A 72,089-nucleotide genomic window follows, 5' to 3' on the forward strand; every position below is an offset into this window, starting at 1 on the left:
TTCTTGTCTATCTCAGATATTATTAGGGTCTGATCCCTTTTTACTTCTCTATCTCAGATATTATTAGGGTCTGATCCCTTTCTTCTCTATCTCAGATATTATTAGGGTCTGATCCCTCTTTCTTCATCTTCGTGCATACTGTCTTTACATACTCATAACATACATACTTTCTCTAATCAATCATACATATCCATATATTGTACATATATCTATCATATACATTCATCTATCATAACATACCTCCCTTGTTAGCACGTGCAATATCTGAAGATTGTTCACGTACCGACAAGCTTTCTTTTACATTTAAGATATTCATACATAACATATAAACCATATAAGGCATACACTTACCAGTTAAGGTAAGTGTGTTAACTATCACATCGAGTATGCACACAACCCCGAAAACATAACAAGGAAATGGGGCGGGTAGAAACTCACTTGAACTCTGCGTCTTACTCCGATAATCTTTCCTTAAGTGAGCTCGGCTAACTCTATAATATTTACATGTGTCAATTAACTATTACTACTCCTATCACTTTTCTATCTTTATATAACCCACAACGAACGGGGGTCCGGGGCAGAGCCCCTGGCTGGGTCAAAGGGGCAGAGCCCCTGGCCGGGGTCGAGCTGCCAGGGCAGCTTGGAAAAATTTTATTTACATCAACTGTCTTAACACATTTTTCACTAGGATTTTAATTTATTTCTCAGCGAACTTAACTTTTGACGAACTTAATATTAAGAGAATTTAACATTAGCGAACTTGTATTAGGCGAAGTTCACAGTGGGCGAACTTGTATACAAGCGAACTTAAGGTTCAGCGAACTTAATGTTCAGCGAAGTTAACTTTGGCGAACTTAATGTTCAGCGAAGTTAACATTGGCGATCTTAGCTTTAAACGAACTTATCCTTAAGCGAACTTAGCTTGGCGAACTTGGCTTGGCGAACTTGTACAGCGAGCTTAGCTGCAGGCGAAGTTGCCCAGCCGCAGCCACTGTTCGCTCTTAACCCTCCCATAATCATCTCCGTTCAATGTGAAATCCTTGAATATGATATTTAACCAACCCGCGATCATTCCCATGGTCATTTTTGGATAAGATTCGGCCCGAAAACTCATAAAGTTTGGACCTTCAAGCTCAAAAATGTTCAACACCAGATCTACGGTTTATCTTAAATGAGCCGTGCCTAGCCGCGGGTTTGTTAAGTTCGTTTTAACGTCAAGTTTGTTCTTTACGTTTCGTTTATGCCCGATCTACTCTCGTTTTAAGTTTCAAGGCTAACCGATTCTAAAAACATAAATTTAAAGGGTCAAGAACATACCTTTAGTGCTCGTTTGGATCTCGTTTAACTTGTTTACGCACTCTAGATCTTGTATATAGCTCGTGTAATAAAGATCTAATACCAACTAACGTTCGTTTGGCCTCAAGTCCCTCTCGTCTCTCTCGGCCGTGTATATGGTGTAGGTTGTGTGTTTTTGAGTGTGTAGAGAAATATGGAAGATGGAATGAGGATTAGGGTTTTAGGATGGTTTAAGGGGTATTTATATCCCTTAAAGCCCATGGACCTAAGGCCCATCCCACCATCTCAATCCATTTAATTACCCAAGTCCATAATTCTTTCTATATTTAATATTAATTAAATATTAACGCTCGTTTCAAATCATAGACTTCTTTTATTTATTGTTATAAAATTCGGGATGTTACAATTATATAAAAATCAAATACATTACATGAATTGCGAAAAATACATAGTACATGAATAATAACAAAAATATACATAAATATTAAATAAAAATTAAGATATCTTATCAACAATTCTTCAACCCACGAAATTAGTTATATCAAGTTGGGAACAGAACCTGAAATGAGAAAATTAAATATTAATATTAATATCATATAATAAATAAATTACCAATTATGGAAGATTTGAATTATGTAAACAAATGTATAATTGATGTTCTAATTGATAACCAGAATATTTGAATCGTGTTACCGGAAAAACGAAATAGAGAAAATCTCCATTGTATCTTCGATTTTGATATACAACCTAAAGAGACTATAAGAAAATCATATAATAATTAATATAAATAACAAAAAAAACGGAAAACAAAAATCTTACCGGAAACTTTCCCGGAAAACCTTACCCGAAAATCGTAATAACTTCAAAATATCAAATCAATCTTGGATTTTGATATACAACTTAAAGAGATCATTACAAAATCACATAATAATTAAAATAAATATAAAACCATATCTGAAAACCTTACCGGAAAAAGATATAACCTTGCCGGAAAATCATATAACATTATTGGCCATTAGAATATAATATATAACTTTATAGGAAAATGATTAATCCCGATCTACATTACCGGAATATAGAAGATGGTGGATGGTGTATGTTCCCAGCCGGATCTACACGGAAATACCTCGTTCTACGTAGGTGCGGAATCCCTACGTAAGACGATACGAGTGTAGAATCGATATACGTTAAACACAAGCAAACACACGTTACAATAAACAAAGAACACGTTGTATTGCAACTAATAACACATGATATATCAATCACCGATGACACGAACTGAACAACTGATTACAAACAAGCCGTAACCTAACACTTATATCATTCGACAACTTCTCCTAACATGCTAGGCGAAGTTGTCACTAACTTCGCTTGTTCCACAAGTTCGCCTATGATGAGCAAACTTGTGAAACACATTAATTAACTCATAACAAAACCAACTAACACTATTACAGACACTCGATACTAAACTACTGACATCATGTACCAACAGAATCCCCCTTGGCAGTAGCTTCATATCTCTATCTTCAAACACGTGTCTCGTAATCCCAAAAATCTTATATCTTCCATCTTCAAGCATGAACGCCTTCTCGTACGCAAACTGAAACGACTCTTTGATATTCCTTTGCTTCTTCTTTCCAGGCAGGAATATAAAATATCTTTTTTTCATTTAGCACCTGCAGATCAGCTTGAGACAAATTCACTAAATGCATTGGATCATACAGTCTCATCAGCTCCTGTTCATCTTCATCCTCCATCACCGCTTCAGCCGTCTCACTATCAACGTACCATCATTTCAGATCCTTTAGCACGTCCTTGGGCATTTGTTTCATCGGCACTTCTTTTAAGCACCGGATCGGCTTATACTTCATTATCATCCAAGGCTTCCCATCTGCTCTCATTCCTCTGTCTTTGTCTTCAATGAGATTTCCTTTCTGCGGTTTTAACAGCTCGAACTTTTTCTCCTTTATGCTTTCCTTCCAGACTATCTTCCCAATGATCCTAGCCATGTTATCATCACTCCTGTTTATCAACCCCAACCTGGCTAAGTCCTTCACTTCACACTCAGGCAACGTATTCAACGATCTCAACAACCTCTTGAAATACTGAACCCCATCATACCGTTTAATCACAAAGAGCCTCAACTTGTAACACCCCGTAACCGCAGCGGAAACGTAAACGGGATGCAACAAACACATCTGATATCAACAGCATTACTTATAAAGAAAACACCACTACAATAATTTAAACGTATTACATTGTTCCGAGTTTCGTTACCGACTAGGCGTTATCACATAAGTTTTACCAATATTACGTTAACATGTTTAATACAAAATATAGACTCTTAAGCTTCCACAAAATAGCACACATCATCAAGCACGTATCACTCATTCCAATTTGGGTGTACCTAGAAAGCATGTAAAGAAAACGGGTCAACTACGAATAGTTGGTGAGTTTCACTAATTTAAATAAACCATGACAAATCATTTTAATAATCATAAATTAATGATGTAATTATGTTGAGCCAACAAGTGAAAACTCTGTTAACCCAGAAACACATTTAATAACCTCTGGGGACACTGTTAACCCAGAAACACATTTAATAACCTCTGGGGACACTGTTAACCCAGAAATACATTTAATAACCTCTGGGGACACTGTTAACCCAGAAATACATTTAATAACCTCTGGGGACACTGTTAACCCAGAACACTGTTTCGGGCCTTACAAATATTAGCAACCCAGACAATTACCATCTTAATACATTACCGTATGATTCCCGTACAATAAACATTATATAAAAACATTCATTTCCATGCGATCGGCATGTACTTAAACACTTTGATAAAAACATGCTTTCCGCCCCGGGAAAATATTTAAAATAGTTCAATAAAAAGGGGCTCGTGAAACTCACCTTTTTGTGAGCAAAGATATAATACTGTGCACAGCTACCGGTCCGGATCTGTAATACGATCCCTAAGTCGTTACTACACAATTTCTATTAATAAAACTTAAATTCGTGTTAACCGGTACGTCTGAGGACACTGTTAACCCAGTACCGTACACGATCCGGGGACAATGTTAACCCCGAAACACTTCTCAGGACTTAGATTGTGATATCACTTAGAGTTCTTTAGTCAAAATTACCATCAGTTTGTTTTCTCGTTTTGCGTGCCTAGCACGGTTAACCGTCTTTATGTTTTCAAAAGTGAGTTTGGTCACATACGACCCGAAAATAGTTGTTACTGATATTTTAATTAAAGTGGTGAAATTAGAGCTCGGTTTAGACACCCCGTTTGGCCGCGGGGCCCGTTTCCGTCTTTAGTATACCGGAAACTGCTAAATCGGGTAAAATTACCCAAATCATCCGAATTACTTTCGGATGATTTACTTGATTAACTTAGTTTCATGAAAATAGTCCATTTTTAGGGTTTTTATACACCAGTCAGCTCGCTTAGGCGACCTTTGCCGGTTTACGCGTTTTAAGCTTTAAAAGTTTGTTTTTATGTTCTGTTTAGCACAAATAATTATCCGTTTAGTCTCGGATCTTGAAATTTTGCACAAATCAATTTTTGACAGTAAGGAATTTTATAAAAATATTTCCAGAATTAATTTTTATATTTAACATTTATTTATCTATTTTTAAACGTCATTTAAACACCAAATATGTCGAAAATACCAAACGACCTTAGAAAAATCCCAAATTTTACTGGGATGACTCCTGCCATCCATATAGTTCCCAGTAATTTTTACAGAACCAAAAACTCATTTTTCATGCCATTTTCACCAAAACCGAGCTAGAAAACCCTAGAACTCGTTTTACCGAAAAGCTTACTTAGACTTCCCCAATGGATCTGAAATTTTGTGTGTGACTTTTATGTGTTATAAAAAGCTTATCTAAATTTTTCCAGAATATTTCATGATGTTTAGCTATTTTTCACCATTTTTAGCCAAAACCGAGCATTAAATTCACCAAATATTCATCCTTTATCCAAAAATACCAAAATTTTACAGATCTCATATTTTCATGTGTAGATCATCTCTGTGAAATTTCGTGACTCAAATCTAAGTCTACCACAATCTGTGCAAATCTTACAAATCATACGAAAAACCGAACTACCTTGTGTTTCTAGCTTTAGATCGCAAAGATCATGCTTTCTAGCCTTCGCTAGCAACTAGATACAACATCTTCAAGCACAACAACACCACACCAAGCAAGTTATACCCACAATCAAGCCATTTCTTTCATGGTTTCGGTTAAGACATCAAAACAAAGATTTTAACCGTAAAAATTCGTTTTTGACTCTTTTAACTCCTTTCTTGGACCAAGATCCCTTGTATAACTTGTATACATCACTTGATCATGCAAGAATCGGTTTCATCTCGGGTTTTCACCCATTTTTCACTTGAAACCTCATTTTCTCAAGATTTTGGAATTAAAAACCAAGATTAAACCATAATAACATGTTTATACCTTATGGATCTTCTTAAAAATCAAGGGTTTTTGGTTGAATGTGTGGAGGATGGAGAGAAATGTGGAGTTGGGAGTTTAGAAAAAAGAAAATGAAATGTGTGTATGCACGACATGGACCGATCGGTCCATGTATGGTGTGGGGGGGCCCACATCTCAAACCTTGGCCACACATTTGGATTGTGTAATCCGGATAATGTTGTGGATAATCTGGTTCAGTTCGTTTTTCGGTTAAACACTTAATTCGGCTTAAAACGAGGCTAAAACGGTCGTTTTTCGGCTTAAAAATAAAATTTATATAAAACCGATTTAAAATCTTTAAAAACTTAAACCATGACATTTATTGACTCAACACATCATATTGTCGGTCATTGTGCATCTTTTTCGGCTTGATCGATCTTCTCTTGCTTGGTCTGATGTTAAAGGTTTCGTTTATTGTACCGACGTACCAATAAACCGAAATCCTTTTTCTGTGCTATAATTCACTTATCCCGTAGCCTTAATACTTCGTAAACCTTACTAAACATCATATATTTCGTCTATAATGTAATCCCCGATTCGATCGGGTTTCAATAATCGTTCATCGGTTAATCGTAATTCCAATACGACTAGCTGTACATTCGAGTATAATTCATACATGTGAATCTTATATACTCGTATAAACACATTATAATTTATATATTCAGTATTAAATAACACATAAATAGTATATTCCGGCTAGGGTATACCTGAATTTGCCGGAATCGTTACATTCTCCCCCCGTTATAAAAATTTCGTCCTCGAAATTTTACGCGTCAACTACTTCCTTTTGAGGAAATAGGTGGGGGTATTTCTTCCGAAATTCGTCCTTTCGTTCCCATGTATATTCTGGGCCTCGTTGCGAGTTCCATCTAACTTTGACCAACGAGATCTTATTGTGTCTAAGTTGCTTGATTTTCCCGTCCACTATTTCTATGGGTTCCTCTACGAAATTAAGCTTATCGTTTAATTGGACACCCTCTAGTGGTAACACCGATGTCTCATCCGACAGACACCTTTTCAAGTTTGACACGTGAAACACGTTGTGAACTGCACTTAATTCATCAGGCAGTTCTAATCGGTATGCTACAGGACCGATTTTTGCAGTAATGTCGAATGGTCCAATGTATCTAGGGGCTAACTTCCCCGCCTTTCCAAATCTGACTACTCCTTTCCAAGGTGATACTTTCAAATACACTTTATCACCTTTCTCAAATGATAACGGTTTTCTACGGGTATCGGCATAACTCTTCTGCCGATCCTGTGCGGCCTTCAGATTGTTCTTAGTTTTAAGGATTTTGCTGGTCGTTTCCTGGACCAGATCTGATCTAATAACCTGTGTGTCGCCCACTTCAGTCCAGCAGAGTGGTGATCGGCACTTCCGTCCATACAATGCTTCGTAAGGTGCTGCCTTTATACTGCTATGGTAACTGTTATTATAGGAAAATTCAACGAGTGGGAGATGTTGATCCCAATTTCCCTTAAAATCCAGTACCCATGCACGAAGCAAATCCTCCAGTGTTTGGATGGTCCTCTCAGACTGACCGTCGGTCTGAGGGTGGTAAGCTGTGCTTAGATCAATACGCGTTCCCAGCGCTTCTTGTACAGCTTGCCAAAGCTTGGAGGTGAAATGGCTATCTCGATCGGAGATGATTGAGATAGGTATCCCATGAAGAGACACAATTTCATTTATATAAATCTGCGCAAGTCTCTCGGTGTTATAATAATTTCTAACCGGAATAAAATGTGCCGACTTGGTTAATCGATCCACGATTACCCAAATTGCATCGTGTCCATGGGACGTCTTAGGGAGATGTGTCACAAAATCCATCGTGATTTGCTCCCATTTCCATTCGGGAATTTCCGGTTGTTGTAACATCCCCGAGGGTTTCTGGTGCTCCGCCTTAACCCTCGCACACGTCGTACACTTGCCAACGTATGTGGCTATATCCTTTTTCATACCCGGCCACCAGTAGAACTCCTTCACATCCTTGTACATCTTATCCGATCCCGGATGTATGGAATATTTCGATTTATGCGCTTCGTCCATGATTAGTTCTCGAAGGTCATGGAGGGTCGGGATCCAAATCCGATTTTTGAAATAGAGAATTTCGTCCACGCGCTGTTCGAAATTCTTCTCGTTACCGTAAAGTCCCTCTTTATCCAATTGTTCCTCTTTCAACGCTTCGCGTTGAGCGACTCGAACCAGGTCCGAAAGGTTCGACTGGACTATCATTTCCAGTGCTCGCACTCGCAATGGCTTAACCCGATCCTTCCTACTCAGGGCATCGGCTACGACGTTAGCCTTGCCGGGGTGATAACGGATGTCACAGTCATAGTCGCTTAGCAACTCGACCCATCTTCGTTGCCTCATATTCAGTTCTTTCTGATCGAATATGTGTTGCAAACTTTTATGATCGGTGAAGATGGTGCACTTTGTACCGTAGAGATAATGTCTCCAGATTTTAAGTGCGAAGATAACTGCTCCCAGTTCTAAGTCATGAGTAGTGTAATTTTTCTCGTGTATTTTTAACTGTCGAGAAGCATAGGCTATAACCTTATTAATTTGCATCAACACGCATCCTAACCCTCTCTGGGATGCGTCACAATACACGACAAAACCATCGTCTCCGTCGGGGAGACTTAAGATCGGCGCTTGGCACAATCTTTGTTTTAGCGTTTGAAACGCCGTTTCCTGCTCTTCACCCGATTCATACTTTCGATCCTTTTGGGTCAGAAGGGTTAAAGGTTGGGCGATGCTGGAAAAGTTCTCTATAAATCGACGATAATATCCAGCTAAGCCTAAGAATTGGTGGATTTCCTTTGGCGATTTAGGCGCTTGCCAGTTCTTAACTGCTTCAACCTTACTTGGATCAACGTGTATTCCTTGATGGTTTATAACGTGACCAAGGAATTGCACTTCTTGTAACCAGAAGTTACACTTGGAGAATTTTGCATACAACTTCTCCTGATTTAGAAGCTCTAAAATTAATCTTAAGTGTTGCTCGTGCTCTTCTTTACTCTTCGAGTATATCAAAATATCGTCAATAAACACGATGACGAATTTATCGAGGTAGGTTTACAGACTCGATTCATGAGATCCATGAACACTGCTGGCGCATTTGTTAGCCCGAAAGGCATAACTAAGAACTCGTAATGGCCGTAGCGAGTCCGAAACGCTGTTGTTGCAACGTCCTCCACTTGGATTTTTCATTTGGTGATAACTATATCTAAGACCAATTTTTTTCTAAAAATAAATCGCCCTTTGAAGTTGGTTAAACAGATCATTTATTTCGAAAAAAAACGAATACCTATTCTTGTTCGTCACTTTATTCAATTCTCCCTAATCAATACATATCCTAACACTTCCGTCATTCATTTCCCAAATAACACTGGTGCACCCCATGGCGACTAACTAGGTCGTATAAAACCTTTATCCAATAATTCTTGCATTTCAGTTGGTGCAAGTCGGTAAGATGCTTTAGCAACAGGGCCTGCTTGAGGTATTAAATCGATTCTGAATTCGACCTGTTGGGTTCGGAGTGGTTGTACATGAATGGGTTGGGGTCGCCGGTTCACATGGCTTCAATTGGTTCTACAATTGGGGCATTACGTCCATCTTTACCACACCTGTGGCCTACTATCACTCGACAATCTTCTTCCTGCCGATAACCATATTTTCCACATTTAGGGAAGGACCCTTCATGCGGTTCATGTTTTCATACCAGAACTAGTCTTAGTATAATTATGGGTTGTAGGATATACCTATTTATTCAAAAGCCCATCTTGCACTATACCTTTATCATTTCTCTTCTTCAACACTCGACGTCTCACCTAACGTCCTTCTAGTCCGCTTCCCATAGAGTCAAATATATCAATGCTGGCTTGTGACACAACCCTTCCGAAGGTTGTATATTTTACAGGATTGACTATACTCCTTATCGGTGGAGTTAGTCCCCGATATAGCGCTCACTTCGCTTAGTTTCAGGAGTAATTAACCATGTTACCAGACATGACAATTCCTTCAAACAATTATCGTGTTCTAAGTGATCAGCACACAACATTTCTATCTTCCATAACTCGGTTCCCAATCTCTGAATTTAACTACTCGAATACAAGTGCTCTAGCACAAGAATTTCAAATTCTGACCATAACATCTGAGTAAAAATTTCCTAACTATAATTTTGTACCATCGTGTTCCATCACGATACACCATAATCTACCAACATATCTGTAGCATATTTCACTACACAATGTTCTAGGCTCTTACCAAAATCCTTGACCTTTTCGATCTTTTCTATCCACTCGCTAATCTATTCCTCCCTTTACCATCAGTAAACTATTAATAATTTCCTTAACACAATCAACAAACATATTCTTCATACTGGATCTAATTCATTACAACTACTATTCATGTTTAGTTTATAACTAATACTTGTAGTCATAATTGTATTCAGTGGGCCATTATCACTCTTAGTAATACCACTAAGAATTTAAATATTCATATTCACGTGATTGCTCGATCTATAATTCCGCGATCACATCTGCATCACCACTAGCAGTGATCTGTGATACGACATTCGGTATCATCATCTGCTATATTTGAGCAATCAACTGAATCATATCAATCTCCGTCATTGGAGTTACTCATTTTATGTCATTCTGCCGTACCCATCCCGTACGCAGTAATCAATACTAATCCCACCGTACAACTCATTACCAGCTCGATCATGACAGCAGGTACACATACATACCAAATATTATCATACATATTACACATATCAGTATCTAATATATATGTCCCACCAATATAATAACGTATGGACTTAACCTGACGTCGGTTAACGTTCAAATATGTTTCATAACCCTTGTCACCAACTGACGTATAGATCTTTCTCAACAAAGATTAATGTTTAACAGGCTTGATTTCAATATCCTTCTGCATGTCATCATAACCAATACATGCTCAACGTGAGCACCAAACGATTACGTACCACGGAGTTATAATATCCGTGTCTATTTGTATATCCGGCATACACGGTATACCATCTAAGAATGAACAACCAACTATGCTATAATGACTCCAACACCTCTTTGTGTATGGGTAATCATTCTATTCGAGCATACATGGGCGTAGGCATCTAACGGATATAAGGATAACATAGGGAGTTGTAAGGTTCAAGGTAATTGTGCAACATGGGTTGCCTTCAAATATTATTAATTACTATTATGGGAAACTCTATCACTTGCTCAGTCAATGTCCTCAGGCGTTCTAGGTTCGTTGAAATCGGTAATTCTCGATCTGGAGGGGTATGACTCATATGTTTGAGAGTGAGAAATACATATATATATTTCTATATATTATTTTTATCTGCTGATTTATTATCAAATTTATTATTATCATTATTTTATTTATTTATTTACCTTAATGGAATAAGAATGGGTTCAGGTACGGATCCGTCCGTATGTGAGGGTCGACGGTTCGGGTGAACATCTGGGGTTATTAGAATATACGGTACCGGTGTTGGTAGGGTAAGGGATTCATCAATTTTTGGTTGGGAGTGACGGTTACTAGATATTTCTGGTTAATGTCAAACGGGAGATCTAACTTGGTACTATCATAACTATGGCCCAATAAGTCAGACTCATTATCAACCGATGCTCTAGAAATCTCAGCATCTTCGGTACTTTTATTATTTTATCCCCCGGTTCCTTATCCGGGTCCTATTTCTCAATACTTGTACCCACACGATATGCACATATATATTTATACACATTAGCACGTATAAATAATATTATATACTTTACACATATGTTGCCATTTTTACATATTAATGTACCCCGTGACTTCCCCTGAATTCCTTCGTGCGGACAAGTCTGTTATTATGTTCCGGACCATAACAACTCACTTGTCCATCCAAGTTCATCCAGATCTCGTCACTATAAATTATTAGTTGATATTCAGATCCTATAATACTTGAGCTACTGGTTATATTTAAGGTATCTTTTAAAGACATCCTAATTCTTTTATAACCAATGGCTCTGATACCAAGTTCTGTAACACCCCGTAACCGCAGCGGAAACGTAAACGGGATGCAACAGACACATCTGATATCAACAGCATTACTTATAAAGAAAACACCACTACAATAATTTAAACGTATTACATTGTTCCGAGTTTCGTTACCGACTAGGCGTTATCACATAAGTTTTACCAATATTACGTTAACATGTTTAATACAAAATATAGACTCTTAAGCTTCCACAAAATAGCACACATCATCAAGCACGTATCACTCATTCCAATTTGGGTGTACCTAGAAAGCATGTAAAGAAAACGGGTCAACTACGAATAGTTGGTGAGTTTCACTAATTTAAATAAACCATGACAAATCATTTTAATAATCATAAATTAATGATGTAATTATGTTGAGCCTACAAGTGAAAACTCTGTTAACCCAGAAACACATTTAATAACCTCTGGGGACACTGTTAACCCAGAAACACATTTAATAACCTCTGGGGACACTGTTAACCCAGAAATACATTTAATAACCTCTGGGGACACTGTTAACCCAGAAATACATTTAATAACCTCTGGGGACACTGTTAACCCAGAAATACATTTAATAACCTCTGAGGACACTGTTAACCCAGAAATATATTTAATAACCTCTGGGGACACTGTTAACCCAGAAATACATTTAATAACCTCTGGGGACACTGTTAACCCAGTACCGTACACGATCCGGGGACAATGTTAACCCCGAAACACTTCTTAGGACTTAGATTGTGATATCACTTAGAGTTCTTTAGTTAAAATTAAAATCAGTTTGTTTTCTCGTTTTGCGTGCCTAGCACGGTTAACCGTCTTTATGTTTTCAAAAGTGAGTTTGGTCACATACGACCCGAAAATAGTTGTTACTGATATTTTAATTAAAGTGGTGAAATTAGAGCTCGGTTTAGACACCCCGTTTGGCCGCGGGGCCCGTTTCCGTCTTTATTATACCGGAAACTGCTAAATCGGGTAAAATTACCCAAATCATCCGAATTACTTTCGGATGATTTATTTTTACTTGATTAACTTAGTTTCATGAAAATAGTCCATTTTTAGGGTTTTTATACACCAGTCAGCTCGCTTAGGTGAACTTTGACGGTTTACGCTTTTTAAGCTTTAAAAGTTTGTTTTTATGTTCTGTTTAGCACAAATAATTATCCGTTTAGTCTCGGATCTTGAAATTTTGCACAAATCAGTTTTTGACAGTAAGGAATTTTATAAAAATATTTCCAGAATTAATTTTTATATTTAACATTTATTTATCTATTTTTAAACGTCATTTAAACACCAAATATGTCGAAAATACCAAACGACCTTAGAAAAATCCCAAATTTTTCTGGGATGACTCCTGCCATCCATATAGTTCCCAGTAATTTTTACAGAACCAAAAACATATTTTTCATGCCATTTTCACCAAAACCGAGCTAGAAAACCCTAGAACTCGTTTTACCGAAAAGCTTACTTAGTCTTCTCCAATGGACCTGAAATTTTGTGTGTGACTTTTATATGTTATAAAAAGCTTATCTAAATTTTTCCAGAATTTTTTATGATGTTTAGCTATTTTTCACCATTTTTAGCCAAAACCGAGCATTAAATTCACCAAATATTCATCCTTTATCCAAAAATTACCAAAATTTCACAGATCTCATATTTTCATGTGTAGATCATCTCTGTGAAATTTCGTGACTCAACTCTAAGTCTACCACAATCTGTCCAAATCTTACAAATCATACGAAAAACCGAACTACCTTGTGTTTCTAGCTTTAGATCGCAAAGATCTTGCTTTCTAGCCTTTGCTAGCAACTAGATACAACACCTACAAGCACAACAACACCACACCAAGCAAGTTATACCCACAATCAAGCCATTTCTTTCATGGTTTCGGTTAAGACATCAAAACAAAGATTTTAACCGTAAAAATTCGTTTTTGACTCTTTTAACTCCTTTCTTGGACCAAGATCCCTTGTATAACTTGTATACATCACTTGATCATGCAAGAATCGGTTTCATCTCGGGTTTTCACCCATTTTTCACTTGAAACCTCATTTTCTCAAGATTTTGGAATTAAAAACCAAGATTAAACCATAATAACATGTTTATACCTTATGGATCTTCTTAAAAATCAAGGGTTTTTGGTTGAATGTGTGGAGGATGGAGAGAAATGTGGAGTTGGGAGTTTAGAAAAAAGAAAATGAAATGTGTGTATGCACGACATGGACCGATCGGTCCATGTATGGTGTGGGGGGGGGGGCCACATCTCAAACCTTGGCCACACATTTGGATTGTGTAATCCGGATAATGTTGTGGATAATCTGGTTCAGTTCGTTTTTCGGTTAAACACTTAATTCGGCTTAAAACGAGGCTAAAACGGTCGTTTTTCGGCTTAAAAATAAAATTTATATAAAACCGATTTAAAATCTTTAAAAACTTAAACCATGACATTTATTGACTCAACACATCATATTGTCGGTCATTGTGCATATTTTTCGGCTTGATCGATCTTCTCTTGCTTGGTCTGATGTTAAATGTTTCGTTTATTGTACCGACGTACCAATAAACCGAAATCCTTTTTCTGTGCTATAATTCACTTATCCCGTAGCCTTAATACTTCGTAAACCTTACTAAACATCATATATTTCGTCTATAATGTAATCCCCGATTCGATCGGGTTTCAATAATCGTTCATCGGTTAATCGTAATTCCAATACGACTAGCTGTACATTCGAGTATAATTCATACTTGTGAATCTTATATACTCGTATAAACACATTATAATTTATATATTCAGTATTAAATAACACATAAATGGTATATTCCGGCTAGGGTATACCTGAATTTGCCGGAATCGTTACACAACTGCTCATCATATAACCAACAAATAATCCCCTTTTTCGCTTCAGTATAACCCTTGATGTTGTAACTTTTCTTGAACATAGTAGGGACCGCCGGTTTCTTAGTCTTTACGAACCACTGAGCGTAGCCTTCTTTCCATCTTGGCTGCTCCTCTCATTCAGTCTCATCACATTCTGTATTTTGACCCAGATCTGACTTTTCAACTGCCGGAATTTCATGCTCAATGTTCTCCTCCACAATCTCTCCTTCTTCAACTTCATTGTCAATCACGATCTCAGCTCCTATCTTCTCGATCTCTTCCAAAGGTAACACATCATCATCACCTATAACATCATCATCCTCAGCATCCACAACCACCACATCATCACCCCCTGAACCACCAGCTACACTAGTTGACTTCCCCTGAGATGTGGAAGCCCCAAGAGCTTGTTCAGTTCTTGGCAACTCTCCACATGCATCTTTCGTTGCATTGGGATCATCGTCTCGATCGTTATGCTTCTTCGTCCTCAGCTCGTCACCCTTACAGCTCGTCTCCCCCTGAGATGCCAAGAACTGTTTCAAGGCATCAAATATTTTACCATGCTCGATCAGGAGGGACGACTGAATTTGATTCTCCGCAACGAGGCGCTGAATGGCATGAGTCTGGATTAGATTTACTCTTGATTGTTCTGCCACGACCCTTTCAAGCGCTGCTATTCTTTCCGAGTCGGATAAGGTTGCATCGAAATCAAACCTCATATGTGATATGTCTTGAGTGTACAGAGGAGGGATTCCCAATGTAACTGGTACCTCAGAAACAGGTGGAAACGTAACCGCAGGTGGTATCGTAACTGTTGGTACATAGATGTCAGTAGTTCATATGTCTAATGTCTGTAATCGAGTCTGTAATATTGTTTATGTAATTGTTTGTTTAGAAGCGAAGTTGTTGACAAGTTCGCATAGGCGAACTTGTTAACCAAGCGAAGTTGTTAACAAGTTCGCCTAGGCGAACTTGTTGAACGAGCGAAGTTATAGACAACTTCGCCTGAGGCGAAGTTGTCGTGTATTTATATAGGCTTCGGGTTTACTGTTCAGGGGTGGTTAATTTGGTTATTTACGTGTAATTCATTGAGTCGAGTGACGTGAGGTCGAGAGGCTGTAAGTAACACGGTTTGAGTTATCAATATAACGTGAGTTTTGTTCGTATCGTGTGTACGTGTGTTTGTGTGATGATATTCTACGTCCGTAACGATCTACACAGGGATTCCGCACCTGTGTATATCGGGATAACTCGTGTGATCCGTCCAGGGAACCTACAATTGGTATCAGAACTTTTGCTCGATTGTGTGGTTCGGGATATTCACGCGGGTGTAGAATTCGTTCCATTTCGGGTATTACCGGGACGAGTTTGTGGTGTTTTTGCTCATTCTAGCCTCCTACCAGTGTGTTCAAGCCATTAAACCTTCAAAATCGTCGTTAAAATCCGTTTTTCAGATCTGCAGAAAGTTCAAGTTCGTCAGGCGAAGTTGCTGTTCATCAGGCGAAGTTGCCGTCAGGATTCGTAGGGTTTCAGCGAAGATATAAGGAGAAGCGAAGTTATTCACAACTTCGCCTACCTCCTCAACTTCGCCTAACTCAGCGAAGTTCTCCTCAAGTTCGCCTAGTTCAGCGAAGTTCTCTTCAAGTTTGCTTACTTTCTAAGTTCGTTTACCCTAAGCGAAGTTATTCTCAACTTCGCTCAGTCACGCGAATTTAAGAAGAATCCATCGAAGTTATTACTTAAGCGAAGTTATCCTTAACTTCGCTTATAGTACTGTTTCGAAGAAATTTTTTTTAACTTCGCCCTTTTCAGAATTTTTCGGGTTTCTTAGTCTTCAAGAAGGATGTCGTCGATCAACATTTCGGAGCTTGTCAAGATGGAAGTTGAAGCGGGGTCAGCCACAAAGGCCCCAAGGTTGCTGAAGGGAACCGATTTTGTCGCGTGGAAGGATCGGTTCATACAGTATGTTAAGTACCAGGATGCGAAAATGTGGGTATGCATCCAAGATGGATATATTCCACCGATCATGGAGTATGAGGGTCGAGACCAAATCAAGAAATACAGTAAAATGGAAGAAGAGGAGAAGAAGATGTATGAAGCCGAAAGCAAGGCTCATGCTGAAATCACAATGGCTCTTCCACAGGAGATCCTCCATACTTTCAGAAAGTATACATCAGCTAGAGAGCTTTGGGAAGCTCTTGAGAGCAGATTCGAAGGAAATGTAGGTATTCGGGCGTCAAAGATAAAGTTACTCAAGACTCAATTTTCAGTCTTTAAGTACTTAAAGAACGAATCTCTTGATGATATTATCACTCGATATTATCATCTAATGACTGAATTGAGTAACTACTCCATTTCCTACCTAGAAGAAGAGATTGTAGAAAAACTTCTCGATGCTCTCCCACCAAAATGGGAGATGTATACGGTACTGATGAGGGAAGACAAGGACTTCTCTACGTATGATCTTGAAACCGCTGTCAACAAGCTCAGAAATTTTGAGCTTAATATGGTAAGAAAAGAAACATCTATGGATCAGGTTCAAGATCCAGGCATGTACGGTGCGAAAGTGAACTCCAATACAAGTTCAAAGACTGACTCTGCCGCCTACTACTCGAAAGGTGAGTCGGGTGCCAATTCTTCACAGGAGGGGCATGTGTCAGTAAACTCAAATGGGGATGTTTGCTTTGTTGCGGGTGGATCAAGTGGTACTCAACAGACAGCAAGCCAGAGTAGTGGATCTTCAAGTTCCTCAAGCAATAATTACTCTAAAATGCCAATGAGCATTAAATCTGCTGAAGAGCAGTTTGGCCTCTATGCTTCATTTATTGCTTCATATGAAAACTATATTCAAGGAAAGGTGGTTGATCCAGCGATGCTAGATGAAGACTACGACCAGATCGATGCTGATGATCTGGAGGAAATGGATTTACAATGGCAGATGGCCATGATAGTAAGGAGAGTGAAGAAGTTCATGAGAAAGACGGGGAGAAAGTTTGTTGGTGGCAGGCCAGGGTTCGACAAGACTAAGGTGAGGTGCTATAACTGTCAACAAAATGGGCACTTTGCCAAAGATTGCAGAAACGAGCGAGTTGAACGTGGTCAGGGCCGGTCTCTACAGCACACTGGGAGTACTAAAGAAGTCAATGCCATGCTGTCCAGAGAAGCAGGTGAATACAACTGGAACCTGCATTTGAATGAAACTAGTGAACAGGCAAATATGGCTAAGGTTGAGAATGAAGAACGTGAGAAGACTACCGGAGAAGAGAAAGCTACTGGTAAGGAAAAAGCTTTCATGGCAGATAACAATGATCAAATCTCCGAGGTAAGTTCTAAATCTATTTGTACTAAATGTGAGAATTTGTCTGAGCAACTTGCTACCATAACTGATCAGTATGTTCGTTTAGATGCTGAATTTAAAACTCTTAAAGAAGATCATCACTTTACGAAAGCAAGAGAAAACAGTTACAAAGTTAAAATAAAAGCATGTTAAAAAGATGTTAAAAGCTTAAAAACTAAACTTGCTGAAAAAATTGAAGTAATTGATCTAAGTTATGAGGTTTTAGAAGAAAAAACTAAATTGATTGCTGAACGAGAAAAGCAGATTGCTGACCACCAGGTGAAAGTGGTGGAACTGAACTGAAAACTGGAGCAGTTCCGAAATTCCTCAGCTATTCTTGATCACCTTGTTAGTGATCAAGGTACCTCTACAAAGAGAGGAGGAATTGGTTATCACGAGGTTCCACCACCGTATAACCACAATTACACTTTTAACCCTAGTGTACAGAAATCTGCTGATTTTGAAGTTCCTCAGACAGCTCCAATCAAGGTTACGAGTTCAGAACCAAGTCTTAGTAGTGGCGAAACGAGTTCGCCTGTTTCAAGTGTGAAGATTTCTGTTACGAGTCCAGTCTCATCGGATTCGGATAAGTTGTCCGAATCGGGTAAGACAAAAGAGAAGGTAGTGTTACCCACTGGTGGAGAAAAAGATAAATCTTCTAAAAAGAGTACTCCACTCAACCCATACATCCCACCTTATGTGAGATGAACGGCCGGTAACACTGCCTCGACATCCAAAACAACCTTTGAAAAGAAAATGGAGTATAGGTGTTGTTTTAGATGTAATAAGTTAGGACATCTTGTTGCAGATTGTCCTCTGACGCCGAAATTCAGAGGAGTGAGGCCAATTAAAACTGAGCATAAGACTAATGGTAATTTTTATACTATTAAAAATGAAAACCCTTCAAAGTTTCGAAATGTAACTAAGTCAGGTTTTCACAGAAACAAACTTCAGTTTTACAATGCTAATAACCAAACTGCTAGATATAATACTTTCAATACACATAGGTTTGGAAGGCCTCACACTCAATTTCCAAGGAGATTTCCTAATAGGACTGACAGGAATTATCCAAATGCTAACTTTGGAAAGCAGAAGTACGGGATGTATAGATCCAAGACCAATTGGTCTTGGGTCCCTAGATTCTAATCATTTGCTTTATTGTGCAGGAACAGTTGAACAGGGCTGCCCACAGTCTTTGGATTGTAGATAGCGGCTGTTCCCGGCACATGACGGGTAACAAATATTTGTTACACGATTTAAAACCTGTTCAGGGAGCGAGAGTTAGTTTTGCTGGTGAAAGTGGAGGAAGAATTACGGGAAAAGGAACGGTGTCCAATGGGAAGATGACACTTGAGAATGTGAATTTTGTAGAAGAGCTGAAGCACAATCTGCTGAGTGTGTCGCAGATTTGTGATAAGGAGTATACTGTTCATTTCACGAAGAATGAGGCGATCGTGTTGAAGCCTGGTTTTCAGATACCAGACGAGTGGATAGTGATGACAGCTCCACGTGATACAAATACGTATGTGATGGATATGAGGTCTACTGAAATGGCCACGGGAGAATCATGTTTAATGACGAAAGCAAGCGAATCAGAATCCGAACTATGGCACAGGAGAATGGGGCACATTCATCTTCGGAAGATGAACCACATTGTCAAAAATGGGCTTGTGATGGGCGTTCCCTTGAAAAGTTTTAACTTTGAAGACAAATGTATTGCATGCAAGAAGGGAAAGCAACACAAGAAATCCCATCTCACCAAGAAGGTCAACTCTATTGCTAGTACTCTAGAACTGCTTCACATGGATCTCTTCGGTCTAGTGAATGTAAAAAGTCTAGGAGGTACTTCTTACTGCTTGGTGATCACTGATGACTACTCGCGATATTCGTGGGTATATTTTCTGAAATCGAAAGATGAGACGGCTCAAATGGTGAAGAATTTGATTACTAAAGTTGAGAACGTCATGAGTAAAACAGTTAAGTTCATCAGAAGTGACAATGGGACGGAGTTCAAGAATTTTGAAATGGAGATCTTCTGTATTCAGAAAGGAATTGAACATCAATACAGCGCTCCGTATACTCCGCAACAGAATGGAGTGGCTGAAAGGAAGAACCGAACTTTAATTGAAGGAGCCAGGACTATGCTGGCAGATTCGAAGCTTCCTGTGATGTTCTGGGCTGAAGCAGTTGCTACAGCCTGCTATGTTCTGAATAGAGTGTTAACCGTTAAGAGACTTGGTAAAACTTGTTACGAGCTTATGCATGGAAGGAAGCCCAACTTGAGTGGTCTTGAACCATTCAGATCCCCTTGTTCGATCTTGAAGACAAACTCTAAATTTGGCGAAGTAGCCGACGAAGGAATCTTAGTCGGTTATGTTGTTGGTACTCCCAACCGACGTGTCTTCAATACTTCGACTTGCAAGGTGGAGGTGGTATGTAACATTGACATCACAAGTTACCAACCGCCAAAACCAAGCAATGGGTCTGCTGAGCTTTTCGACTATGTTAAGCTTATTAAGTCGTTTAACGTACCGGATTTGGAGATTTCTGAAGAAGAAGAGAGAGCTGCGACGAAGATGATACTCGATGAGGAAGAAAATCTATTACAAAGACAGCTGATTGATAAGTGTCAACCTTCCTCATCAAACACTATCGGTACCCCTGCTGCCTCAACTGAAGAAGAATTTATCAATCCTTTTCACTCTCAGCATGAAACAACCATTGATGAGATCTCTTCTAACTTGGAAGATAATTTGCATGTCGGTTCTGTTCCGACCACGAGAATTCATAAAGATCACCCTTTGGATAATGTGATTGGTGATGTGTCCTCAGGTGTACAAACGAGAAGTAGCTTGAATGAACACACATGTGTTTATACAAGCATTAAAGAGACAGGAATAATCAATGAATGCCTGTATACCTGCTTTATAAGGCAGATTGAACCGAAGAATTATCAAATGGCTTTAAAGGACAGCTCGTGGGTCGAAGCCATGCAAGAAGAGTTGGCTCAATTCGAGAAGATGGAAGTTTGGACTTTGGTTGAAAAACCAAAGAATGTGCATGCAATAGGCACAAAATGGGTGTTCAAGTGCAAGAGAGATGATAAGGGGATCATTATAAGAAACAAGGCGAGGCTTGTCGTGAAAGGTTTTAATCAACAAGAGGGGATTGATTATAACGAAGTGTTCGCTCCTGTCGCCAGGTTGGAAGCCATAAGATTGTTTTTGGCGTTTGCTGCTTATGAAAAGATGAAGGTGTTTCAGCTAGATGTGAAGAGTGCGTTTTTGAATGGGAAAGTTGATGAGGTTGTGTATGTTGAGCAACCTCCGGGTTTTCCTGGCCCAGACTATCCAGATCACGTGTACAGGTTGAGCAAGGCGTTGTATGGATTACATCAGGCACCTCATGCCTGGTATGCAACTTTATCGGATTACTTGCTCGAGAATGGTTTTGAAAGAGGGAAAATTGATAGCACGTTGTTCTTCAAAAGAGATGGAAGCGACATCCTGCTGGTACAAGTCTACGTGGACGACATTATATTTGCTGCATCAAAAGTCTCCATGTGTCAGGAGTTTGAAGCCGTCATGAAGAAAAGGTTTGAAATGAGTGCTATGGGTGAACTAACTTTCTTTCTAGGATTGCAGGTTGATCAGAGGAAGGACGGGATGTTCATTCATCAAACGAAGTATGTTCATGATGTGCTCAAGCGCTTCAAGATGGAGGACAGTTCTCCATATGATACTCCAATCTGCGTCAATCACAAATTGGGTGCTGAAGTGGACGGTGATGCAGATGTGGACCCAACTCAATATCGGGCAATAATAGGTTCTTTAATGTACTTAACTGCATCAAGGCCTGATATAATGTTTGCTGTTTGTCTTTGTGCACGTTTTCAGACAAATCCAAAAGAATCTCATTTGAAAGGTGCAAAGAGGATACTGCGGTATCTCAAGGGCAAGCCGAAGCTGGGGTTGTGGTACCCGAGAGGAGGAGACTTGGAGCTGGTCGCTTACACAGACTCTGATTATGGAGGGTGCAATCAGAGTCGGAAGTCAACAACTGGAGGTTGTCAGTTTCTTGGTGGCAGATTGGTGTCGTGGCAATGCAAGAAGCAGACTTCAGTCGCAATCTCAACCTGTGAGGCAGAATACATGGCTACATCCAACTGCTGCTCTCAGGTTCTTTGGATACAACAACAGCTGCGCGACTATGGTCTGAATTTCTTACTTACTCCTATTTGCATTGATAACACAGCTGCTATCTCAGTAACTAACAATCCCGTGAAACATAGTAAAACTAAACACATTGACATACGTCATCATTTCATACGGGATTGTGCTGAGAAGAAACTGATAATTCTTGAAAAGGTGGATACGCTTGATAATTTCGCTGATTTATACACTAAAGCGTTTGACAAATCCAGATTTCAAAACCTTATTGAACTAAATGGGATGATCAATCCCGAGTAACCATGCTTTTCTTGTGTTAAAAAAAAAAAAAAAAAAAAAAAAACGTCACTAATCGCTTAAAATTATGTCGGTTACATTAGTTTGAAGGACTTGTCTTCAGATATGTTTTGGTCCTCATTTTCTACTTGTAGATTTTGAGGATAGCCATTAACCAGATTACTGATAGTGACCGGGGCGGTTTATGATGAGTTTTTCATTCGTTCGCTTAAAATTAGTCGATCATACTTAGTTAGAAGGACACATACTAGTATGTGGTCGGTCCAGCTGATCCATTGGATCTTCGGGATAGCCGTTTACCTAAAGACTTTGTTTTGGTCGGGGCGATTTTTGTTAAAATTTTGAAAGAAGAGGGAAATGAAATTATTTATCAAGTCTGTTACTTCGTAAGAAGTTCGTTAGCTATGTTAAACGGAAAATTGATCCAACCTTGGAAAATGATAGATATACTAATTCTGTGTGCTTAACTAGTGAAGTTATTAGGCTTAAAAGGCTTTAGGACAGCCATTGTATGTCATGGTAACTTTTTATGGTGCGTAAAAGTAGATGTGATACAAACTAATTTTACTTGATTTTACGTGGAAACTCCTTAAGAGTTTTGCGTGTCTTCATTTATATCTTTCCGAATGATAGGCAGAAAAGTGATTACCCAGACATACACGAGCCCATGTGTGTTCTGATTCCCGTGGAGATAGCGTTTCAAGAAACTGCAGTGATCCAGATTCGGGACTTGCAGTTGGTTACTACTCTGAAGTCTATGTTAAATTTATCATTAAAAAAAGAAATGTGAGTTATTGAAACATTTTAGAGATGACGAAATATCAAGACTTCTCAAACTTAGAGTAAGAAGAAGAACGGGAACCAGAAGAAGAGTACTTACATGTTTAATCAGACACTATGGGTCGAAGTCAATTCGGGGTGACTTGGGGAAAGCCAAATACGCTTTGAGGATAGATAGGAGGCATCAATATTTCTGAGTTGTTGCCCACTTATATTTTGAGACTTAATTGAATATAACTCGTATCACAGAAACGATGAAAACCATCTTAAGTTATACCTGCTTACAACCTGTCTCTATATGTCATAATACAGCTAAACACGGATCTATGTGACAGACACGTAGTTAGTATGATTCCTGTTCGGATCTTTTCTAAAACGTAGCAGTCCCTATCGAGACTGAAATTTGATCCCTTATGCTTTAAATTTTTAAGTTTTGGTACTTATATAGTTTTATGATTTTTAACTGGTTACTTAGAATTGATCATGTTATTTATTTCTTAAAGGAAAATTTATAATTTAATTGACAACTGTTAAAATTTTAAGGGTTAATTTTTAAATATATAGGCGATGTTGTTGAACAGGCGAAGTGGTGAATAACTTCGCCTAGGCGAAGTTATCCGTAACTTCGCCTGTACAACAGATCCCCTATATAAGGGATACTTAAGGTCAAACTGTTCATCAGATTTTCAAATTCCAGCGAACTTATTCACAGCGAACTTATTGTTCTTCCGGCGAACTTGATTTTAACCTCGATTACGTGTTATTTATTCCGATTTTCACACCGATCAAAGGTTCGAGATGTTGTTTTACCATATATTACAAGTTCTTTCATGCTAATCAAGGGTCGTTTCGACCCGGGTAATACCCTCGAACCTTCGGACCTTCAAACCGATTTCCAAAACTTGTTGTCACGTGTTAATCACCATTCTGATCGTCAACATGTCCTTAAAAAGCTTGTTTTAAGGATCCTTAATCGTCTAAACTAGCCGAAACATCGGATTTCGATGTTTGCAGAATCTTACTGTCGCCGATTCAGATTCAGGCGAAGTTAGGGTTTAGGCGAAGTTATGATAACTTCGCCTGGAGCTTAAGTTCGCCTGAGGCGAAGTTATCCGTAACTTCGCCCGAAGCTTAAGTTCGCCTGAGGCGAAGTTATCCGTAACTTCGCCCAGAACTTAAATTCGCCTGAGGCGATGTTGTGATGAGGCGAAGTTAACTTTAACTTCGCCTAAGATCAATTTTACTTAGTGTTAATTAGACGAACTTAAAGCTGAAGCGAAGTTGTTCCCAACTTCGCCTCAACTTTAACTTCGCCTATACAGAGTTTATCACAACTTCGCTCATGGTAACAAAGCGAACTTGTGCTATGTCTTTATGTCGTTCTAACTTGGTTAGTTTGTTGCAGATATGGCTGCGGTAGCTGGTGCTGGAGGTGCAGGAGGAGATGATGGTGACAATCAGAGACAATTTTTCCCGGGTCACAATATGTACATCACTCTTGACCCGGAGGCGAGCGGTGTGGACGACTATCGCGAAATCATCACCTTCCTCCTGAGCTCGAGGATTTTTCATGCCATCACCAACACTCTACCGATATCTCTACCGAACATCGAAGACTTCTGAGAGACGGTAGAATATGATTGTCGTGTTGAGCCCCCGGTCATGAGAGCGACGGTGAACAATCAACAAGTTCAGTTTAATTCTGAACAGATCCGGGTGGCATTAAGGTTTGGTGAGGAGACTCGAGACGATCCTACAGAGTTTGTAGCTCCTTTTCGTGATGGAGCGTTTCTTCGAATGGGCTACTCTGGTCCATTAGGAGATACCCAGAGGAGGAAGGGTTTCCTTCTAGACCAGTGGCGCTTCCTCATGCACGTTATGATAGTGTGCATGTCGGGGAGGAAGGCGGGCACAGATGGTATGGGTGCGACCATGCAGTCTGCCATGACTGCACTGACCTATAACAAGGGTTATAGCTTCAGTCAAATGGTCTTTTACGAGATAGACAGGCAAAGAAGGGCGATGTCTCGGGAGCGGTTCATTATGTACCCACGCTTTTTACAGATGATATTGAACCATTTGGCTCCGAGTCTACCTCAGAGACGCCCGATCAGATACGTCGAATCAGTGAGCAAACGTATCTTTGCTCAATGCCGCACGTCAAGTGCGAGGAGCAACCCTGAACGTCGTCCCAGGCATACTCCTCTATTTGGGTTTTTAATCAACCCAGAGTATGCTCCTGCTGGTGGGGACGAGTTCAGAGATCCTCAACCGCAACAGGCAAGAGCAACTCAAGCGGTTCCTGCTCCTGCTGTGCCTGTTGTATCAACTGCTGAGGATATAGACCTTGACGCTGTTTTTGGAGGTCAAGGCTACTTTGACATGGATCAAGTTGAAGAGGTGCATGTCTCAGCTGCACAGGGTTTGGGTGTGAGTATGACTAGAGCAGCTACGTCGATGGCTGACTCCGATTTGGATGAGATTATGAATGAGGGGAGACGGTTGATGGTGTCTCGAGAAAGAACGATTGGGAAGAGGAAGAGAACGGAGGATGATGATGAGTCGGAAGAAGAAGAAGACATACATAAGCTGATTAGAAGATCAAGACGGGAGAGGACAAGTGCTGGCATGGGAGCTGGAGAGACTTCAAGGACTGTACGATTTGCTCCGGCCGCACTGTCTGGTATGTCCATTGTTCCTTCTTCTGTACAGGTGACAAGTACAAGCGCTGCGGATGTTCCCGTGGTGGCTACATCAACGGCTAGCATTCCATCCACCACTGCTATCCAGACGTCGACTCCGGAGATCGTGTCTCTACCGCCTCCAACGCTTACTCAGTCGGTGGTAGCTGCACGATTTGTAGAGTCAACGGTCGTCACTGCTGCAGGGTTATCAGGTATGGTACCACCTGCGGTTACGCCTGCTTCTGGAGTATCGCCTTCGCCAATGTCAGACTCAGAGAGAATAGCTTCACTAGAGCGTATCGTGGCAGAACAATCGAAGACTATTCAAAGCCTGGTGGAAGCAAATCAACTACAGGCATCCCTCCTGGTTGAGCACGGGAAGATTATAGATGCCTTGAAGGAGTTCTTGGCATCTCAGGGGGAGATGAGCTGTAAGGGCGACGAGCTCAGAACGAAGAAGAGAAATGACCGTGACGATGATCCCAATGCATCGAAAGATGCAGGTGGTGAGCTGCCAAGAACTTCTCAAGCTCTTGGTACTTCCACAGCTGAGGGGGAGTCTACTGACGTGGCTGGTGGTTCTGGTGATGATGTGGTGTTAGTTGAGGATGATGTGATTGATGCGCTGAAGGAGCTTGATGATGATATGTTCAGCGACGATGTGCTGTTTGATGAAGATGTGCTGCCGAGTGACATGATTGAGAAGATCGGTGAGCAGATTGTGATTGAAGATGAAATAGAAGAGGGGGAGATAGTATAAGAAGGAGTTGAACACGAGATCCCTGATGTAGAGAAAGCCGACATGGGTGTTGAGATGGATGAGACTGAGTGGGAGGAGCAGCCTAGGTGGAAGGAAGGCTGTGCTCATTGGTTTATTAAGACCAAGAAGCCTGCTGTTCCAGCCATGTTCAAGAAGAGTAATAACATCAAAGGCTATGCTGAGTCGAAGAAGGGAATCATCTGTTGGATTTATGATGAACAGATCAAGTTGTTTGTGGTGAAGCGTTATGATGGTATTCAATACTTCAAGAGAATGTTGAGATCTCTCAATACGTTGCCGGAATGTGAGGTGAAAGATTTGGCCAGGTTGGGCCTGATAAATAGAAGTGACAACAATATGGCAAGAATGATTGAGAAGATTATGTGGAAAGAAGGCATAAAAGAAAAGAAGTTTGAACTATTAAAGCCACAGAAGGGAAAGCTCATGGAGGATACAGAGAGGGGATTGAGAGCAGATGGCAAGCCATGGATGGTGATGAAGTACAAACCGATCCGATGCATCAAGGAGGTTTCAATGAAGACTATGCCTCAAGATGTGTTGAAGAATCTAAAATGGTGGTACGTTGATTGCCAGACTGCTGAAGTCGTGATGGAAGACGAAGATGAACAAGAAGTGCTGAGGGTGTACGACCCGATGCATCTTGTTAACTTATCGAAAGCTGATTTGCAAGTGTTGAATGAAAAGAAGATATTCTATATTCCTGCTTGGAAGGATGAAGCAAGGAAATATCAGCGAGTAGTAACGGTGTGTGTTAGAGAAGGAGTGCATGCTTGAAGATACAGGGTTACGAGACAAGAGCTGAAAGATCAAGATATGAAGCTACTGCCAAGGGGGAGTCTGTTGGTACATAGATGTCAGTAGTTCATATGTCTAATGTCTGTAATCGAGTCTGTAATATTGTTTATGTAATTGTTTGTTTAGAAGCGAAGTTGTTGACAAGTTCGCATAGGCGAACTTGTTAACCAAGCGAAGTTGTTAACAAGTTCGCCTAGGCGAACTTGTTGAACGAGCGAAGTTATAGACAACTTCGCCTGAGGCGAAGTTGTCGTGTATTTATATAGGCTTCGGGTTTACTGTTCAGGGGTGGTTAATTTGGTTATTTAAGTGTAATTCATTGAGTCGAGTGACGTGAGGTCGAGAGGCTGTAAGTAACACGGTTTGAGTTATCAATATAACGTGAGTTTTGTTCGTATCGTGTGTACGTGTGTTTGTGTGATTATATTCTACGTCCGTAACGATCTACACAGGGATTCCGCACCTGTGTATATCGGGATATCTCGTGTGATCCGTCCAGGGAACCTACAGTAACCGACAACCCTGCAGTGGCAACAACCGTCGACTCAACAAACCTTGCAACGACCTCCGATGGAGTAAGAGTTGGAGGGGGCAAGGACACAATCTCCGGAGCCTGGAGCTGAAATGTAGTGGGTGGTATGCCAAAAGAAGATGAGGTAGTCACCACGGGAACATCCGTGGCGATTGTCCCTGTAACTGGCAATGATGAAGGGACTATGGTCATACCAGACAGTGCGGGTGGAGTGAAACGAACCACTCTTGAGCTCTCAACAGCTCCCGAACCTGCACCTGCCCTTTCCCTTCTCGCTCTACGAACCAAACGATGTAAATCTTCCTCAAAATCCGAATCACTGTCATCGGTGTCTCTCTTTCTCTTCCCATGAATCCTTTCTTGTGTAACTAAAATCCGTCTAGCTTCAGCCACATCATCATCTGAGGAATCAGAGTCAGCCTCCGTCGTAGCTGCCATTTCCACATCCACACTAGTAACACGTGAAACCGAGACCTGTACATCTTCCTCTGGATCAACACGTTCCATATCAAAGAATCCTTGGCCGCCAAAAGCAGCTACAAGATCAACGTGTTCCTCCGGTGCCACAACAGGAGCAGCAGGTAAAGCTTGTTGTACCTCAGGCGGTGGTTGAGGTGCTCCAGCCTGTTGTGGTGCCGGATCCCGAAACTCGTCCCCACGAGCTGGAACATACTCTGGGTTGATCAAGTACCCAAATAATGGAGTATGTCGAGGACGGAGCTCAGGTTTACTCCTCGCACTTGATGATCTGCACTGGGCGAAGATTCGCTTGCTGACACTTTCCACATACCGAATCGGACGGCGCTGAGGTAACGAGGGGGCCACGTGATTCAAGATCATTTGAAGGAATCTTGGGTATATTAAGAATCTCTCACGCGCCACCGCTCATCTTTGACGGTCTATCTCGTAGAACACCATCTGACTGAAGCTATAACGCTTGTTATAAGTCAGTGCAGTCATTGCCGACTGCATGGTCGCACCCATTCCATCCGTACCGGCCTTTCTCCCCGACATACACACGATCATCACGTGCATAAGAAAGCGCCATTGATCTAACAAGAAACCCTTGCGTCTCTGAGTATCCCCCAAAGAACCAGAATAGCCCATTCTCAGAAAAGCACCATCTCTGAATGGAGCCACGAAGTCTGTAGGGTCATTTCTCGTTTCATCCCCAAACTGCAAAGCCACCCTGATCTGCTCAGACGAGAACTGCACTACCTGATTGTTAACCGCTGCACGCATAACTGGGGGCTCGACTCGACAATCATATTCAACTGTCTGCCAGAAATCTTCTATGTTTATAGGCAGTGTTGTAGTAATAGTGTGGAAGATACGCGAGCGGATATGAAACGTGATGATTTCGCGAAAATTATCAACACCGCTCGCATCTGGGTCCAGAGTTATGTACATGTTATGCCCCGGGAAAAACTGCCGATTGTTATCTCCTCCTTCGTCACCACCTGCACCACCTGCTCCCGCTACAGCTGCCATATCTGTAACACAAACTGTCTAAGTTAGAGAAACGTCGAAGCAAATCACAACTTCGCCTTTTACCATGAGCGAAGTTATGATTGTGTCTGTATAGGCGAAGTTAGAGAAAAGGCGAAGTTGTGAATAACTTTGCCTTTAATACAACTTCGCCTGATTACAGCTAAAATAATATATAAAAAGGCAGGCGAAGTTAATGTTAACTTCGCCTAACCACAACTTCGCTCCTTAAACAACTTCGCCTCTGATTGATTAAAATTAAAGGATAAGGCGAAGTTAAACCTTAGGCGAAGTTAGGAATAACTTCGCCTAAACTATAACTTCACCTAAACTGAAGCGGCAACAGTTCAGTAGGCTAAACAAAGTGTATTTTGGATAATTTTTCGATTGTGGACACTAAGAAACATGTTTTTATGAAGATCTAGACGATCAAGTCGGTTACGACCACTTAAAAATGAGTTTAAAAAGTGGGTGTTGAGGGTTTGATTGACCGGGGTCCCATATCGGACCAAAACAACCTCTTATTAACGCAATCGACATAGATTATCATCTACACAACACCTACACACCTTAACACGGATTGAAATTGATTAATATGAAGATTTGATTCACAAGATAACTTCGCCGAGGATTAACAGTTGATAAGTTCGCTGGTTTGTGAAAAGTAAAAGTAAAAAGAGTTTGACTATAAGACTTCTTTATATACCTTCAATATTATACAGGCGAAGTTAAGGTTAACTTCGCTTACCCCTTAACTTCGTCTGTTTAATAAGTTCGCCTATAATTTCACAACTTTGCTTATATTAAAAGTTACACAACAAGCTCTTATAAATTGAACATTTTGCCATTAACTTTTAAAACCTCCTTTAAAGCGTTAAACTAAATATGACCAACGACCAGGTAACCAGGTATTAAACCATAATACGACATAAGTAAAATCAAACATTGAGATAGAATACTCGGGATCAAATTTCAGTCTTGACAGGGACTTACATGTTTTAGAAAAGATCCGAACAGGAATCATACTAATTAAGTGACTGTCACTTAGATCCATGTTCAGCTGTATTATGACATAAAGAAACAGGTTGTAAGCAGGTAAATAACTTAGTATGGTTTTCATCGCTTTTGTGATACGGGTTAGGTTCAATTAAGCTCAAAATATAAATGGGCAACACATCAGATATTGTGATGCCTCCTTTCTATTCTCAAAGCTTATTTGGCTTTCCCCTAGTCACCCCGAGTTGGCCTCGACCCGTAGTGTCTGATTAAATCATATGTACACTTCGATTATTAGAGTCTTCTTCCTGTTCTCTTTCTTGCATCTTGATTGAGAAGTATTAACATTATAAGCTTTAGAATGTCTCAAAATTTTATTTATTTATTATTTTTTTTATTTTTTTATTTTTTTTACACAGCTTCAGAGTAGTAAACAACTGCAAGTCCCGAATCTGGATCACTGCAGTTTCTTGACACGCTATCTTCACGGGAATCAGAACACTTACGGGCTCGTGTATGACTGGGTAATCGCTTTTCTGCCTATCATTCGGAAAGATATATATGGAGACATGCACAACTCATAAGGAGTTTCCACGTAAGATCAAGGAGATTTAGTTAGTATCACTTCTACTTTTACGCACCATAAAAAGCTACCATGACATACAATGACTATTCTAAAGTCTTTTAGGCCTAATAACTTCACTAGTTAAGCACACATAATTAGTTTGTCTATCACTTTCCAAGGTTGGATCAATGTTCTTTTAAACATAGTAAAGAAACTTCTTACGAAGTAGTAGACTTGAAAAATTATTTCATCCCCTTAAAAATATTTTAAATTCTATCGCCCCGATCAAGTCAAAGTTTTCAGGTAAACGGCTATCCTGAGGATCCAATGGATCAGCTGGACCGACCACATACAAGTATGTGTCCTTCTAACTGAGTATGAATGATTAATTTTCAGCAAAAGAATAAAAACACATCATAAACCGCCCCGGTCACATTCAGTCATCTGGTTAATGGCTATCCTCATACTCTACAGGTAGAAATGAGGAAGAAACATATCTGAAGATATGTCTTTCAAACTAAAGCAACCGACATAATTCTAAGCGATAGTGACGTTTTTTTTTAAACAAAGACGAAAAACACGGTTACTCGGGATTGATCATCCCATTTAGCTCAATAAGGTTTTGAAAACGATTTTTGTCAAACGCTTTAGTAAACAAATCAGCGAAATTATCTAACGAATCAACCTTTTCGAGCACAATTAATTCTTCTCAGCACAATCCCGTATAAAATGATGACGAATTTCAATGTGTTAAGTTTTGCTATGCTTTACGGGATTGTTAGTTACTGAGATAGCAGCAGTGTTATCTATGCAAATAGGAGTATGAGAGAACTTCAGACCGTAATCCCGTAATTGCTGTTGTATCCAAAGAACCTGAGAGCAGTTGTTCGATGCTGCCATGTACTCTGCTTCACATGTAGAACTGGCGACTGAGGTCTGCTTCTTGCACTGCCATGACACTAATCTGCCTCCAAGAAGCTGGCATCCTCCGGATGTTGACTTCCGATTCTGATTGCATCCACCATAGTCAGAATCCGTGTAAGCGACCAACTCCAAGTCTCCCCCTTTCGTGTACCACAAGCCCAGCTTAGGCTTGCCCTTGAGATACCGCAATATCCTCTTCACACCCTTCATGTGAGATTCCTTTGGGTTTGCCTGAAAACGAGCACAAAGACAAACTGCAAACATAATATCAGGTCTAGATGCAGTTAAATACATTAAAGAACCTATTATTGCCCGATATTGGGTGGGGTCCACGTCTGCATCACTGTCTGAATCAGCACCCAGTTTATGGTTGACGCAAACTGGAGTATCAAATGGAGTGCTGTCCTCCATCTTGAAGCGTTTGAGAACGTCTTGGACATATTTAGTCTGATGAATGAACATCCCATCTTTCTTCTGATCAACCTGCAGTCCTATAGCACTCATTTCAAACCTCTTTTTCATGACGGCTTCAAATTCCTGACACATGGCGACTTTTGATGCAGCAAAGATGATGTCGTCCACGTAGACTTGAACCAGAAGAAAGTCTCTTCCTTTTCTCTTAACGAACAGTGTGCTGTCGATCTTTCCCCTTTCAAACCCACTCTCAAGCAAGTAATCGGATAAAGTTGCATACCAGGCACGAGGGGCCTGATGTAGCCCATATAGCGCTTTACTTAGCTTGTACACGTGATCAGGAAAGTCTGGGTCAGGAAAACCCGGAGGTTGCTCAACGTACACAACCTCATCGACTTTACCGTTAAGAAACGCACTTTTCATGTCTAACTGGAACACCTTCATCTCCTTGTGTGCAGCAAATGCCAAAAACAAACGAATCGCTTCCAATCTCGCCACAGGAGCAAACACTTCATTGTAGTCGATCCCTTCTTGCTGATTAAAACCTTTTACAACCAGCCTTGCCTTGTTCCTGATAATTATCCCTTTTTCATCTCTCTTGCATTTTAAAACCCATTTTGTGCCAATCGCATGCACATTTTTCGGTTTTGCAACCAATTTCCAAATCTCCATCTTCTCGAATTGGGCTAACTCTTCTTGCATGGCTTCGACCCACGAGCTGTCTTTTAGAGCCATTTGATAGTTCTTTGGTTCAATCTGGCTAATGAAACAGGTGTACAAGCACTCGTTAATGATACCTGTTTCTTTGATACTTGCGTAAACACAGGTGTCCTCATTCAAGCTTCGTCTTGTTTGTACACCATCAGACAGATCACCTATCACGTTCTCCAAAGGGTGATATTTATGAACTCCTGTAGTCGGAACCGAACTGACTTGCAGATTGTCTTCCAGGTTCGAAGATAGTTCATCAATGGGTGATTGTTGCTGAGAGTGAAAAGGATTGAAGAATTCGTCTTCAGTAGAGGCAGCAGGAGTGTCGACAGCAGTTGACGAGGAAGGTTGACATTCATCGTACTGCGGTTGTTGCACAAAATTTTCTTCCTCATCATAAAGAATCTTCGTAGCTATTCTCTCATCAACTTCTGCACAATCCAAGTAAGGAAAATTAAAAGATTTAAAAAGCTTATCATAATCGAAAGCCCCAGCGGGTCCCGTGCTTGGTTTTGGTGATTTGTAACTTGTGATGTCAGTGTTACACACCACCTCAACCTTGCTGGTCGATAAATTAAAGACTCGTCTGTTGGGTGTCCCAACAACATATCCGACTAAAATACCTTCGTCGGCTATCTCACCAAATTTTGAGTTCGTCTTTAATATCGAACACGGGGACCCGAATGGTTCGAGACCATTCAAGTTAGGCTTTCTACCAGGCATAAGTTCATAACATGTTTTATTCAATCTTTTAACAGTTAAAACTCGATTAACGATATAACATGCTGTTGCAACAGCTTCAGCCCAGAACACCACAAGAAGTTTAGCATCAGCCAGCATTGTTCTGGCTCCTTCAACTAGCGTTCTGTTCTTCCTCTCAGCCACCCCATTTTGTTGCGGAGTATACGGAGCGCTGTACTGGTGGTCTATCTCTTTCTGTAAGCGGAATATCTCCATTTGATAGTTTTTGAACTCTGTCCCATTGTCACTCTTGATGTATAACCTTTCTCCCCATAATATTCTCAACCTTGGTAATCAAGTTAATTACCAACTGAACCGTTTCATTCTTTGTCTTCAGGAAATATACCCAAGAATATCGAGAGAAATCATCAGTTATCACCAAGCAGTACGATGTTCCGCCTAGACTTTTTACATTCACAGGACCGAAGAGATCCATGTGAAGTAGGTCTAGGGTACTGACTATTGAATTGATCTTCTTGGTGTGATGAGGTTTCTTGTGTTGCTTTTCCTTTTTGCACGATAAGCATTGGTCTTCAAAGTTGAAATTTTTTAAGGGAACACCAAGCACCAGCCCATTCTTGACAATGTAGTTCATTTTTCAAAGATGTATATGCCCCATTCTTCAATGCCATAACTCGGAATCCGATTTAGTTGCTTTTGACAGAAGACATGAGTCTTCTATTGCTATCTCAGTCGACCTCATGTCCATTACATATGTATTCTTTTCCCTTGGAGCCTTCATCACTATCCATGCCTCTGGTATCTTGAAACCAGGATACAGTACAATCGCTTCATTTTTGGTAAAGTGCACAGTGTAATCTTTATCACAGATCTGAGACACACTTAGCAAATTATGCTTCAGCTCTTCAACGAAATTCACCTTTTCTAACTTTATTTTACCATTAGTCACCGTCCCAATTCCAGTAATTCTACCACCACTCCCTCCAGCAAAACTTACTCTACCTCCCTGAACAGGTTTCCATTCGTGTAACAAATTCTTGTTACCAGTCATGTGCCGGGAACAGCCGCTATCCACAACCCATAGATTGTTTGCAGCCCTGTTCAACTATTCCTGCACGATTAAAGCAAAGGATTAAAATCTAGGGACCCAAGACCTATTGGTCTTGGGTCGATTAAATCTGTTAAAAGGCATCCCGTACTTTGGCTGTCCAAAGTTAGTATTAGTCTGATTTCTGTAAGTCCTAAAATGATACCTTCTTGTAGATTGACTATGGGGCCATCCAAACCTTCGTGAATTAAATGAATTGTACCCAATGGTTTGGTTGTTAACAGGGAAAAACTGAGATTGACATCTTTAAAATCTTGGTTTAGTCAAATGTCTGAACATTGGTAAATTTGTGTTCTGTCTATTATAATAATTACGGTTTGGTTTATTCTCAGTTTTCGGATGCCTCATACCTCTGAATCTCTGATCTAGAGGGCAATCAGCAATTAGGTGTCCTATTTGATTACATCTGAAACAACTCCTGTGTTCAAATTTCGTCTCAACAGTTGTTTTAGATGTTGAGGTTGCATTACTGCCCGTTTGTCTAACATATGGTGGAACATACGGGTTTAGTGGAGAATTCTTTTCAGTTGGTTTATGGTCCTCTCCACGTTTTAGTAACACTACCTCTTCTTTTGCCTCACTAGACTCGGATGTTTTGTCCGAATTTGATGAGACAGAACTAGGAACAGAAATCTTAACATTCGAAACAGGCTTACTCGTTTCGCATTTACTAACTTCTGGATCTTTAATCGTAACCTTAACAGGAACTGTCTGACCAATTTCAACATCAACAGATTTCTGATTACTAGGATCATACGTATAGTTATGATTATAAGGTGGTGGAACTTCAGAATCCAATTCCTCCCCTTTTAACTGGGGAACGTTGATCACTTACGAGGTGATCAAGTATAGCAAAGGAATTTCTAAATTGCTCAAGCTTTCTGTTTAGTTCCACCACTTTCACCTGGTAATCAGCTATCTGTTTATCCCTTTCAGCAATTAGTTTGGTTTTCTCTTCTAACACTTCATAGCTAAGATCAATTACTTGTATTTTTTCAGCTAGACTGGCTTTAAGACTTCTGATATCTTTTTCACTAGCTTTTATTTTTACCGAGTAACTGTTTTCTCTAGTTTTAGTGTAATGATGATCTTCTTTTAATGTTTTAAATTGAGCATCCAAACTAACAAACTGATCAGTTATTGTTTTCAATTGTTCAGACAGATTTTCACATTTCGTACAAGGGAGTTTAGAACTTACCTCAGAAAGCTGATCGTTCACTTCTGCCATGTAAGCTTGATTTTCTCCAGTCACTTTCTCACTTCCTGCAGTTTCGATGTTCACCAAATTTGCCTGTTCGAAGTCTTCCTCAACTTGTAGATTCCAGTTATACCCGCTATTGTGTCTAGATACCAAAGCCTTATTTTCACTACCACTACCACTCTATTGTGTAGACCTGTTTTGACTGCGTTCTACTCTATCATTTGTGCATTCTTTAGCAAAGTGGCCATTCTGTTGACAGTTATAACACCGGACTTTTGACTTATCAAAACCTGGTCTTTCACCAACGAATTTTCTACCAGTCTTCTTCATAAACCTTTTAACTCTTCTTACTATCATTGCCATCTGCCACTGCAGATCCATCTCTTCTAGATCATCAGCATCAATCTGATCATAGTCTTCATCCAAAGTTGCGGGATCGACTATTTTTCCTTTGATGTAGTTTTCATAAGAATCAATGAAAGATGCATAGAGAGCAAACTGTTGTTCAGCAGATTTAACACTCATGGGCATCTGAGAGTATTTGTTGTTCGGAACACTTGAGGAAAAACTACCCTTTGTTGCTTGAGGTTTAGAAGCATTTGTTCCACCAGCTACGAAACACACATCACCATCCATGTTGAGAGTTACATGACCTTCATGATTTGAGTTAGCGCTCGAGTCTCCCTTTGAGTAGTAAGCAGATGATTCTGACTTTGAACTTGAACTTGAATTAACTTTCGCACCATACATTCCCGGATCCTGAACCTGATCAGTTGGTGCCTCTTTTCGAACCATTTTAAGTTCGTAGTTTATTGACTGTTGTTTCCAAGTCAATGTTGGCAAAATCTTTATCTTCTCTCATCAAGACAGTGTACATTTCCCATTTCGGTGGGAGAGCATCAAGATGTTTTTCTACGATCTCCTCTTCTTTGTAAACAATGGAATAATTGCTGAGTTCGGTTATCAGGTGATAATATCTTGTGATGATATCATCAAGTGATTCATTCTTCAAATACTTGAACACCGAGAATTGGGTTTTGAGTAGCTTAATCTTGGATGCACGTATCCCCACATTACCTTCATATCGGTTTTCAAGCGCTTCCCATAGCTCTCTGGCGGTTTTATATTTTCTGAAGGTGTGAAGAATCTCTTGTGGAAGAGCCATTGTTATCGCAGCATGAGCTTTGCTTTCAGCCTCATACATCTTCTTTTCTTCCTCTTCCATTTTATTGTACTTCTTAATTTGATCACGATCCTCAAACTAGGCCGTTGGTGGAATGTATCCATCTTGAATGCACACCCACATCTTAGCATCTTGATATTTCACATACTGCTCAAACCGATCTTTCCAAGCCACGAAATCGGTTCCCTTAAGCATTTTCGGTGCCTTAGTAGCTGAACCTGCTTCCACCTCCATTTTTACCAGTTCCGTAATATTTATGGAAGTCATCTTTTATAGAAGTATGAAACGAAAACACAAAGAAACCCAAATTTTTTTTTTTAATTTTTCTGAACAGTACCAGTAGGCGAAGTTAAACTTAACTTCGCTTGATTTTTCAACTTCGCTTTCTTCTCAACTTCGCCTGATTAGGCGAAGTTGTGGATAACTTCGCTTAAGTTAAGCGAACTTGTGAGGTAGGCGAAGTTGTTAATAACTTCGCTTAACCTTATATCTTCGCCTAAACCCTACAAACAGTGGCGGCAACTTCGCCTGATGAACACAACGTTTTTGCAGGTTTGATTTTGACGTTTTGCGAGGTAATCGAAGGTGTAATGGGTTAATTTTGATGGAGGGAGGTGAGTAGGACACAAAAACTCGATATTTCAACGTAAACTCGTCCCGCGAATAGTCGAACGGAACGATTTCTACACCCGTGTGATAATCCCAAACCACACAATCACGAGCAAATGCTCTGATACCAATTGTAGGTTCCCAGCTGGATCTACACGGAAATACCTCGTTCTACGTAGGTGCGAAATCCCTACGTAAGACGATACGAGTGTAGAATCGATATACGTTAAACACAAGCAAACACACGTTACAATAAACAAAGAACACGTTGTATTGCAACTAATAACATGTGATATATCAATCACCGATGACACGAACTGAACAACTGATTACAAACAAGCCGTAACCTAACACTTATATCATTCGACAACTTCGCCTAACATGCTAGGCGAAGTTGTCACTAACTTCGCTTGTTCCACAAGTTCGCCTATGATGAGCGAACTTGTGAAACACATTAATCAACTCATAACAAAACCAACTAACACTATTACAGACACTCGATACTGAACTACTGACATCATGTACCAACAGATGGTGGAGTTAGTAAAGAGGGAGAGAGAGAGAGAGAGAGAGAGAGTGAGTGAGTGAGTTTAAAATGATTAGGGTGGAAAATCTTAAGGTTTAAATCAATGTTTTCAGACCCAGACCGGACATCGACCCGGACGCCTTACCGGGTCACAGGTCGGACCGACCCGAGAGGTTGGACCGGACATTAACCCGGATGACGTCATAATTAATATATATATATATATATATATATATATATAATATAACTAATGTCGGTTAACAGTTCAAATTTTAAATGATTATTGATCATGTATTGATTGTTATATTCTATTTTAACCAAGGAGTCTTTTATGGACAATTTACTTATATCATAGTTGAGAAATTCATCAATTGCCATAATTATAAAAACCTTTCATTTATAATAGTTCTTTCAATATATAGGATTTGTATTTCAACTAATTGAACATCAGTAGTCCTTGGTTGGTTGGCCATTGTTGCATTTGTTAAGTTTTCATCTTGGGATTGTGCCGGGGTTCGATTCCTATCATAAACATCATTTTTGATTTAATAATATACAAGATAGGAAAGGAAATAGATGACTTGACAATGATGTGGCATTGATGTGGAGAGGCTAGTTGAATGACAAGTGGACAATTGATGTGGAGAGGCTAGTTGAATGACATGTGGACAATATGTATTGCTTTAATAGTATTGTTAGATATCACAAATGTTAAAAAAAAATCTGTTGCTCTCAAAAACTCATCATCAATAGACGATAGCCTCCTCACCGGAATCGGTTTACGAACAGAAACATCATTGCCATTCCAACAAACTACAAAATTTAAAATTTAGAAATTTAGGAATCAGTAAGATAATATAAAATTTAAATAACAAAATCTATGAATTAAAACAATAACGACTGGTTTAATAATATACATGTTTTTGTATTCTTCTATTTCAAATAAAAAGTCGTTTATAAAGAAACGGCTAACATTAGATCCAAAAGAATACGACACATACACTTTCTCTAAAAAATATGAAAATTATTCAAGGAAACATTAGTTTAAGATAATACATTTAAAACTCAAGTAACTTCAAAACAGTAGATATAGTTACCTTTACCATCAAAACCGGTGTAATACTTAACCCTACCAAACTGCAGTACAATAATGGCCTGGCCTTCATCAAAATGTTCAATGACATATTTAGAGAGCTCAAATGCATAATGATCCCATAGTGTGAGATATACACAATTTCCACTAAAATGAGAGAAGTTTGAACACAGTATAAAGTATTAAGTATATTAACTAAAATATGTCACCAAATGTTAGTGTAAATAGTAATACCTTAAATCACATATCTCCATTGTACACTTTTTGTCCTTGACGTTTGAATCATTGCTCTTGAAAACATGAACCACGTGACCAATAATATCTAAGATAAAGAAAATAAAATAAATAATTAATTAACAGATTTAATGGAAATCTAACGCTAAAATTATAAAATAATTTATTTTATTACCTATTTAATCATTCATTTCACACATATTCCATACATCACCAAAACACACACTTAAACTCTCTCTCTCTCTAATTCTCTCCTTTCTCTAGCCAAACCAAGATAGAAGGCCAATTCCGATCCAAGGTAATAATAGTATTATGTTGTATGAACTTAAACCCGTTAGATATGGTCACGAAACGATGAGTCGTCACCGTTAAACCGTTTATGTCACGAGATCCAGATGGAATCGGGTATAAACCGAACCTAAGATGAGCTTAGGGATCGCCCTAGCTCAGATCTGGATCGAAAGAGGCGAACAACGGTGAAAATGAGTCAAAAGTCGTTTTCCGGAGAAATCGCGTTTTTTCGGCAACAACGCCGGAAAGGCGGCGCTGGAAATGGTACGAGGTAAAAGAGGAATGTTAGAGAATGTTCTGATATTCTCTGACCTAACCCTAGTTCTTTAACAGGGAGTTAACGAACTAGAGGTAATTCGCTAGTCGATTCGTTAAAGGAAGCATATCGAACTAGCTTTAGTTCGTATCCAATTCGTTAAGGAAAGAAGATAATGAATTAGCCTTTATAGTCATTCATCAAAAGAGATAACAAATTAGAAGATCCAATTCGCTACATGGACACTAGGAATCACCCGACACATTATCACCTTGACCCAAACCTTCTTGACCAGCACTAGGAATGTCATGCTCAACACTATCATCAGGTATCTCACCTTCCTCTAAGCCACTATCGATCTCAATCTGTTCACCAATTTTCTCAATCTCATTAAAAGACTGCACATCTTCACACCTATCTTCCTCATCATCTACCACAACCGTCTCTCCACCTGCACTGCCCGATGGAGCAGTAGACTCCCCTTGAGATGTGGAAGCCCCAAGAGTTTGTTCAGTTCTTGGCATCTCACCACCTACATCTTTCGATGCATTGGAATCATCGTATCTATCATGTCTCCTCTTTGCTCTCAACTCATCACCTTTCAACTAGTCTCCCATTGAGATGCTAAGAACTGCTTCAATCATCAAAGAGATTACCATGTTCAATAAGAAGAGCTGACTGAATTTAGTTCTCAGCCACTAGCCGTTGAATAGCTTGTGTCTGAATGAGATTTATTCTTGACCGCTCAACAACAACCTTTTCAAGAGCTGCAATCCGCTCAGAATCCGACAAGGTAGTGTCAAAATCAAAATTCATTTGAGAAGTATCCTAAGCATAAGGCGGTGGAATGCCCAAGCTTAATAGAATAGCAGATGTAGATGGTGTAGTAACTATAGGTGAAACAGAGACAGATAACCCAGCAGTAGCCACCAGTGTGGGTTAAACAAACATAGCAACCACCTCCGAAGGAGTAACATAAGGAGGTGGTAAAGAAACAATCTATGGCATAGATATCTCAAACGTAGATGGTACACTCGACGGTGCTGACAGAGCCACCGTTGATGTAGCAGATGATACAGGTAATGTAGCAACAGATTTTGGAACCAGTGTAGGCATACCAGACAACTGTGGAGTAGTGAAGTGAACAACACTCAAGCTTTCTCCTGCTCTAGCCCTCCTGGATCTACGCACCAAGGCGTACATTTCTGCTTCATAATCCGACCCACTATCATCATCAGAATCTTTCTTACGCTTTCCCTGAATCCTCTCTTGATCCGCCAAGACTCTCTGAGCTTCAACAACATCATCAATGGAAGAATCAGATAAGGTTTCCTTAGAGTCCTTGATGTGCAAAACGCGGTCTATTAAAACCTAACCTAACTTAGACACTCTAGTTTTATATTTATAAATCTAGACTCTTCTAATGCTAGACCACTTGACATGCAAGTGTACCTATCGATTGTAGTAAAGCCTATTGAAGTCCGGATATCGAACCAACGAGACACTAACGACACCTAAATTAGACTCTGACTAATAACTTAAGTAAATTGATTTAATTGATTTTTGTGTTTTTTTATTAAATATAAAATAAATAGTACTTACTCTAAAACTAGACACGGACAAATAGAACTAGAACACAAATTAGGGAAACAACTACCTAGGCAATGAATCCTACTAGTTAACTCGTAAACTCTCGGAATTGGATTTATGATTGGTACCGTATTCTAAAAATATGAAATTTAAGGAATAACTAAAGTACGCTAGATCTCCTCCCGGTCTCACCAACAATACCTAAAAAATCTTAAATATCATGTAAGCTCAACGGTTTAATGGTTCGGATCAACTCCCGGTCTCACCTTACCTAACTATGCTAAGGTACCCAAAGATTAAATCACATCCCGGTCTCTCTAATCACAATATACCATAAGGCATAAAGGGGTATTCTTATTAAATTCAGTTATAATTCGTATCTGTAAGAATCTAAAGGAATCTAGGGCAACTCACTCCCGTGCAATCACTACCCAAACCCGCAAAGGACCAAAACAGGCGACACTTAATTACCTCCCGGTCTCTCAAGTGACAGAATATAAGGTATCTCTAAACTCTCAAATTCCGTTCCTATGGAATACGTTAACAATAAACCATAAACTAGTTACAAACACATAGTAAGTAACCTAATATGCATCCATACATGAAAGACGTTCACAAAGACGCATATGGAACAAAAACTGATAATAAATTAATACCAAATACGCATATGCCTCACAACCAAATAAAATAAAAACTTTACTAAAGCATGAACCAATCAATAACTAATCCAAAACCAAAAGTAAAACGAGTCTAAAAAAGTATTCATCCAAATCCAGGCAGTTAACAATTTAGCCAATCATAATTACGAATGAAACAAAGATAAAATATATATTGCAGTTCATCGTAAAAATAAATAAATATGATTGAGCTGCTAGCCTGCTTAAATTAATTGAGCAGCCTGCTTGCTTGAATAATTAACTTTTGGTGTGAGACTTTTTGACGTGTGTGCGAGCTTGACGTGCTAGGCTGCTTGATTATTTGGCCGTGACTTTGACGTGTGTGGCTGCTTCAACTTTATTATTCTTCTTCTTTTGATTTATCGCCCAGATGGGGTAGGGCGGCCCCCTCCCAATCAGACGTCCACACCTCTCAAAACCAATATGTTATGTGCCTCCCCTGTTTAATGTAGGGTTTATAATCTATAATATATATAAACGAAAACCCAAAATTCCTATGTGTCGCGATGTGGTCGCTCCTCCTTTTTTCGGAGCCACTATATTTGGTTGATTTTAAAATGGTGACTTCTCGTTGATTTAACCCGGTTTTGACCCATTTAAGGTTTAAATTTCGCGGGTTATGAGTCTTACCAAAGCTTGATACACTTAAATGGGTCAGAACACCTCCATGATCCTTTCTCTGTTTGGTACCAAACCCTCCCTCTCAGCCACCCTATCACCCCTAATTAACAAAACCCTAGACCTCAATTCCGGCCAAAACTACTACTCTCATCAATTTGGTGATAATAGAAACTAACGAACATGTAATCAGTGGAAGATTTGTAGGTCGTAATCAGTAGTAGATGGAAATTGATGAAATCCTCTGACGACAGAAGGAAGCATTGGATCTGAATGGGTTCTCACCATCTTCGTAGATTGTGATGGTTATCCGACGCAACTGAAACTATATTTATTAGGGTTTCTTGACCCGTGTAAAGGTTAGGGTTTCTAGGAACATGGAGAAAGATGTGGTGAATGAACACAAAACCCTCAATGTTCAAACGGGCCTTCTGTACAACGCCAGGTAAATTGATACCATCGATGTTTTATCATTTGATCCGATTAAGGTTGTTGGTTTCTTTAATAATACCAGATTTCTTGATTTTTGAATGGTGGACTCTCATTGGTTTAACCCGGTTTGACCCAAATGAAGACACTGAGTGTCACCAAACTCGTATCAGCTGCCTGCAATGTGAAGATTTGGATAGCGGATTGGTTAGCAATTATCTTTTTTTATTCAGTTAAAACAGCATCACATAACCAACTTTGCAGTATCCATTCAACTAATCATTTTACCTGTTTTTATGATTATTTGGGTCAATTTGCCTTCAGTTTGGGTCATTTGGTATAGGCAAAGGTATTATTAATCAGATGGTAGTTTTTATTTAAGTTTAAATTAATAATAACAATCACTTTTTTTAACCAAATATGAAGATATAACATCCTAAAAAGTTTGTTTCTCCCACCATCGTCGAATTGTCAGTTCGGTTTGGGTTGTGATATTCGTACTAGGGTTGATTCGTCTTGGTTTATTCAACTTTCGCATAATATAAATATGTAGCTAAGTTATGTGAAATTTGTGTGCTTCGTTTTGGTTTTTCGGTTTTTTATTTGTTTATATATATGGTTGCTTATGGTTTTTTCACATTATCTTACGGTTTTATCTACGGACTGAATGTATTTGAGTTAGATTAGAATTTGAATGAATTTGTGCATGATTTGGCTTTAGAAGATCGCCTTTTATATGTTCAAAATGTTAATACTTGCTTTATTCTTTATGCTCCAAATATGGCAGTGGTATGTATATCATCATTGTATTTATATGTAACTTGCTTTTTATACATTGAGATTTGTAATAGACTAAATTTGACCATTGTCGGGTCGCGGGGTCGGTGAAGACCTTTGGATTTAGCTCAAAACAGGAATCCAGAACTATGATGGGAATCTTATTTATGACAATATATTCGACATTGATTTTGCTTAGCATAATATACTTTAGATCAAATAATCTGTTAATCACATAAAGAACTATGATGGGGATGGAGGGTGGTGGAGGTTTAAATGAAGACGATGATAAAGACGGAGATAATTTGGTTGTTGTTAATCGTCAACCAATGGAGGAGATAAGAGATTGGGGAGAAGATGTTAATCAAGCGGGCGATGATGACAGTGAAAGGAGAGAATTGGGTGGTGATGGAAAAGACGACGGTGGAGCTGTAGGTGCACATATGATGGGATTTGATGGTCATGATTATCATCCATTTCATTCGAAATTTAAGGTAACGGATAACTATAATACAAGGATGATCTTGAGTTATTGACATGTAAATTGTACTATAGATTGTTATTTTATTATTCAGTTAGTAAAGATTGTAAATGTATTTACTTATTATTTTGTTGTGCTGACTTAGTTTATTGACCAATGAAATATTTTTCTTTCATGAAATGAACTGATTCATACTTTCATCCATTTTATTGTGTTATAATTTGATACCGACCTTATATAATGATTCTTGTATGTAACTGCAAATGTGTAGTATATGTGAGACCTGGTGCTGCATTAATTCCTGGAACGGGTCCTGCAGTTAGTGGAACTCCAGGTCAAGTTCATCCACCTGGTGGTCAGTCATCTTTTGTTGGTTGAGGTAGAGGTGAATGGCGTCCAATTGGCATTAATAAAAACATTCCTTCAATATGCAATGATCGAATGTGTTGTATGTGTGTGTTACTGGTTTGGGGTAACAATGTAGCGGGTCGTGAATTTTGGCAGTGGACTTGATTTCGCACTTCCTTCACATAAGCAATAATGATCGAATGTGTATGTATATGTGTGTGTGGGTATTTAGTTTTATGCTTTTATAACTGACATATTATTGTCTACTTAGGACAAAATTTGATGTGGATACTAATGGTTTTGAGGAAACACCATGGAGGCTTCAAGGTATTATAATGTCAGATATTTTCAATTATGGAGTGAATGAAGAAAGCTAGAAGGAATATTGCAAATAGCCGGTGAGCGACGATACAAAGATTTCCCACCATTTCATATACATTTGCAAATTTAAATATGCGGGTTAATCCGTAAAACCACTCCCAATCCACATCTTAACAATTGATGTACTTCCTGGTAATCATCACGTGGACGTGGCGGCGCGGTCTTTCTTCCTATTCTTATATTGTGGGTCAAATATACACAATTCGCCTAACAATTCATTTAGTTTTATCCATTATCAGGTTAACCATACCAAAATAGAGTTGCATAATGTCTCTATTTTAACTTAAAAGACAAATTCGTTATTCATGTTATTCTTAGTTTTTATGTTAATTTAAATCGGTGGTTTGGGTGTTCATATTTAGGTCAATGGTTATATATGTAATCCAATTTTTTCACATATATCATGTACAATATGTGTAAATAAGTTTATGTTAGATACCATCAAATTCGTATTTATATATGCACATCTTAACTTATCTTTGAAATTTTGAGTTGTATAATTTTTGTTTTTAAGTTTGACTTTGTTAACATCATCATTGGTATAATTAAGAACTAATTTAATGTCAGAGAGTTACTAGTTTGATAACAAAAATCAACATATGGATGGAACTACTTATGATTGGAATTAGTTCAGTCGAAATTAGTTGTTTAAAGAGAGTATCGAGTTGGCTCGGGTTAAAATGGGTAATCAACATACTGACTTTAGGTCGAAACATGTTATTTTAAATTGCTATATTTTCTAACTTAAAGGACAAATTACTCAAAAAAAAATGTTCTGGTAAATGAGTTTTTTTTTTTTTTGGTAAAATGAGTTTGGGTCAAAACATGTTATGATCAGAATGAGTTCAGGACAAAACATGTTGTCTGAGTCAACCTGTTGCTATAAATGACCTAATATCAACAAACATCAAGGATTGCAAACAGATCAAAATATGAGTTAGCTATCGATGAATTAAAGTCTTAAGGTAAAAATAATCATTTGTTTGACTTTGAAGGAAGTTAAAATGGAAGCATTGTATTGCAGGGGAAAATATATAATATCTAATATTTCTATCAAAATTTTAAAGTTACTGTAAATCGGGAAGGACTATTTGGTAATAACAATGACTATGATTTGTCTGGTCAAAGCCAGCCAAGTAAACAGTCTAATGGTGCACATAATAAATTTAGAAACTTCGTAGGCAGTAAATTTAGAAACTTCGTAGGCATTTTTTCTTTCCACTTTAAATGCAGTAAATTTAGAAACTTCGTAGGCATTTTTTCTTTCCAGTTTTGATGAATCAGTTCTTCCCCAAATTTACATCGAAAATTCGTCACGCTTACACTTTTGATTGAAATTCTCCTTAGAACTCTTCTTTGTGCAAGCGTAATTAGCTTTCAATTTGTTGTTCTATAGATTCTAACCTAAATACTCAATTTGGGTGTGTTTGGGTACACATTTTAATACTGATAATGCGATTAGTGTGTTTGGATTGTTACATCTTCAGTTTTTTATTGGACAAGTTGCACATGTTTTGCTTATTATGATTTTCTTTTCTTACCAAACGGGGCTGCGTTTTTTTAACGGTTACACAATTATCAATTTTTTTTGGCATTGTTCACCTTGTACCATCAAGTCGAAACAGGTTGTTTTAAAATAATATCTTTAGCATCAGCTGCAAGTTCTAAAGCTATAGATGTTCTGTTTCATTTTTTAATTTAATAATAAAAAATCTATATAAACCCGCGTAACAAGCGGGCTAAAAGCTAGTGATAATATATATATATATATATCCATAAACTGCCTTCTCTTCCAAGATTTATTATTCTTTCACCGTCTTGTTTGTTTTGCTAATGGGCTCGCAGCTCGTGCTACTGGGCTACGAATATGAATTGATTCCAATTAGTGGTTACCTAAGCCCCATGCAACTTATTATGTCCACACAAATTATATAACGTAGGAACATATACTCATATTTTCAATTTTTATTTTCATAACCAAATTAAATGATTTTATCATTAAAAAATAATAGACCTGACATGTCTTAATTTAAATGTAAAACAATAATCATAATAATTCAGTTTGGCTATTCACTTGTTGGTCTCAAGTTTAGTAAAAATACTCAATGTTTGCTCATAATCTCTAAAAAGCAATAAGCTCACATATGAACCACTTAATAATAATATTCAATAAAAATATGACTCAAAAGTAACTAAAAGTATAGGAAATATGAATAATAATATGCATATAATTTAGACCACATTAAATATCCCCACACTTAAACATTTTTCGTCCCTGAAAAATATATTTTGCAATGGAATCAGAATTCAAGATCGATATTAAAACATATAGGTTATCTTTTAAGCACAGATAAACGCAAAACCGCGATTGCCGATATTGTTGTCCATTTAAACCCAGCCACCAGCTTATGAAGCCCCCAATTGCATTAAGCGCTTTAAGTTCAAAAACCACAGCTACACCTACCCCATCTCAGACAGAGAGAGCTAAAAAACTAGAGTCAAAGCAGAATGGTTTGACAAATCACCATAAGCCTAGCACTTGTTGATGGTACTAAGTAGATGCACTCGATGAAATTTGATGGATGAATGGTCATGTGGAGGCCGTACGAGCAAACCCTAAATATAATTGGACTTTGTCCTATATATTCCCTAAAAATATTTATTGACTAAAAACCTTCGAGCCTCAATAGTGTATCCTCAGAGTCATTATCCCACTGGTAACACGTAAACTCTAAGTCTCGTCTAGTATGTGCATCTTTGGCCTCTTTTTCTATTTTTGAGAATGCTTCTTTGGCATTTTTCATTACATAACTTTCTCATGGTCATTTGCTTTTCAGACCAATTTTTGGAATACTCATAACTTTCATAACATACTTTTTTTTTTAATCATTTTTTTCTCTTTTATTTTTCTTTTTTTATATCACCCTAAAATATATAACTATTTCTAAGCTCGTAAAAATATGGACATGTGGTGGTGTGATGGTTTGAGTGCATCTAAGTCTTACCATCTCAAAGTTTTTAGATTATGGTAATCCTCCCTAAGCATCGAAATTCGGACTCACCGTTTTTCAAATTATTATATATATATATATAAAATTTTCTAAAGAGAACTATCAAAAACTAGTTGGGCCTACCGACACATCCCAAGTTTAGTGCGTTATATTTTATTTAATCTCATATATAATAGTAGTTTTAAAAACTAATATCAAATTTTTCTATCATTTTCTATTATTTGCAAAAATTTTCAGTAAATATTTGGGACATTTTTTTTGAATATTTTTTTAAACTTTGTTTTATTATTATTATTTTTTTAAATTTTTTTTAAGACAAAAAACGTCAGTCCCATCCCAACATTTAAATGTCACATTGTTCTCAATGAGACAGGAAAAAGAAAAAAATTAAAGCAAATTTAAATATTAGTAAAGTGGAACAAACTCCCCTGGTATATATGACTATATTGCCTCGCGAGTCGTGTCCCATGCCCTCCAATTCGAACGAAAACCTCATACTCCAGTGCTCTCTACCAAGCTATCACTTACGAACGAACGCGACAATCAATCAACAAATGACCTCCCCACACTTGAATCAAACCATGTATCATCAAACTTCCACAAGCAACCTGAAAGCAAACCAAGAAACAGCCAGCACAAGAAAACAAGAAAAACCCAAAAACAAAAACAAAACAAACATATTGCCGGGTTGCCTCCCGGAAAGCGCTAAGTTTACAGTAGAGTCTTTAGCCAGACTCGCTCCCGAAATCTCAATCAAGAGGCTTTTCTTTTATCCAACCCCGGTCTAACCTGTTTAATTCCACCCGTCCAATATATTTAAACAAATAGCACATAGTGAAACTAAAAAGCATTTTAAAACATTCAAACGGGTCGGACCACCAATACTTAAACTTACCTGGACCAAACCTAATACGTGACATATAATGAGGAAAATGGTTATTTTTGCATTTTAGTGTTGTCCTATAATTCTTAATGTACCATTTTTGAACCCTCAAAATGTGCTGATCCAAGCACTTTCGCACCCTCTTCTGTGGCTTTACCGATTTCGGTAACGATCCACTATCTAGTTCCTCCACAGATCTGCTAACATTCCTACGACGTGGAAACTCAACTACCACCATATTATGATCCTCCTCTGTTGCCACTTCCTCTTACTTTTCTTCTTCTGTTGATGTTTTGATCTCCATTGTTGGCTTCCCCATGATTAGTGTTTCTAAATATATAAGATCGCCAACAGGGTCAAATTCTGCATGTTCGTAAAAAACTGGTAAACCCACCAATTCATCACCAAACTCATCCTCCCAAGATGGTACATGCTCCTTCTCTTCGTCATCTTCCATCTGGTCAAGTGGCTCCTCAACGGCATCTTCTCTCAACTCCGTGTAACCAGGTAGCTCCAACTCCATCTCCTTTATCACGCTCTCATTATCATTATTCCAGAAGTCATCATCTGTTTCATAGAAGGCTTCCTGCACCTTGTTAGAAAAACTCTCATTTTGAATTCTAGCACTTATCTAGTCTAACCTAGCTTCGATTTCTTCCATCCTATGGAGTCTTTCTCTTTCGATCAACTTATCAAGCCTGACTTCCAATTCCTTAATCTTTTGGAATCTTTCACGTTCCTCTTGTTCGCTCTTTCCAACATCATCTCTTTCCAACATCTTCGATATAAAATACTCCTAAACTGTCTCGATCTATTAAACATATTAACTAGACTCGATAAAATAAAACACAAACTAAATGATCCTAAACACGACTAGACGCGCTTAATCTAAGACACGAACTCACAAGACACACCACAACTCAAGACACAAAAAGACCAATTAATCAATTAAGTTCTATCAAAGCTAGTTTCGCTATCGCCTAAGTATCCCCAGCAAAGGCGGAAAAAACGTGATGCGCAAAACACGGTCTATTAAAACCTAACCTAACTTAGACACTCTAGTTTTAAATTTATAAATCTAGACTCTTCTAATGCTAGAACACTAGACAGACAAGTGTACCTGTCGGTTGTAGTAAAGCCTATTGAAGTCCGGATATCGAACCCACGAGACACTAGCGACACCTAAACTACACTCTGACTAATAACTTAAGTAAATTGATTTAATTGATTTTTGTGTTTTTTTATTAAATATAAAATAAACAGTACTTACTCTAAAACTAGACACGGACAAATAGAACTAGAACTCAAATTAGGGAAACAACTACCTAGGCAATGAATCCTACTAGTTAACTCGTAAACTCTCAGAATTGGATTTATGATTGGTACCGTATTCTAAAAATATGAAATTTAAGGAATAACTAAAGTACGCTAGATCTCCTCCCGGTCTCACCAACAATACCTAAGAACCTTAAATACCATGTAAGCTCAACGGTTTAATGGTTCGGATCACCTCCCGGTCTCACCTTACCTAACTATGCTAAGGTACCCAAAGATTAAATCACCTCTCGGTCTCTCTAATCACAATATACCATATGGCGTAAAGGGGTATTCTTATTAAATGCAGTTATAATTTGTATCTGTAAGAATCTAAAGGAATCTAGGGCAACTCACTCCCGTGCAATCACTACCCAAACCCGCAAAGGACCAAAACAGGCGACACTTAATTACCTCCTGGTCTCTCAAGTGACAGAATATAAGGTATCTTTAAACTCTCAAATTCCGTTCCTATGGAATACGTTAACAATAAACCATAAACTAGTTACAAACACATAGTAAGTAACCTAATATGTATCCATACATGAAAGACGTTCACAAAGACGCATATGGAACAAAAACTGATAATAAATAAATACCGAATACGCATATGCCTCACAAGCAAATAAAATAAAAACTTTACTAAAGCATGAACCAATCAATAATTAATCCAAAACCAAAAGTAAAACGAGTCTAAAAAAGTATTAATCCAAACCCAGGCAGTTAACAATTTAGCCAATCATAATTACGAATGAAACAAAGATAAAATATATATTGCAGTTCATCGTAAAAAGAAATAAATATGATTGAGTTACTAGTCTGCTTAAATTAATTGAGCTGCCTGCTTGCTTGAATAATTAACTTTTGGCGTGAGACTTTTTGACGTGTGTGCGAGCTTGACGTGCTAGGCTGCTTGATTATTTGGCCGTGACTTTGACGTGTGTGGCTACTTCAACTTTATTATTCTTCTTCTTTTGATTTATTGCCCAGATGGGGTAGGGTGGCCCCTCCCAATCAGCCGTTCACACCTCTCAAAACCAATATGTTATGTGCCTCCCCAGCTTAATGTAGGGTTTATAATATATATATATATATATATATATATATATATATATATATATAAAAACTGCCTTCTCTTCTAAGATTTATTATTCTTTCACCGTCTTGTTTGTTTTGTTAATGGGCTCGCACCTCGTGCTACTGGGCTGTGAATATGAATTGATTCCAATTGGTGGTCACCTAAGCCCCATGCAACTTATTATGTCCACACAAATTATATAACGTAGGAACATATACTCATATTTTCAATTTTTATTTTCATAACCAAATTAAATGATTTTATCATTAAAAATAATAGACATGACATGTCTTAATTTAAATGTAAAACAATAATCATAATAATTCAGTTTGGCTATTCACTTGTTGGTCTCAAGTTTAGTAAAAATACTCCATGTTAGTCATAATCCCTAGAAAGTAATAAGCTCACATATGAATCACTTAATAATAATATTCAATAAAAACATGGCTCAAAAGTAACTAAAAGTATAGGAAATATGAATAATAATATGCATATAATTTAGACCACGTCAGTCCTCCACTAAGGCAATAGATGGACCCGCATATGTATCAAACAGAGGAGCATGCACACCAGAAACATCAACTACTGAGGCTTGAACTTCAGCAGGATCAACCGCATTCATATTAAAGAAACCTTGCCCTCCAAAGGCAACCTCAATATCAACCTGTTCCACGGGAGCTGCGACTGGGTCAACATTAGGAACTTCTTGTACCATGGTTGAATCACAGGAGGTGGTTGGGGAATATAGACTTGTGGCGGAGCAAGATCATTAAAAACATCATCTGGTGGAGCAACATAAGCAGGATTGATAAGATACCCAAACAAAGCGGTGTGCCTCGGACGCTGTTCAGCCTTGCTTCGTGCACTAGATGTCCTACACTATGCAAAAATACTCTTGTTTATACTTTCCAAATAAGAGATAGGGCGACGTTGTGGCAAATTGGGGGCGACATGATTAAGAATCATCTGTAAAAATCTGGGATACATTAAGAAACGTTCCCGTGCCACATCTTGTCTCTGACGATCAATCTGATAGAACACCATTTGACTGAAGCTATACGGTTTATTATAGGTCAATGCAGTCATTGCAGACTGCATCGTTGCACCCATTCCATCTAATCCAGCCTTGCGACCAGACATGCACACAATCAACACGTGCATTAAGAAACACCACTGGTCTAAAAGAAATCCCTTTCTTCGTTGTGAATCTTCTAACGGACCGGAGTACCCATACGAAGAAAGGCTCCGTTTATGTAAATAGCTGAATACTCAGTAGGATCCTGAGTGGTTTCAACCCCGAACTGTAGAGATTCCCTAATCTGATTAGCTGAGAACTGCACCACTTGATTATTGACTGTTGCACGCATAACTGGAGGTTCAACACGACAGTCATATTCAATTGTTCTCAAAAAGTCTTCAATATTTGGTAGAGAAATCGGCAGAGTCATGGTAATAGCATGAAAGATACGTGAACGAATGAGAAATGAGATGATCTCATTAAAATCCTCAGCTCCACGACTATCCGGATCCAAAGTAACATACATGTTGTGACCCGGAAAGAACTGGCTCTTATCAACATCTCCTTTATCACCACCTGTACCAACCGCACCTGCTATAGCAGCCATATCTGCAAAACAAATGAGCTAAGTTAGACATATGTTGAACTCAATTTGTAACTTCACTTAGTATGTAAGTAGCGAAGTTAGAGTATCAGCGTAGATGTGGACAATAGAAGTTATGCAGCGAAGTTATCGCTTAAGGGAAGTTAGGAATAACTTCGCTGTGTATTAACTTCGCCACAAGAGCAGTGCGGAATCCAGAACCTTGTCAGTTGTAAACATGAACAATCAGAGATCAAAAATAGGTATAGGTAGGTGCGATTAAGGCCTCGAAGGTCTGAATATTACCACACATTCAATAACCTAAGTTTATTTTCGAGTTTCAGGTTTATACTAGAAAACCGATTAAAACCATCCACTATTGATCAGATTAACAATCAAGACTAGTAAATTATGACTCGATAGAAGTCAACCAACCTTATTAGGAGACAAAAATCAGATGACAAGAAGGAAGATTCAGAGCACAAGTTCGCCGAGGGTTTAAGAAAATATGGTTTGACCAAATTTGACCTATGTCTGCCTTTTATATTTTGAGAAAAACCTAGGGGCAAAGTTATACTAACTTCGCCAGGTGGATAACTTCGCCACAGCGAATTTAATTTTAGAAAAAAACGATAAAAAACGAGTAACCACGATTATATTAATAAAATAAAGATAAAACATATAAAGTAATATAAACGGAAGTAATAATACTAAATAGATGGGATCAAATTTCAGTCTTTTTGAATACCCTGCATGTTTAAGAAAAGATCCGAACAGGAATCATACTGATTAAGAGGCTGTCACAAGGATTCATGTTCAGCGTTATTATGACATAGAGAAACAGGTTGCAGGCATGTATAAAACTTAGCATGGTTTTTATTGCTTATGTGATACGGATTATGTTCAATTAGGTTCAAAATTAGATGGACATCACTTAAGGAATTGCGATGTCTCCTATCAATTCTCAAGGCGTATTTGGCTTTCCCAGATCACCCTGACTTGACTTTGACCCGTAGTGTCTGATCAAACCATGTACATCTGAGTCGGCTTTAAAATCCTTTTACTTAGCTTTCACAAGACTCAGTTGATGCCTCATCCATGTTGTTTTGGACTAGATGAATTTCAAAAGCAATAAGACATAATACATTTTCATCATTTTTTTTTATTTTTTTAAAAGAACCATAACGAACACCTGCAAGTCCTGAATCTGGATCACTGCAGAAAGATAACACAATAATCCCGGGAGTCAAGACACTCACGGGCTCGTGTATGACTGGGTAATCACTTTTCTGCCTATCATTCGGAGAGATATATGTGGAGACATGCACATTTCAAAATGACTCTCCACAGTAAATCGAGCAAGTTTAATTTGTATCACTTCTACTTTTATGCACCATGGAAAGCTACCGTACCAAACAATGACAGTTCTAAAGTCTTTTAAGCCTAATAACTTTTACCCGTTAGGCACACAAAATCAGTTCATCTATCACTTTTCAAAGGTTGGATCAATTTTCAATTTAACACCGGTTTTGAAGCTTCGTGAGAAGCTATAGACTGAAAAATATATCATTTCCCAAAAACAAATTTTATATTCAGACGCCCCGATCATTTGTAAGTCTTCAGGTAAATGGCTATCCTAAAAATCCAGTGGAGTAGTAGGACCAACCACATATGAATATGTGTCCCTCCAACTAAGTATAACCGACATAATTTTCAGCGAAAGAATAAAAACTCATCATAAACTGCCCCAGTTGCCTTCAATTATCTTTGAGTCTACAAGCAGATGCAAGGACCAAACATATTCAAGAATATTCCCTTCAAACTTAAGCTACCGACATAATTCTCAGCGATAGTGATGTTTTTTTTTTATAAAAACACAAAAAGAACATGGTTACTCGGGATTGATCATCCCATTAAGTTCAATAAGGTTTTGAAAATGGGATCGGTCAAAAGCTTCTGTAAAAAGATCGGCAAAGTTATCCAGTGAATCAACCTTTTCAAGCAAGATTAATTTCTTCTCAGCACAATCCCATATGAAATTATGACGAATGTCAATATGTTTTGTTCAACTATGTTTAACGGGATTGTTAGTTATTGAGATAGCAACAGTGTTATCAATGCAAATAGGAGTTTGAGTGAAATTCAGACCATAATCTTGCATTTGTTGTTGTATCCATAAAACCTAGGTGCAGTAGTTTGATGCTTCCATGTATTCTGCTTCACAGGTGGATATGGCCACTAAAGTCTGCTTCTTGCATTGCCATGACACCAATCTTCCTCCTAGAAATTGACAGCCACCCGTTGTTGACTTCCTGTTCTGATTGCATCCTCCATAGTCTGAGTCTGTGTATGCAACCGGATCCAGTTCTCCTCCTTTTGGATACCAGAGACCCAATTTAGGCTTTCCTTTAAGATATCGCAAAATTCTCTTTACTCCTTTCATGTGCGACTCCTTTGGATTAGCCTGAAAATGAGCACAAAGAAAAACTACAAACATAATGTCAAGTATAGAAGAAGTTAAATACATCAAAGAACCTATAATAGCCCGATACTGAGTGGGATCCTCATCTTCATCACTTTCGAAGTCAGCACCTAGTTTGTGGTTGACACATATTGGAGTGTCAAATGGGGTGCTTTCTTCCATCTTAAAATGCTTAAGCACATCGTGAACATATTTAGTTTGATGAATGAACATGCCATCCTTCTTCTGATCTACCTGTAAACCCAAAAAGAAAGTTAATTCACCCATGGCGCTCATTTCAAACCTTTTCTTCATGACCACTTAAACTCCTGAAACATATAAATCTTTGAGGCTACGAAGATGATATCATCCACATAGACCTGGATGAGAAGAAAATCATTCCCATTTCGCTTTACAAATAGTTTACTGTCGATCTTCCTCTCACAAACCCATTTTCCAGCAAATAATCAGACAAAGTTGCGTACCAAGCTCGTGGAGCCTGATGTAGACCATATAATGCTTTACTGAGCTTGTACACATGATCCGGAAAGTCTGGATCAGGAAAACCTGGATGTTGCTCGACATATACCACTTCATCGACCTTGCCATTTAGGAACGCACTTTTAACATCCAGCTGAAACACTTTCATCTTTTTGTGTGCAACAAATGCCAAGAAAAGTCGAATTGCCTCCAATCTTGCCACAGGAGCAAACACTTCATTGTAGTCAATCCCTTTTTGTTGATTAAATCCTTTGACTACTAATCATGCCTTGTTACATCTAGTGGCTTTTCAACTAATTGCCATACTTCCATTTTGTCAAACTGAGCCAGTTCTTCCTGCATGGCTTCTACCAACGAGCTATCCTTTAATGCCATCTGATAGTTCTTTGGTTCAATCTGACTGATAAAATTAGGAATACAAGAACTCATTCATAATACCAATGTCTTTAATGCTTGCATAAACACATGTGTTTTCTTCCAAGCTTCTTCTGGTTCGCACTCCATCGGAAGGATTACCGATCACATTCTCTAAGGGATGATCCTTGTGGATTCTGGTGGATTGAACAGGACCAACTTCTAAGTCTTCTCCAAGATTCGGAGAAACTTCATCTGAATTGTGTTGAGTGTGAAACGAATTGAAAAAGTCATCACCACTTGAGACAGTAGGAGTTACAACAGCACTTGACGTGGTAGACTGTTTTTCATTACACTGTGGACAATGCATAATGTCCTCTTCTTCATCGAATAGCATCTGAGTGTCTATCCTTTCTATAGTGTCTGCAAAATCTAAATAAGGTAAATTAAAAGATTTAAATAATTTATCATAGTCGAAAGCCTCTACTGGTCCCATGCTAGGCTTTGGTGGTTTGTAACTTGTAATGTCGGTTACAGACCACCTCAACCTTGTTGTTTGATAGATTAAATACTCTTCTGTTGGGTGACCCAACTACGTAGCCAACAAGAATACTTTCGTCAGCTTTCTCACCAAATTTTGAGTTAGTCTTTAATATCGAACATGGAAACCCAAAAGGTTCAAGACCTTTCAGATTTGGCTTTCTACCATGCATTAATTCATAACAAGTTTTATTTAATCTTTTAACAGTTAATACACGATTAAGGATATAGCAGGCTGTGGCAACAGCAGACGTGACGTCGAAGACTCACTCAAAAGTAAACCGATAACAACTAATTAGATAGCGGTAAGCGGGTGTCGAACATAAGGAGTTTGTGGAATATGTGTTTCTAAGTAGCTTTATAATTAAACTATATTAAACTAAGTGCAAAAGTAAGCTAACGTGAGGTCGAAGACTAACTTAAAAATAAACCGATTACAACTAATTAGATAGCAGTAAGCGGGTGTCAAACACAAGGAGTTTGTGGAATATGTGTTACTAAGTAGCTTTATAATTAAACTATATTAAAATAAGTGCAAAAGTAAATTCAAAGAGTTGGTTGTTTGGTTTTTGATTAACAAAAATAGCTAAAGCAATAAATGATTTTTAAACAATATAAGAAACAATGCTCTCTCCCGATTTCAGTTTTCCAATGTTGATGAAGTTAATGTTTACTTGTGGGATGAACTACGCAAGTATTGTTCATGAAAATGTGTTTGGATGTGATGAAATAGGATTAAGTACTTGGATTATAAAACACAAGGTTGTCTCTCAATAATCAATTTAGTATTGTTAACCCTAATTCTCTTCTACTAAATCTCGATTGCCTATGGCACCAAGAACGGATAGTCAAGAACACGAATTTATACCATACAAACAATTACAAACAAACTTACAATCATCATAGCAACATAATCATAAGATCGAAATACTATCCCACAAATAACATAAACGATTAACAAATATCTAATTGAAAACCTTACAATTCGGGAGAGAACACAAAGGGTACTAGCCACTCATCATTCGGTTCATCATAGCATCAATTCAAGTATGTAGATCAATCCGAAAATACTAAATCAATTATTGGAATCACCAAAATATTGTTCTTGAGCTCAAAAATCGCCTCCAAGCTGTTCCAAGTTGTTAGATATATGAAAAGACACCAAAAAACGGAATAAAAACATGATGTTTCGGCATTTACAGCTCCGCACCGTGGCCCACGGTTCCAATCGTGGGTCACGATGGCCTCCACGGTGCCCATAAATCACGGTACGGTGATTTCTGATCGTTTTTTATCAGTCAGACCATGGCCCACAGTCTGGACCGTGGGCCATGGTTGAGCTCTTTCGTTTTCTTGTTTCTTCATATCTCTCTCGTTTCAACTCCGTTTTCTTCGCCGTTTTCGCCCACGTTCTCGTGATTTCATCCTCTATCTCCTCATACCTGAAAATAACCACACAAAAGTAGTTATCTAGTTCCCATGAAATTAACACTTAATGCTTAGATTTTATATCATTTAAGCTGAATTACGGGTCATACTCCGATGCACCCGTCACATCCCCACATTTAACCGTTGCTTGACCTCAAGCAACACCTCAAACAACAATTTTTTTTTATTTTTAACTTATAACCACCTAACAAACCAACAATTTCGGCTCAGTCAAGGTCTCAGGTCATACCCTATTCCCTCATTTCTGCTGGTTGCACTAGTCCTCCTTCATTTAAAACCATAGATTTCTAACCAAACCTAACATGCTTTGGCTTTTACCTGGTGAACATCCATACATTTCATATTTAATCAATTCTCCTTGCATATGCTTGTACAATCATCAAATCTCCACCTATGTAAATGCTTTTGACATGAATGCAAATCAAGAGGGCTTAAACGGGTTGTAATGGGGCCAAGTGTAAGGGTATGGAAGGGAATATTGAAAGTAGCTCAAGCGACCCGATCCAACTTATTACAAACAAACTAAGTAAACAATGAAATAATCAGCTATAAACATCACTAACATCATCATCATTTTTTTCTCTTTTTCTTTTTCTTTTTCTTTTTTCTTCTTCTCAATATATAATACTTTGAACATTGAATCTCTAACACTATTTTTTATATTTTTTTTCTTTTTTTTTGTAAGCATAACAAAAATAATGCTTAATACATTTATTGACAGATACTAAACAATTACATGAAAAACCTATTAAGTCGGATCGTTTTGCAATATAACACTAGGATTGATTCAATGAAATAATAGGCCCAATAATGTTTTCTAAAGGAACCCAACCCCTCGCCCCTCTCATTATCCACGCTCATATATGTAATGTATGAGGCCCAACCCCCCAAAACCTACACTCTCGCTCATCCAGAAGAGGCTTAACCTAAGTGCCTCTATCACTTTGCACTCATGCCACGCTAAGATCTTGAAATGCACTATTTGTACATGTTCTATCGGAGAATATCAACATTCTCACCAATTCTTACTTTCTCAATTTTCAAGTGTAAATGAACGTGTTATGCAAGTTATTACATCTAAAGCATGCTAACCTTGATTAGAAAACTACATAATCTCCTTTTAAAAACAACTAGGCACATGATATTTAGGGAATTGTGACCATGAAAAGGGACCAAAACTTTACCCCGCCATCTTACCACTTTCCGGTTTCTTTAAAAAAATTTAAAATTTTCAGATTCTTTTTTATGTTTATTTTTTTGAAAAAGAAAATTCCCCCATCCCCACAATTGGGATACATTGTCCCTAATGTATGGTTTTGAGAAAATAAAAACAAAGACACTACTAAGTAAAACTCCACTTACTTCTATGAAAAACCCGGGTTGTTTCCAACACAGTGTCGAAGAAAAATCCATAAGAATTTCCCCACACTTGGTTTTTGCTAAGATGGTAGCTTAAAATACCACTAATAACAAACAAACTAAAAATTATAATGCAAAATAAAAATTAAAATATACAAAATGTACAATTACCACCTTTTTGAAGCTTTTATAAACTTCAAGGTGGGTGATTGGCCCGCTCGCGTGCAGCTTTCTCGTTATAAGCACGCTCCTTTTCAAGCAACTGTTGTCAGTCTTCAGGCAAACCAGGGCCAGGCCCGAACTTCCTCATCCTCCACCCTGGTTAGGTGGATGTCTCACTTTCGTCTTCCTTGGTCGGCTACCGTTTTCTTCCGTCATCTCACTCTGTTGATGCTCAACTTCTTTCTTGTCAACTAACCTGTCAATCACAAAACACTCCAGTTTCGTGTGATCCTTGCTCAAGGATAAACATTTGTTAACAAAATACATCTTCAGGCTTTCCTTGTCAACAAAAGAGTCGGTATTATTTTCAAATAATAGTAATCATTTATCACGATTCCCACACTTTACTCCCAGTATCCCCTTAGCACAATCAATCACTGCAAGTGAAGTGGCAAGGAAGGGTCTACCAAATATGACTACGGGTTGCGTGTTAGTTACGTTTTTAGCATAATCAAGCACTAAAAAGTCAACAGGGTAACATAAATCCTCCACATGTACCATCACATTATATATCATGCCTCGGGGAAGTGTATGGGTTTGATCCGCTAATACCACGGTGGTGTTTACTTTTTGTAGAAGACCAAACTCATACTGATCATATAAACTACCGGACATCCCTTATTTTGGTTAATTTATCATTTAAACATTTATCACAAGAACAATTTTCACAAAAAAAAGTTTCATTCGGTTGTAATTGAGAGTTATTTTGAAAAATTGTTTCATAATTACCCACATTTTCAATCTCATCACTAATATCTTCCACCATCCTCTCAACAAACTGTGGTGTTGGATCACTTTGAACACTAGAAATTTCAAAATTAGGTAAAAGACTTACTGCATTGATATGAACGTTGTTCCCCTTCTTTAAGCTCGAGCTGTTTTTCTTCAAATTCGCCACATCGGTTGTAAGTTGACCAATTTGAGAGGTCAACGATTGGATGGATTTGTCACAAAATTTAGCCTTTTGCATGCGCACTTCATCAAGTTGATTTCTCCTTTGCATGTCTTGTTGCATCATCCTAAGCATATACATGACTTCATTCACACTTGAAGAACTTTGACCCGAAGACCCACTTTGACCTTGAAACCCTTGATTATTCCTGTTGAAAATTACGTTGATTGTTATATTGTTGGCGAGAAACATAATTTCTTTGATTTCCTTGAAAATTCGGGTTGGATTGAGTAGCCGGATTTCCATAACAAAAATTCTGATGATATCTCAACCCGGGGTGGTAAGTGTTTGAGTTCATATTGTAATTCATACCACCTCCCCCTTGAAGTGCATTCACCTTCTACACTTGTACTTGTCCCACCATACACACATCCGATGCATGACCCAACTCGTTACAATTCGTATAAACATCAATTACCTGATTAGTGGTTTGTACCCCTCCTTCTTCCACGGCTAGCACTTGCGGTCTACCAATCGCTGGTCTTGCTCTTCGTCCGGTTTGGGCCTTTCTCTTTGAAGTGACTGCCATTTGTTCCAAATATGCTCAATTCTTGTTCATAATTGGTACCAAATGTACCATTCGTGATCAACCTTAAATCGCGTTATCCTCCATACTCAACCCCTCATGAAACACATTTAACAACTCCCAAAGAGCAATACCATGATGAGGACAATTTTTAATCATCATGTTAAACCTCTCAAATGCTTCATGAAACATTTCCCCTGATTGTTGTTGGAAGGTTCTCAAACTTTTTCTCGCATCGTTGGTCTTTTGGGTCGTGTAAAATTCTTCCAAAAACCTCTGTTGCATTTCGGCACAAGTATAAATGGATGCGGAAGGCAAAGTGTAAAACCATATCTTTGCCTTGTCTTCCAACGAAAACTATAACAAAACCAACTTAACCTCATCCGATGTAAAACCATGACCCCTCAATCGTATTGCAAATGGAGTCGTATGCCTCCAAGTGAAAATAAGGTTCCTCCGTTGCTAGACCCTTGTACTTCGAGAGACTTTGAAGATAATTGGTTCTCACTTCAAAAGTCCTCACTTGTTGATTGTGAGGTTTAACCACCGGAGACGGATTATTAGTAATCACCGGTCGAAAATAGGCTTCAATCCCCCTAACCATCTCTCTTGCATGTCTTCTTGGTACCCCTATTGGTACTCTTGGTTGACCCATTGGCCTATAAATGAGCCTTGGCTGTCCAAATTGTTGTTGAGGCATTGGTTGTTGGAATGGTTGGTTTTGAGGTTGCCCTTGTGGTTGTTGAATAATCGGTGGTTGTTGTTGAGCTTGTTGTTGAATTGGTGGTGGTTGAACGTGTTGTTGGATAACCGATGGTGGTTGTCTATTAGGCTTTTGCACATGTTCCGGTTGTTGCCATTGACTATAGCCAAAATTTCCCAGATTTAGCCTTTGACTTTCATCACCTCCCGGATTTAGCTCTTGCACATGACTGGAATCACCAAAATATTGTTCTTGAGCCCAAAAATCGCCTCCAAGTCGTTCCAAATTGTTAGATATATGAAAAGACACCAAAAAACGGAATAAAAACATGATTTTTTTTGGCATTTACAGCTCCGCACCGTGGCCGACGGTTCCCACCGTGGGTCACGGTGGCCTCCACGGTGCCCAGAAATCACGGTACGGTGATTTCTGGTCGTTTTTGATCAGTCAGACCGTGGCCCACGGTCCAGACCGTGGGCCACGGTTGAGCTCTCTCTCGTTTTCTTGTTTTCTTCATATCTTTCTCGTTTCAACTCCATTTTCTTCGCCGTTTTCGCGCACATTCTCTTTATTTCATCCTCTATCTCATCATACCTGAAAATAACCACACAATAGTAGTTATCTAGTCTCCATGAAATTAACACTTAATGCATTGATTTTTATATCATTTAAGCTCAGTTACGGGTCATACTCCGATGCACCCGTCAACAGCCTCAGCCCAGAACACCATTGGAAGTTTAGCATCTGCCAGCATAGTCCTGGCACCCTCGATTAGAGTTCTATTCTTCCTTTCAACTACACCATTCTGTTGCGGAGTATATGGTGTGCTAAAATGATGCTCAATTCCTTTTTGCAAACAAAACATCTCCATTTGATAGTTCTTGAACTCTGTGCCTTTATCGCTTCTGATAAACTTGACCTTCCCCCCAACAATATTTTACACTTTGGTAATCAAGTTAATTAACGCCCTGCTTGCGGTGCGCGCATATAATGTATATATGTGTGAACCCTCGGGTGGGCAAAAGTAAAATTGCACTAATTTTGACGTTATTTTACTAATCTCGTGAAAATAACGTTAAAAGTGGCGGAAGGTTAATTAGGCATCATGTGGTGGCGTTGATAGCCGAAAGACAAGGGCACATGCACCAATCAGTCGGTATCCCGATGATTGAGTGCTATGTGCCTTATGTCCAAGGATTGATGCAAAACTACTATCGAGCCGGGGGTCTCACCGGAAGCAGCCTCTCTATCCCTATGGGATAGAGGTAAGGCTGTCTTCATCTTACCCTCCTCAGACCCCACCATAGCATTGCTATTGGTGGGATATACTGAGTATGATGATGATGATGATCTAATCAAGTTAATTACCAACTGCATTGTTTCATCTTTAGCTTTTCGAACGTAAACCCAAGAGTAATGCGAGTAATCATTAGTCACAACCAAGCAATAGGAAGTTCCACCCAGGCTTTTAACATTTATGGGACCAAACAGATCCATGTGTAGCAAATCCAAAGGTGTGACAATTGGGTTAACCAGTTTGGAGTGATGTGGTTGCTTGTGCTGCTTTGCTTTCTCGCATGACAGACATTGATCTTCAAAGTTGAAATTCTTTAAGGGAACCCCAAGTACCAGCCCATTCTTGACAATGTAGTTCATCTTTTGTAGATGAATATGACCATTCTTCGGTGCCACAATTCGGACTCAGACTCTGTTACTTTTGACAAGAGACAAGATTCTTCCATTCCCATCTCAGTTGACCTCATGTTCATCACATATGTATTCTTCTCTTTGGAGCTTTCATCATAACCCAGGTTTCAGGAATCTTGAAACCAGGATAAAGCATGAGTGTCTCATCCTTTGTAAAGTGCACAGTGTATTCTTTGTCACAGATCTGAGAGACACTCAGAAGATTGTGCTTTAACTCTTCCACAAAATTAACCTTCTCCAACTTGATTCTCCCATTAGTAACAGTACCGATTCCAGAAATTTTTCCTCCACTTTCTCCTACAAAACTAACCCTTCCTCCTTGAACAACTTTCCAATCACGTTACAATTTCTTGTTACCTGTCATGTGCCGGGAACAGCCACTGTTGACAACCCTCATGTTGTTCATAGCCCTGTTCGACTGTTCCTATAAAGTTAAAGAGATGAATTAAAGCGGGGGTCTTGGGTTGGTCAAACCTGTTAAACGACATCCAACTCCTTGGTTTCCTAAAGTTCCTTTGAGGAAGGTTTCCATTTGATCTGAATGGAGGATTCCTAGAGAACTGACTATGAGGCCATCTAAACATCCTTGAGTTTCTAGCGTTAATGGATTTGAAATTACTCGAATTTGTCCAACGCGTGGTTGGTTTTTTTGAAATCTTGAGTTTGTCCAACGATTAAAGTTAGAGGCGTTAGAATTCTTACCAACACCAGTTTTAAAGTTCGTTTTATTCTCAGTTTTAATTGGCCTCATACTTTTAGATTTATTTCTTTTCAGAGGACAATTATTGACAAAGTGTCCTATCTTGTTACATCTAAAATAACTCTTGTTCGAACTATTTGTGTTCGTTCGAACATCCGTTTCAAGAGTTGCTGTAGAGGATGGGGCTGTGTTACTGACAGTTTGTCTCACATAGGGGGGATCAAATGGGTTTAAGGAAGATTTCTTTTCATCAAACACATAATTCTCCCCTCATTTGAGTAACACAACTTCATCATTCATCTCAGCAGAGTCGACGGACTTTTCAGAATTTGAACTGGGACTAGTGACATGAGAATTGGTCTGAACCGCTTCGTTCAAATTAACGTTAGTAATGTTTACCTGAACCTTAATTGGTACTGTCTGATCAGTTTCAACACAAACGGAAGGCCGATTACAGGGATTATAAGTATAATTATTGTTGAAAGGTGGTGGAACTTCTATGTACCCAATTCCTCCTTTACTGATAGGGGAACATTGAATGCTTAGGACTTGATCGAGCATCATAGAGGAATTCCTAAACTGTTCAATTTTCCTGTTCAATTCCACCACTTTCACTTGGTAATTAGCTATCTGTTTATCCTTTTCAGCTATCAGTTTGGTATTTTCTTCTACTACTTCATAGCTAAGATCAATGACTTGTATTTTCTCAGCTAGAGTTGCCTTAAGGCTTCTTATGTCTTTTTCACTAGCTTTTATTTTTATCGAGGAACTATTTTCCTTATTTTGGAATAATGATGTTCCTCTTTTAACGTTTTTAACTCTTTATCCAAACTAACATACTGATTAGTTAACGTATTTAGTTGGTCAAACATTTTTTCACATTGCTCACAATGGGGTTCAGAAAATACCTCTGAGAGCTGATCATTTACTTCTGCCATGTACGCTTGATCCTCTACTGGTTCTTTGTCACATCTTCCAGTCACGATATTCACCAGATTTGCTTGTTCAATCACCTACTCAACTTTGATGCTCCAATTATAACCACCATTCTATTGAGACACCATGGCTTTTGCTTCAGTACTATTCCCATTCCCGTTCCATTGAGTAGCCTTGTTCTGACTCCGTTCAACTCTTTCATTTGTACACTCTCTTGCAAGGTGTCCATTTTGTTAACAGTTGTAGCAATGAACCTTTGACTTGTCAAATCCCGGTCTCTCTCCCACTAACTTTCGTCCAGTCTTCTTCATAAACCGTTTTACCCTTCTCACTATCATCGCCATTTGCCACTACAGATCCATTTCTTCCATGTCATCAGCATCTATCTGATCATAGTCCTCATCCAAGGTTGCAGGGTCAACTATCTTTCCTTTGATGTCATTCTCATAGGAAGCAATGAAAGAGGCATAAAGGGCAAATTGTTGTTCAACAGATTTTACACTAATAGGCATCCTTGAGTAGTTCACACTTGAATAGCTAGTGGAAGAGTTGGTGGAAGAATTATCAATAGAAGATTGAGGTTTTGAAGAACTGTTTCCACCTCCATCTTATTACACTTCTTCAGTTTCTCACGACCTTCGAACTCAGTTGTTGGTGGGATATATCCATCCTGAATACAGACCCACATCTTTGCATCTTGATATTTCACATATTGCTCAAATCTGTCTTTCCATGCAACAAAATCAGTGCCTTTAAGTAGCTTTGAAGCTTTAGTCGCTGAGCCAGTTTCAACTTCCATATTTACCAGTTCGGTGATGTTTATCGAAGTCATACTTAACCAAAACGAGATCTAAAACTAATTCAAAAAGTATTCTGTGAACTGTGGATAGCAAAGTTAAGATAACTTCGCCTACCTAGTAACTTCGCTTATGGTGAAGTTATATGAATAAGCTAAGTTCGCTGAGTCTTTAGTTCACTAATTAACTTCGCTATAAACAACTTCGCAGTCCTTTAACTTCGCCTGATGCTATATCTTCGCCAAAACTCTAGTTCCACTTGACGACAACTTCGCTGGATGATCTGCTATGATTTGTTAGGCTGAATCTTTGATTTCGACGGCTGTGAGAGTAATAGGGTGTGCGATTTGGAGGGTATTATTGAGAAACGGACAAAAGAACGGTGTTTTTATGTGAAACGATTCCTCGAAAAGTCTAGCGGAATAATTTTAACACTCGTGTGATAATCCCGAACCACACAATCACGAGCAAAATGCTCTGATACCAGTTGTAGGTTCCCAGCCGGATCTACACAGGAGTATCTCGTAACACGAGGGTGCGGAATCCCCTACGTATACGATACAGTTTTTACACGTGAGATGCGTAAAATAACACAAAACACGTAAAGACAAATGATTACTTGTTATATTGATGTAACAAACCAAAACACCAAACTAGTGTAACGACGGTTTACAAACAAAATCTGCCAAAGGTCCTCTAAACAAAACGGCGCAAGTTAGGATAAATACTAAGACAACTTCGCCTAACACCCTAGGCGAAGTCGTCCCTAACTTCGCCAAGACATAAGTTCGCTAACCCCAATAACAAAACTAACACGTTCATCAAAACAAGAACAATGTAACGACTATAGACACAATAGACACGAGATAAATGAACTACTGACATCATGCACCAACAATCAGCTAAAGGTGAAAGAGGCAGACATTCCTAAGGCGGCGTTTCGTATGTTCTATGGACACTACGAGTTCCTCGTAATTTCATTCGGTCAAACTATTGCTCCCGCAGCGTTTATGGACATGATGAATAGGGTGTGTCGGCCGATGTTGGATAAGTCAGTTATCGTTTTCATCGACGATATATTAATTTTATTCAAAGAATGAGTCTGATTATGCCGAGCTTCTGAGAGAGATATTGGAGATGCTGAAGAAAGAGAAGTTGTTCGCTAAGTTTTCAAAATGCGCATTCTGGTTACGAGAAGTGCAATTCCTAAGTCACGTAATAAATCCTGAAGAGATTACCGTGGACCCAGCCAAGATTGAGGCGACAACGAATTGGAAGACTCAATAGAGTCCTACTGTTATACGAAGCTTCATAGGGTTAGCTGGCTACTATAGGAGATTCATCGAAGGTTTCTCCAAGATAGCCGCACCATTGACCGGTTTGACCCAAAAGTCGGTTGTATTCAGTTGGGGTAAGTTTCAGGATGAAACTTTTGAGGAGTTAAATAAAAGAATCACACAAGCTCCAATCCTTACTCTACTTGATGGTGATGAGGATTTGGTTGTTTGTGCAGATTCCTCGCATCAAGGGTTAGGTTGCGTGTTGATGCAACGAGGGAAAGTGATAGCTTATGCGTCTAGACAGTTGATAGTTCACGAGAGTACTTATCCGACGCATGACTTAGAGCTAGCGTCAGTAGTGCATGCTCTTAAGATATGGAGACATTACCTGTACGATACTAATTGTACTATTTATACGGATCATAAGAGTTTGAAGTACTTCTTTGAGTAGAAGGAGTTGAACATGAGACAAAGAAGATGGTTAGAGTTGATAAAGGACTATGACTGTGATATCAAGCATTATCCTAGTAAACCTAATGTGGTCGGTGACGCGCTAAGCCGTAAGCATGAAGAAGTCCTTGCAACCGTGAAGTCATACAAGTTGAGTATTAACTCAGGATTCTTCGAAGAAATCATCAAGGCGTAGTCTGAGGTGCTTACAGATGAAGGATTAATGAAGAAAGAAATAATTTTTGGGCAACAAGACGAGCTTATGGAAAACACTCATGGAGTTAAGATTAGGTTTGACCGTGTGTGGATTCCACTCCATGGAATTCTAAGAGGTCGAATCTTAGATGAAGCTCATAAGTCAAGATACTCGATTCATCCAGGATCCACCAAGATGTATCAAGACCTGAAGAGAGACTACTGGTGGCCGAATATGAAGAATGATGTGGTAGATTATGTTAGTAAGTGCTTGACTTGATTACAAGTCAAAGCAGAATATCATAAGCCTTATGGAAAGATGCAACCGCTGGAGATACCATAATGGAAATGGGAACACATCACCATGAATTTCATAACTAATCTACCTCGTACAACTAAGCATCATGATACCATGTGGGTGGTTGTAGACCGTTTGACAAAGAGTGCTCACTTTCTGCCTATACGAGCGGCTATCTCATCAGAAACGTTAGCAAGCTTGTTGATGCAACGGTAAAACGAAAATGAATATCGAATCACGTTGATTCAACGAATACCCGTGATGAACTTCCGAAACCCCAAAATCCCACCCAAAGGTCAGGGAAAGTGAAGAGAGAAAAGTAATTATTATAAAATTGAAGTCTAACTTTTGGGATTACATAACAAGCATATAAAAAGACTGCCAAATACGTAATGGGCCTATAATGGGCCATGGGCCAAACACAACCTAAAAAAACATAAAAACTGCTGAAAAAAGATAAAAAGGCCCAAAACTTTATTTAGGAGGCGTTTTTGGGCTTCGGACAGGGTCCAAACCGCCGTAGGCATTTGCCACAATGTGCTCCTCATCTCAAGCTTCGTTTTGCCTGGTAATGGGCTTGAAACGAAGCTTCGTGGGCCAAGTTATGCTCATTTTCGTGGGCCACCTTTTGTTGCGCGGTCTTGGGCCTCCAAATACGTAATAGCTCGGTTTTCAATGCTTGGGGCCACATCATTCCCCCCTGGATAGAAAAAAATCGACATCGAATCCATAGCATCTTGGTCATCAGAAGTGTCCCCGTAATAAGGTAGTAAATGCTTCACATTAAACACATCAGAACAACGATCGTGACTCGGCAGCTTTAAACGATAAGCATTTGAGTTATCTTCTCCACAATTTCAACGGGTCCAATCTTCTTAGCTGATAACTTGTTGTACTCCCCAACAGAAAAACGCTCTTTTGTCAAAACAGCCCAGACAAAATCATCTTCTTCAAATTCAACATGTCTTCGCTTTTGATCAGCAGCCTGCTTGTACTTTGAATTGGCTCGAACATGGTTGTCATGCACATCTTTGTGAATATCATGTAGCCCTTCAACAAAATCTTTCACCTTTTTGGGTACAGAAACAGGAACAGGGGGTGACATCAGGTCAAGGGGTCCCCGTGGCTGAGCAGAATAAACCACTTGAAAAGGACTAAACCGGTACATCGATTGACAACATGATTATGAGAAAACTCAGTTTGACATAACTTTTGATCCCAAGACTTCACATGATCACCCACAAGGCATCGTAAAAGATTACCAAGGGACCGATTAACAACCTCTGTTTGCCCATCCGTTTGAGGGTGGTAGGTACTACTGAAGTTAAGCTGAGTGTTCACCATCTTCCACAGGCTGTGCTAAAAATGACTCAAGAAACGAGGTTCCCGATCAGAAAAAATAGAAGATGGTAAACCATGCAAACGATAGACATCCCAAAATAATAACTGAGCCACATTAACTGCATCCGTCGTCTTCTTGCAAGGAATAAAGTGCACCATCTTAGAAAACCGATCAACCACAACAAAGATCGAATCGTTTCCCCTCTGAGTCCGTGGCAACCCCAACACAAAATCCATACTAATATCATTTCAAGGGTGTGAAGGGACCGATAAAGGCATATAAAGACCCGCATTAGTAGCCGTGCCCTTTGAGACTTGGCAAATTCGACACCTTTTAACATAACGATCTACCTCTTTCTTCATAGCAGGCCAGAAGTAAGAAGACCGCACCAAATGTAAAGTACGGTCACGACCAACATGACCCTCCCCATGTAACTCCTGAATAATTTTCAACCAAAGACTGGAGTTAGGAATACATAGCTGATTCCCTTGGAACAAAAACTCGTCATGCAAAATAAAGTCTGACTTCTGACCCGCTTGCACTTCCTGCAACACAACTGAAAAATACGGGTCAGTGGTTAACTGCTCACGAATAACATCCAACCCCCGGCACATTGATCCTCACAGAAACAAACAAATTTCCCCTCCTGCTCAAGGCATTAGCAACACGGTTTGAAACACCAGTTTTGTGTTTGACCACAAAAGTAAACTTTTCAAGAAAACCTAACCAACGCCCGTGTTTATGAGATATCTTGTATTGCGTGCGAATATGCCTTAGAGAATCATGATCAGTGAATAAAAAAACTCTTTATGAAACAAATAGTGATGCCAATGCTGTACAGCTTGGACCACTGCATAAAACTCCAGGTCATAAGTACTATATCTCAACTTTTCCCCTGTTAACTTTTCACTAAAATAAGCAATTGGTCGACCCCCTTGATTGAGGACCCCGCCAATCCCAACCTTCGAGGCATCAGTATGAAGTTCAAAAACTTGTGAAAAGTTAGGCAATACCAGAATTGGTGCGGTAGTGAGCTTTTCCTTGATAACCTGAAAAGCTAACTCTGCTCCCTCTGTCCATACAAACATCTTTCCCTTCATGCAATCTGTCATAGGGGCCATAATGGAACTGAAGTGTGGAATGAACCGCCTATAAAAAGAAGCAAGCCCATGAAAACTACGGACTTCAGTAATGGTGGTAGGAGTTGGCCAGTTTTGAACAACTGCAACTTTAGACTCATCCACCTGTATACCATCACCTTAAATAACATACCCTAAGAACAAAACTTTAGGGGTCATGAACACACACTTCTTTGTTGCTGCATAGAAACTATCTATGCGAAGTAAGGCCAAAACCTCCCTAACATGTATGACGTGCTCACTAAAAGAAGCACTATAAATAAGAATATCATCAAAATATACCACCACAAACTTCCCAATAAAAGGCCTGAGTAACTGATTCATCACACGCATAAAAGTACTAGGTGCGTTTGATAAACCAAAAGACATTACCAACCACTCGTACAACCCTTCACGAGTCTTGAAGGCTGTTTTCCACTCATCCCCAGGTTTAAGGCGAATCTGGTAATAACCACTCTTCAAATCTAACTTTATGAAAATAGTAGCACCACTAATTTGGTCAGCAAATCATCAAGTCGAGGAATAGGAAACCTGTACCTCACAGTAATCTTGTTGATTGCTCTAATATCAACACACATCCGCCAGGTGCCATCCTTCTT

Source organism: Bidens hawaiensis, unplaced genomic scaffold, assembly GCF_021521415.1.
Source record: "Bidens hawaiensis isolate Kalapana, Puna unplaced genomic scaffold, B.hawaiensis_p1.1 tig00004124_1, whole genome shotgun sequence".
Lineage (NCBI taxonomy): Eukaryota > Viridiplantae > Streptophyta > Magnoliopsida > Asterales > Asteraceae > Bidens > Bidens hawaiensis.